Source organism: Helianthus annuus, chromosome 5, assembly GCF_002127325.2.
Source record: "Helianthus annuus cultivar XRQ/B chromosome 5, HanXRQr2.0-SUNRISE, whole genome shotgun sequence".
Classification (NCBI taxonomy): domain Eukaryota; kingdom Viridiplantae; phylum Streptophyta; class Magnoliopsida; order Asterales; family Asteraceae; genus Helianthus; species Helianthus annuus.
Window position 1 is genome coordinate 82,806,995 of NC_035437.2, and position 72,089 is coordinate 82,879,083.

A 72,089-nucleotide genomic window follows, 5' to 3' on the forward strand; every position below is an offset into this window, starting at 1 on the left:
GCTGCTCCGGGAGCTAGCTCGATTTGGAATTCGACCTGACGGTGGGGAGGGAGTCCAGGTAGTTCCTCAGGAAATACCTCGGGGTAGTCACGTACCACTGGAAAATCTTCAATCCTCTTTTCCTTTTCGTGGGTGTCGGTGACAAGTACTAAGATAGCGGTGTGCCCTTTTTGTAAACACTTCTGGGCTTTTAGAAGCGAGATAATGCCTGTGACTTCTCTGCCTTTGTTACCTGGAACGATGAGGGGTTTGCTAGAACGGCGAGGAATACGGACCGCTTTCTCTTGACAGAGGATCTCAGCGCGATGCTTGGATAACCAATCCATACCGATGACGACGTCGAAGCTTCCAAGCTTGACGGGGAAAAGGTCGATACTAAACGTCTGACCAGACAATTCTAGTTTGCAGTCGTGGATCACGTGCGAGGCCTCGATGTTCCTACCATTGGCTATCTCGACGACGTGCTTAGAACTTAATAATGCAGGTGGGTGCTTAAGCTTCTTACTAATACGTAGGGATACATAACTAGCATCGGCTCCAGAATCAAATAACACAGAAACATAACGATCATCAAGTAGGAACTTACCCGCCACGACGTTGGGGTCATTCCTTGCTTCTCCAGCTCCAATCACAAAAGCTCTTCCTCTTGCACCATTCCCAGCATTGTTGTTTTGCTCATTGTTCCCAGCTCCCTGGTTGTTGTTGCGATTCTGATTCAGTTCAGGGCAATCCTTTCGCATGTGCCCTGTTGCCCCACATTTAAAACATCCGCGGTTGTTTCCCTGCTGTTGTTGGGGTTGTTGCTGATTCTGCCTTGCCGGGAACTGACTTCTACAATCCTTGGCTTCATGCCCTATCTTGTTGCATCGCTGGCACTGGCCTTTGTTACATGCCCCATTGTGGTGCCTGTTACACTTGTTGCACTTAGGGTAGCTTCCCCAGTAGCCACCCTGTTGCTGAGTGCCTTTGTTGTTTTCAGTTTTCCTTTGCTGGGCTGGGGCCTGAGTAGAGTTGGCATCCTTGCCCTGATTTCCATCCCACTTTCGTTTGCCATCGCTAGAAGTTCCTTCCGCAGCACTGATCCTTTTGGGCAACTTGCCCTCTTCCACAGCCTGGTTGGTGAGTTTGTGGGCAAGACGAACTACAGGCTGTATGGTAGTGAGGTTGGCCGAGGTCACATGGCTCCTGATTTCTGGGGCTAAGCCTTTGATATACAATTCGATCCTTCGATACATGGGTCGGGACATGTTTGGGCAAAGTGCAGCATAGTCGTTGGACAGCTTGGTGTAGGTCTCAATCTCTGACCCAACCATCTTGAGGCCATAGTACTCGTCCTCGAGTTTGTGGATGTCATCCCTGTGACAGTACTCTTCCTTGATCATATCCTTGAAATCTTCCCATGCAGTGGCATTAGCAGTCTCCAAACCAAGCATTTGAATTTGCGCCTTCCACCACGAAAGCGCGCTTCCCTCAAGGGTACCAGTAGCAAACTTTACCCAATTAGCTGGGGGACATTCGCAGACAGCAAAGACAGCTTCTACCTTCTCGATCCAGTGCAGTAGCCCTATGGCACCCACAGTGCCATTGAAAGGAAGAGGCTTGCAATCCATGAAGGTCTTGAAAGTACAAACACGTGGTTGCACAGGCGCATGCTGACCTGTTGTGAGGAGTGAAGCGAAATGGGTTTAGAGGTGAAAAGACGATGCGGCGGTAGGATCTAAACATCCTAAAACAACGAGCTTACCTCCAGGGTGAGCTGCGAAAGCTGCAGCTACCGTGTTAATCAGGTTAGTGAACTGAGCCTGAGTCATGTTGACGTTTCCTCGTCCGCGTCCACTCATTGTCTTCATAGCCAGAAAACATAGTATGAGTGTGATGTCGTAACATAGCGAGAATGAGATAGAAGAGGGGAGGCATATCTATCTAATTAGGCAAACTAGTACGTATAGCAGAGCAGAAAGCATAAGACAAACAAGCAAGTAAACATGGGTCCGAGCTATGAGGTCAGATAGGTCGAGTCTTGCACTTGGAGTGTAGTGTCGTCACGAGTCACGGGTTATAGTCTGGTTTTTCTCAAAAAGATTTTTCCCCTTTTTAAAACCAAGTTCACTATAACCAATGGCTCTGATACCAATCTATCACACCCCCAAATTCCACCTGCGGAGCATCATCCGCTTGAGGGCGTGACTGACCAGGATCCAGCCACCAATTATACTGAGCATTGATTAATAGAAGAAATATTTGCTATCCAAAGTAGTTAGCAACATCGTAGTTTAAGTTCGAAAATTTGTTTAAACAAAACAGCGGAAGCATAAACCAAATAGTTTTAAAGACAGTTCATAGTTCAAGATAGTTAAAACCCAACACACGGGTTTTGACGACCACTACACGTTCCCAAGCAGCAAGCTCCTCAGTCACTGGTTACCTGCAAAGCATGCAGTAAGGTGTCAACAATAATGTTGAGCGAGTTCACTAGTTGTCCAGTTTTAATTACCAAAAACTTGTTTCACCAGTTAATTTATCCGTTTATACATGCCATGGGGAGCTACCCCAAAAGTTAGCGACTAAACTGTTTTTCCAATACCGAACACTAGGTAACCGTTGCGTTTCCGCAGGATGCCCCGATGTCAATGTTCTATCATCATTGACGGATGCCTGAGTACATTAGTTCACGACCGATCCCATACCATGGCACGGTGTGAGGTTGGTGAAACCTAAATAGCGCTATCAACTAATAACCCGTTCGCCTGGCCCCGGCGACTAATCGGTATTATGTAGTAGGGACTTGGGTGATAGAGTTTCGTTTAGTGCCGTTTGTTGCAATCCGTATAAACAGTAATTAACTAAAGGTTCCCAATAACAAGGGAAGTAAAGTAAGTTGTATCCCCCATAAGGGAATAGTGTTGTTTTTAGTTCCGTTTCCCAAACCACCGGGAACGCATGCTTTAGGTTGTGAACTCACCTTGGGTTGCTCGGTAGATTAATTACCCGGTCAATCACGTTGGTCACCACGTCCTAGCATGGTTACCAAATATAGGTCAAGTTGGGGTACAAGTAATCACGTATAGCAAACACGTATAGACACACTTAGCACGCATACATTCAAACAGTTGGGTTATTGGGCCTGCCCTAACATGTTCACAAACAAACAGTAACAGAAATGCATGCAGTCCAGTCAACAGATAGCCCAACAAGTCGTGGCCCAATAACACGTAGGCAGCCCAGTCGAGACAAGGGTGGTCTCGACTCGAGAATACACGGTCTCGAGTCGCAACCGGGAGATCTCGAAGAATCACGTTTTGGTCTCGAGTGTGCTGCTTGCGAGTCGCAATCTCAGGAGTCTCGAGCCCAGTCTCGAGTCGAGATCATGTCGTCTCAAGTCGAGACCTTGCCGGTCTCGAGTCCCTGAAATCCGTCTCGAGTCATCATGCTTTGGTCTCGAGTCGCAACCAAGGGTTCCGACTCGCAACCACAGTTACGTGCACCAGAAAACCTTCTAGAACCTGTCAACATGTACTATCCAATAGAATTCTGTTTTCATGAAATTTTGTACTAACCAACCATATTGCAATAACATGTTTCCTTGTCTAATTACCGAGCAAAATGGATCAAACAACACGATTTTTAAATATTCATATCACCTTCAACATGTTCTTCACATATTCAAGCCACATTCAAATAGTTCATCGCTTTAGGGTTTTCAACCTCTAACAAAACCTCCTATGTTGCATCGAATTTATTAAAATAGTGAACATCAACCGGAAATGCATTTAAAAATCACGTATTCGAATCACATATTCATTCAAACTCATATATATTGCAAGGCATTTGTTCATTTCTACATTTACAAGTCAAGCTAGTATGATAACCATCAACATCTTATGCATCAAAACCTTATTCATCACATAAGCATCATCTAGTAACAAGTAACCATTTTCTTTATCAAACAATCACTTTTATCGTCAATAAACAACGATTTATCATGTAACTAGACCATAGAAATCAAAAGTGTCACTAACCGGAGAGATACTCTAAATGTGAAGGTATAGAGGGTCGATGAGTGAACTTCCGGATGACTCCAAGCTTGAGCCGAGGTCCTAGTGTTGTCACCGGTTGGTTCCGAGTAGGGGGGAGGGGATGATATTGTTAGGGTTTCGGGTTTTAGTGAGGGAGAAGGAGTGAGTGAGGGAGAGTGTTTGCAAAAATGGTAAAGGTTGGTCACCCTCAAGGATTTTATACCCGTCTCGAGTGGGTTGAGGGCTCCCGAATGGGCTTCTCGGTTGCATGGCCCAACCGGCCCGCTTGTTACTGTTCACTCGAGACCGGGAGTGGTCTCGAGTCGGATCCTTGGGGTCTCGGCTCTCTTGTAACACACACATACATATAATATACATACATACAACACATAGTAACAGATAATTCATAGTTTTCATTTAATAATATACGTACACGCAATGTTACATCAAGAAGGTTGCCCGGGAAAACCCGAAGTGTCACAAAATCTACCGCTGAACTTCCTTTGAATTGACAAAAATGCCCTCATGTGCAAAGCACATGACCAAATTTAACTAAAAAAACAAACTGGGTTAGGCCTAAAGGACAAAACGTGTAAGATATGAAAACATAAAGGACAAAACTCGTCAACTTTGAACATAAAGACAGCGCCTGAAAATTGGTATAAAGATAAAGGACAATCCTTGAAATTCACTCTTATAAAGATGAGTCATGAAATGTGTTATGTTTTGAAAATAGAACATAAAACGTTCCTTGCAACGGAATCTAATATAAACATGAATAAAGTTAGCCGTAGGCATACTCATCACATCGAACCTAACCACAGTATCAATAGAGACAATGATATTTTTGGCAAAACTCCATTTTCCAAACAAAAGAACGTTACAACCATAATAATACCTATACTTCAACAAAAAGAGTTAGTATATCTACTGGTAACACCCATGATAGTACTTAAATTTGAACCTAAGAACAATGCCTTAGTATAAGCTTCGAGATAAGCTAATTACTTGCTTAAATAAAGTATGTTGGGTGTTGGTATGCCATGAGGATAATGACTAGAATAGTGCAAGTATGATAAATAAGCAATAACACCTGGCCACTGTTATTTCTTGTTTATTAGTACTACTCGGTTCTAGAATATGATCCATCATGAGAATACTAATTTCCTTGTTTCTTGATATAAACCATAATAAATGATGCACTTTTAATCATGATTTGAGAGAAATTCTATTTAAGGGAAATACAAAGATAATTACCTCTCCGGCAAGACTGCGTATGGTGTAGTAGACCCTCCAGCTTGTCAGAGTAAGATGGGGATACCTCTCAGGTGAGACCGGGTAAGATGGGGTATGTGTTATGTTAATGGAATTCCCTAAATAGTATCATGACCTGATATCTGACCCGTTTTTGAAAATATGCATCTGTTAAATACATTGACCTTATGAATGGTGTGTATATTACAAGTATGTGAAATACATGATTATATAGATATGTATATCTATAAGGAAATCCAAAAGCCATAATGATTGACAATTAGGGATAAATCACGAACATGTGTGTCAGTGATAATATTAGATTTCTTTATTAAGAATTTCTCGTATACGTCTATAATTCCGATATCAAACGTTATTTCGTTTGATCATCCGTCTCGTAGTTCGTGCGACAAGGTGAACGACGGGAACCCTATAAGTTGGAATGCCATCGAAAGTATAAGAATTCCCCTTGCGATTATTAATGCATTAGGAAACTTGTAACCAAAAGTCGTGCTAAGACACAAAACATCTAAAAACTTACGCTAATAGTAATTTCACTTTCATTAAGAACTCTTGAGAAGATAAGAGTCTCAAAACATAGAGAATAGTTCTGGTCAAAGTAAAGTGAAATTCAAAGCAAGGACCAGAATATACTTACGAACTAGGATCAGTGACAAACTAAAGGTATTCCTCCACATTTCAATGAATCTCGAGGACGAGATTTAAAACAAGGTGGGGAGAATGTAACATTCCCAAAAATTTTTATAAAAAGTTAAAAATAAAGTATATAAAAACTTATGTTATTAAACAGAGAGATCATGGGAAAATTGACCGATAGAAATATGAGGTATTATGGCGAATGTAGGAACCGTTTGATAGTTTTAATAATAAAAATACGTTATAATTAACCTTACTCCATTTTTAATGAAACTTAGGCCAAAATGTAGATAAAAATATTTTCGTTCTAATAGCATATCATTATTTTATAAAACGTCATATTTTAGAAGTCATAAGCGTCAAATAAGTGAAGCAGTTGAATTAATTATAATGTATTAAATAAAATAAATCAAAACATAGAATTTGTGCATGTATACACGTGTAACTAGAATTGATCATATGAATGATTGCAATTTGTGTACGTGTACTCTTAGTTTGGCGTAAACTCAAAGCTAAAAGGTGAGTATAAATAGGAAGCTCAGCTTCTTTTCTTTTGCCATATCGTTCTCTCTCTGGCCCTCCTATAATCTATAATTTCTTTAGTAATTCATCCCTAAATACTCCAAAGTCCTGCCCTGTTTTAAGTGTTGTAACCCCTGATCAATGAGTCGATACCCTGTCCGATTGATTTAGGACCCACCAACGCATGTCAGGGCTCTGCCCGACTAAGTACGTTGGGGTTCTGTCTCGGGTATATTGATAAATTTGAAATGGGGTTATTATACTAAACACGAGTGCATTATATATTTTATTAAATAGTATAACTACCCTCCTAAAACACCCCTGACACCCCTATATATCCTAAAATACACCCCGTATACGAAAAACAACCCCGTAATACCTTTATTTCATTAAAAATCAAATAAAACAAATTCTGGTGGGCGCTCGCGGGCCGCGACCATGTTGGTTGTGTGCTTCGCGGGGCGCGACAGATGGCCACCAGGCCAGACCACGTTGTGCCACGTGTCGGGCAGCGTGTCAAAGCTAGTCCTTGAGTCAGCAAAGCTAGGGCCTACTCTATAAGCCCTCGCAGGCCGCGAAGCCTTGTGCTTAAGCTCTCGCGGGGCGCGAGCCGCCCCTGATCAGACCATATAAATAGAGAGTTCGAGTTTCAGTTTCAAATCGTTCACGAATCGACTTTTTCTCTCAAAATTCTATATAATAGAAATTCTGCTCGGGTATTATACCCACTAAAAAGCGAAGCTCTGCCTCGTTGTAAGTATCATAACCCCCGGTTACGTATTAGTTACTCTGCTCGATTAATCTAGAACTCTGTAACTCATGTCAAGGCTCTGCCTGACTCAGTCGTTGGAGTTCTGTCTCGGGGGGAGGGTATAGCTAATGTAAATTGGGTTATTATACTAATGCGTGTGCATTGTTTATTTTAAATAGATTATAACCAGGAAGTTACCAGGAATTATCTAAAATAGCAGTGTGAGTAATCCTCCTTCTTGCAAACTGTTTTTTAAAACCTCAATTGTTTTTACATTATAATTAATAATGATTGGGTATTTGTAATTCTACAATTATCGTCAGTATGTTGGGGTTTTGTATACAAAATTTGTTAATACACTGTGAGTAGTAACATGACCACAAGTCGGGTTGACAGTATCGTGGGTGGTAATTAAGGTAGAAAAATAAACAAATGTAATTGCGAGATCGCCCTCAATGCTGTAAAATGATAAAACATGTTTTGATTAAATTGAGATTCACTCGCCAGTATTTCTTGCTGATAAAATATTTTAAACACTTGTTTTAGGTAACTTAGTGTGAAGCCAATAAAAGCCAGCTGGAGAGTACTGAAGGCTTAGAAAAGTGGCTATAAAAGTTACCTAATTAAAAAGGAGAATTGTTTTCAATAATTAGGGTTTATCCCTATAAATGTATTGTAAAGAAAACTTGGGTTTTATCTCATTTATATATTTTAAACATTTTGGTGTTTAACTCTGATAAAAATATTTCCTAACTACGGTACTGATGAAAATTCTGGCTGCCAAATTAATAAACACCGATACCATCTGACTGGTTTGCGGCTCCCGCTCCCAGGGTGGGGTCGGGGGCTGTGACAAAAAGGTCTTTTCTTTAAACCTCTGTCGACTAGTTCCAAACATCTGTAGATGTTTGGTCTTCATCATCAATGCTTTGTCTTCAATAGGGCTTTGGTCTTTGAACAGATGTTCTTTCCTCCTCAACAGTGCTTTCCAGTTTTCAACAGTGCTTTGTGATCTTCGAATGGATAATCTGTTAGTGTTCAACATTCATTATCTTTAGAGATAGCTGTAGATCATTACTTGTTTATTTCTTGATTATATCTATTCTTTTGTAGGTTTAACAAAAATTGTAGTGGTAGTGGTAGTGGTAAGTAGTGGTAGTAGTGGTAGTAAGTGGTAGTAAGTGGTAGTGGTAGTAGTAGTGGTCGTGGTAGCAGTAGTCGTGGTAGCAGTGGTCGTGGTCGTAGTGGTCGTGGTAGTAGCGGTAGTAGCGGTAGTAGCCACAGAAGCGGCAGAAGCCGCAGAAGCAGCAGCAGCAGCAGTAGTAGTAGTATAATTGTATCGAAAAAAAGTTAAATTGGTTAACGGGTCAATCCGAACACGGCCTAATTTTTAACGGGTCAATCCAAATACAATCCGCTTTTCAATACGGGTCATTTTAGTCGACCCAAAACCTTTATATTTTCCTGTGGTGTTAAAAATTGTTGGCTCTATATTTAATGTATTTATTATTTAAATAATTAATAAGATTCATTATAATTATTCTAATTTTTATATTTACGTTTCTTGTATTTATTTTCTCTTTTCTTATTTCTAAAAATAATAAAAAAGTTGGATTTTTTATAGTTTTTAAAATCAAATTGGTTTATTAACTAAAACATAACCAAAATGGCCTCGTAGGTTTATGTTTTAAACCACAAACCGGTTCCATCATTAACCGTTGAAGGCCCAATCTCGTTCGGATTCGTGCGCCTAATCAATTTGTGCAGCTCTAAGCAGAACAATTGGACGTAGCTAACTTACAATGCACAAGAACAATTAAGAGGCCTAATACAAATAATGTAATATTTACTTTAGTTCATTAAACATTTGAACCCAAAGAAAGTTTGGCCCACTAAACCAGAAGGTTGAAATGAATGGGTCGTCAAATTTAATTGGTATACATTGATTTCGGTGTGAATTAGAAATAAAAATGGGATGGGTTACGGATTAAAATGAATAACTTTTATATTAGTTAGGAATATAAGTTGTGCGGCTTTGGTTTATAAGAAAATGATTTTTAATCTACCTGAATATTAAAAATATAAAAAAAAGGATAGGAAATATACCTGAATATTAAAAAAATAAAAAAAAATGATTAGGAAATATAAGTTGTTCGGGTTTAGTCTATAAGAAAATGATTTTAAATGTACCTGAATATTAAAAATATAAAAAAAAAATGATTAGGAAGACTAGTAACACTTACCCGATAGTAATATTGTATAACACTATGTTATAATTATATGACTCCATGTAAAATATATAAATTCTTTTTGGGTTATGATAAAAATGATTTATCACGATCGGAGAATTATAGTAAACTTACACATTGTGTGTGCTATAACATACAAATACACATAAATTTTTACATATTAGACAAATTTATAACATACACATCATTTAGATTGGTTCTCGCAATATATGTAGAAATTCTGAAATGATACTAGAGAATAGTAGAAAGTGACCGAATTAGCATTTCAAAAGCTAAGATCCAAATGTTGGTTCTTTTGGCTTGGTATTTATGGTTTAATAAGATTTCTTAAACTAAAATAATGTTTATCACTAGTTTTAATCCCCGTATTGGAGGGCGGGGCCTAAAACTGTGCTAAGTAGCAATCGAACGACGCCCTAACCCAAGAAAAAGGTAAGACAAAAACACGGGTTTTTAACATCGTAACGAAAAAATAAGAAAAACGGGCTTATCAAGGATTGAACCCATGACCTCTTGGTGGAAAAGAGGGAGATTTACCACTACACCAATTGTATGTATTTATGGGGTCCGTATACAATTTAATATACCGAATCTACTATTTTTTTTTTAAAGATTGGGGTCCGGGGACCCCGGTGGCACCAATGTGGGTCCGCCCCTGATTACTTAACATGTTTCAAATTGTTATATCTAGGTCTGAACCATTAAGTGCTGAACCAGTAAGAGTTCTAACCATTAAAAGTCTCATTAAGAGGTAAACAAACAGGTTTGAATATATTCTTCCTGTATCTTTAAAAAACTAGTTTGATGCACCATTTGAAGAGATTGACGGTGCCTGGTGCCTGCCCCTTATATTACAACAAAGCGTAAAACATTACAATGATGCGTTTGTGTGACAAATGAACACCATATGCGAGTACATGAAAACCAATGGAACGATACATGTATAACTACTACTATGCCGCCTTCTTGAAATACATCCTGGCTGGATATTTGGAGCGCAAAAGTTTTTATCTTATATGTGCATTCGACTGTGTTTAACACGTTTCGGTCACTTGACTAGCATGGTAATTTGTTTTTTACTTAAATAAATTTTTTTTATCACTTGATGCGTCATATTATTTTATTAATAATAAAACTCATGCCTCGATTTCATATATAAATTTACTCACATGTTGAATAAATTATGAATTTACATCGAGATAGTTGGTAAACGGGCAACAAGTTGCGCCGCTACCCTTTTTTGAATAGCAAAACTAAGCCTTTTAAAAACTACGTCCATAGATCTCGGGGTCATAACATTACTATGCATGACCCTTTGAACTCGACTAAATAGGTCCACAGCCTCTGACGCCAGAAAACCAAAAGTATCAAAAGCAAATGAGATAAATACATTATTTTTTTTTTTTATAAATGGGGTGGTTGTACATAACCCAGTATTCTATTCTTTTTTGTTATACTGACCGTTGAACGCAAGAGACTTCCCAAGTGAAACCACGTGTTCATCTCACGGGTGACATGTTAGATTTTTTTTTTTTTTTTTAACTGATTGTTCTTTTTAAATCATTACAAGTCAATTGCAAACACTTTTTGGAAGCTTCCTCAATACACGGAAAATAAGCGGATTTTGGTGGTCCAATAGTACCTAGCCATCTGTCTTTAATTAATCATTATACATTATAAAGAAGCAACATTTTAGTGCATATATAAGTTGTAACTTTGACTTAGGATGTTTTTTAAAAAAAATTAGAATTTTTCTTTTTAACCCTAAAGTTTTAATATTTGACAATTTAAGTTTAAAATTTTAATCTTTGTTTCCTTTTTAACCTTAAAGTTTTAATCTTTAATAATTTAAGTTTAAAGTTTTAATATTTAGTAATTTAACCCCTTTGATTAATTTGATTTTTCAATTCTTATTCAAAAGTTTCCATCTTATACAATTTAACCCCTTTGATTAATTTGATTTTTCACTTCTAATTCAAAAGTTTCTATCTTTTGCGATTTAACAACTTTGATTTTTTACTTATGTGTTGTAATCTTGGCTTTGGGGGGTTTTCAAAGAAAAAATGGTTATGCATATGGTTGTTGTAATCTTGGCTTTGGTGGGTTTTCAAAAAAATTGATTTAATTACTTTTCACCCAAAAGTATTTCATAAATTACTTTTAACCCAAAACTATTTGTTTTTTTTTACTTTTAACACAAAACTTTTTAATCGATCCTCACAACTTTTTTACATTCAACTTTGGTCCTTTGTAGTTTTCATTTTCCGCAAATTTTTCGCTTTATGCTTCGTTCTAAATTTTGTGACTTAACACATCGCAACGTCCGTCTTTGGTTTAACGTTTTTACGTTTCGTTCTAAATTTTGCGAGTTAACATGATGCAACGTGCATGTGTGGGTGAACATTTTTACATCGTCTATTTTTTCCTGTTTGACAGGTTCAACACAACGTGCGCGTCCTAAATCGACTTAGTTATAAATAAAGAATCCCCGCCGCATTGCGGCGGGTCGTAATTCTAGTTAATACAAAATCGAAACCATTTTAGGGACACTTGTCATCATATTAGGCCATATTTTATAGATAAGTTTTATTTTAGTTAAATTTTTTCAAATTAATTATAGATAATTCTCCTACTAAATATTATTTATTTTAATTTCTTATGGATAATTATTATTTAGTTTAACCTTCTTCTCATTTATAATATTATTTATTTAACTAATAGAGTAAATTACGATTTTGGCCCCTGTGGTTATATCACTTTTACTCTTTTAGTCCAAAAAGAATTTTTAACATCTGAGCATCCAACGTCTTTTTTTCTAATTTTTTTGGCCCCTAACGTCTTTTTTCTAACTCTTTTGGCCTCTAACATTTAATGGATGAGGTTAGTGTTAGGAGGCAAAAGGGTTAGAAAAAAAAACGTTGGGGGCTCAGATGTTATAAAAATTCTTTTTTGTGCTAAAAGGGTAAAAGTGATATAACCACATGGGTCAAAATCGTAATTTACTCTAACTAATATTATTTATCATTTATACATTTACAATAATGGGTTAAATTTATCGAGACTTAGTTAACAAATTTTGCTACAACAAAATAATCTATTTATATCAATCTAAATTTTTATCTATACAATACTATATAATAAAACATTAATGTGTGACACATGTCATTCATTGTAGGTATTTATTTTATAATTTTCTCGCCTCACTTCCAAACTTATCTTATATTAAATAAATAAATGAATAATGAGCTAATATTAAATTTTATCCTACTTTAAATTTCGAATACCATTCTTCTATTTTTCTAATAAAATATTATCCGAAATTGTAAATTGTTAATTTAAAACATCTATCTATCTACTATAATAAAGGAAACCAAGTTTTGGACAGGTTTCATTCATAGAAAGTGTCCTCAAATTTAGACTTTTCTTATATTAACTAAATACATAAATAGTAAATTAATATTAAATCTTATCATACTTTAATAAAATATTATCATCAAATCTAAATTGTTAATTTAATATATTTTTAAAACAAATACATCTCTTTCCTACTTATCTTATATTAAATATATACATAATAAATTAATATTAAATGTTATCCTAATTTATTAAAAATATAAATTTTTTTATTAATTGGTATACTAAATTATATTTATTCAACTCGTGTAAAACGCTGGATTTTAAAAAATATAACTTTTTATTATTTATTATACAAAGTTACATTTATATAACACGTGTAATAGACGAAGTTTTTAAAAATATAACTTTTTATCATTTGCTATGTAAAATTAGATTTATTCAACACGTGTAATACACGAGATTTTAAGGATACAATTTTTATATTATTTGGTAGATTTTTCAACCCAACTATACACGAGTTTTTTAAAGATACAACGTTTTTAGTATTTAATAGAAAATATTATATTTATTTAATATGTGTAATACACATGGTTTTTAAATATATAACTCTTTTTTAGATCTATTCAACACGTGTAACATACAGGGTTTTTAAGGATGTAATAATTTTATTATTTGGTAGATTTATTCAACCCGATTATACACGGGTTTTTTAAAGATACGACGTTTTTAGTATTTAGTATACCAAATTACATTTATTTAATCCGTGTAATACACATGGTTTTTAAAGATATGACTATTTTTTATTATTTGATATATAAAATTACATTTGTTTAACCCGTATAATATACGGGGTTCATAAAGATATAACTGTTTATTATTTAATATATAAAATTACATTTATTCAACCCGTGTAATACACGGGGTTCTAACCTAGTAATTGTTATAAATGAGTAGAATTATTATGAATTATTCGATGAGTAAATTACGTTTTTTGCCCCTGTGGTTATATCATTTTTACTAGCCTAAAATAAGATTTTTAACATATGTGCCCCCCATGGTCTCTATAACTAACTATTTTGGCCCATGAGTCTAACCAAACCTCAAACTCTGATTAATTATCACTCACATGATAGGCACATGATGGGTGATATGGTAATTTCCCCTCCCCTTTTACTGACATATATTAGAAACAAATTAATACTCATTTACATCACAAAACCCCTAAATTCTCATCATCTTCTCTAGTACTCATCCTCCACTTTTTGCACTGCAAATCCAGATGAAGAACCCTAAATTATGCAACTTACTACCATTGATACACACCTCCCTTTTCTCTTCTTAACCCTTGGTCTATAATTACAATCACCATCGATCCTTCAGGTTTCTTTCTCATTCACTCACCCTTCAAAGCCCCAATCCCCCTTTACCTTTTTCAGTATTTGGGTTTCATCGTTCGATGTATCTTAAGCCTAATCGAGGTATCGTCTCCTGATGCAGATCGACTACTCAGAATACCCAACGTTTTAAGAATATGGCTATGCGAGTGAAGTATGTTGATTCTAAATCCATGAAAAAGAAGGAATATTCTTTTTGGAATCTGTTGAAATGGATTCTGGAAGTTGTGTATGGAGGTTGGCTGATGTAAAAGAAAATCAACACCCTTCAGCTAAAGGAAGACCATTGACCCGCAAACAAAAGGACTTGAGACTCAACCTGCCATATGGTGGTGGTTTAACGAATCTGAATCACCCAGATCTGTTAATGTTTGATTCGAATCGAATTTGGTGGGTTTCATTCGAACACACAAACACTGAATTTAGAATTTGTTAATGTTTAATTCAGTGTTTAATTCAGTTATGATAATTGATGTTATGTCCTTGAATTTGGGTTTTGTTTTTGTTTTTGATTTGTTCTTGTTCATAACTGAAATGTGGGTTTTGGTTAGGGATGATGATGATGGTTGAAGGGGGTTATGTCCTTGAAGATCTGGGTTTGAAGATGATGTGTTCTTGAAAATGATGATGTGTTCTTGAAGATGATGATGTGTTCTTGAAGATTTGGGTTAGAAGATGTTGATGTGCAGATGATAATTATTGTTTTATTTTTATAAAGTCAATAAAAGTAAAGGGGAAGGGAAATTACCATATTACCCATCATGTGCATGTCATGTGCGTAATAATTAACCAGAGTTTGATGTTTGGTTAAACTTGTCACACCCCCAAAAATCCACACGCGGAGTACTACCGCTAAGAGGCGTGACATGACCAGGATCAAGCCACCAATCATATTGAACGTAGCACATAATTAAAAGTAGTTTATGAAATCCAACACAATACAATTGATGTTCAAACAAAACATAGTTTAAGTAGCGGAAGCATAATATGAGAACCCAACGTAAGTATCAAGTTCAAAGTGTTATAAAGTTTAACATGGCATCCACGATCCATGCCCCACAACGACTGCGCTTCCCAGTGCAAGCTCCATGAATACCTAACGACCTACAAGGCATGTAACAGAGAGTCAACAACAAAGTTGAGCGAGTCCACAGTAAGCAAGTTCGTAATAGTAAGTTCGTTGCATCATCATGCGTCATTAACTAAGTCATTTGTATGTTCATTTAGTGGGGGGGGGGGGCTTCCCATGTGTATATGTACTAGACTAGGGGCAACCAGAAGTGTTCTTATTAACCCAAGAACAGTAGTACGTACGAGGTTTACGTAGGTTTTACGTAAGTGTCCTTCTTAACTCGAGGACAGTGGTACGCGGGGGTTTACGTAGGTTTTACGTAAGTGCTCTTCATAACCCGAGGCAGTAGTGAGTATTAGTTTACGTAGGTTTTACGTAAGTGTCCTTCGCAACCTGAGGACAGTGATAAGTACAAGTATACGTAGGTTTTATGTATGGGTCCTTCGCATCCGAGGACGATGGTAGATAGTCTAGTAACAGTGTAAGTACAAGTAATTGTTCAATCCCATTCCTTCAAATCCCATTCCCTACCCGTCGGGAATCCCATGCCTTGGTAAGAGTGTGAACTCACCTTGGTTTGCTCGGCAGAACACGAAAAGGTTACTTGAGCTAAGAGGGGTCAACCACGTCCTAACATGGTTACCATACGAGTCAGGTTTTGGTTCAAGGATTGCCCATAAGTTTACACATAGTCTAACAGGTTCTCAACACGTATTGATCATGGTAAGCAGTTAACAGTCATGAGCATAACACATTCATACTTGTGCGATTCAAATATAAGCCCAATAGTACCCGGCCCAACATGTTGTGCGATCCACAACATGTTGTGCGATCCATCATAAACCCGGCCCAAATAGTTAAGCAGTCCAACAGCATACTCGGCCCAATTAACAACAAATAGGTATCTTGTGCGATCCGGGTGACTTATGCGATCCGGATGGTCTTGTGCGACTGACCCTATATTGTGCGATCCAACATTGACTCATGCGACCCATGTGTTGTGGGTTGTGCGATCCTACAATGCAGGCCCAACATGAACCAGCCCAACCGTTCGCCCAAGTCAAATGTTGTGCGACTAGTGTGGGCTTGTGCGACGGACTCAACTTTGTGCGATTATACGTGTAATCAGTTTAATAATTGCTGAAATCATGGGATCGATTACACTAATCTAGAGTCGGTTATTTGGGGAATGATTCCAAACATGTCCATAACAATTAATCTTAATCATTTAGCATTTAAAACAGATCAAACGGTTTCCTATTTCACATTTAATCAATCAAATCATGCATTTTCCCGTTAATCCTCGTAAACCCTAATTAACCACTAATCATAATCACAACCTATCATCATGCAACCATGTAATCGGATCATCAAACTATAGAATTCAAGTACTAACATGCAACCTGAATCATCAATACAATTTCTCATGCCAAAACAAACTAATCAACTAACACTCAATCAAGATCACATTCCTTTATCATGCATTCGGTCCTTGGTTAACATATATAATTATTTAATCCGTTGACCAAAAACAGTTTCATCATATAACTTTATTGAAATCGAGCATATGTTTCCAATTCATAATCGCAACGTTTAGCAATACAACTATTACATGAACCCTAATCGATCACACAACAAAACAACATCAAGAATATAGCATTCTATAGACGATGAACACTCACCAGGAAGCCGAAGGACTAGATTGATCGAGAGGGGAAAGCTTCGGATGTGGGAATTGCCGTTGAACAAGAGAGAGAAGAGGAGAGCTAGGGTTTTGATGTGTGTTCTAGTTTTGCAACTAATGAGGAGTATACACCCTCCTCCTAAGGTTATGCGTGCAAAGGAAGTGGGCCGAACCCATCATGGGTTGCCCATTGGTTTCGGTTACAAAAAGTACGGCCCAAATGGGCTTGTGCGATTGGACAGGTGTTGTGCGGTTCGAATTACATAAATTCACATAATGCAAACATAATGTCTCATAACGTTCATTAAACCAACATATCAGGTAATTAAGCAAAGTTCACATACGTTACATTAAACACAAAGATAGGTTCGAATTACGAGTTGTCACATTATCCCCAAGTTGAAAGAAATTTCGTCCCGAAATTTGGTACGTACTCACTGAGGAAGCTAGTCGTGTTGTTCAGTTTACTGGTTTTCCTGGGGTGTCACATCATCCCCCCTGTTGATTTGGAATTTCGTCCCGAAATTCTGTAGTAGCTTCAGCCTCAGCAGTAGTGGCATTGTTTACGAACAACTGGGGATACTTGAGTTTCATTTGGTCTTCTCGTTCCCAGGTGAACTCTAGGCCACGACGGGAGTTCCAACGAACTCGAACAAGAGGTATTCTAGTGTTCTTGAGGACCTTGACATCCTGGTCCGTGATTTCAACTGGTTCCTCGATGAATTGCAACTGTTCGTCGATAGTGAGCTCCTTCAGAGGAACCATGAGGGTCTCATCTGATAGACATTTCTTCAGATTCGACACGTGAAAAACGTTGTGAACTGCACCGAGTTCTGCTGGTAAGTTCAGTCTGTAGGCCACTTTGCCTATCCTTTCTATGATTTCGAACGGTCCGACATACCGTGGATTAAGTTTACCCCGTTTGCCAAAATGAACCACACCCTTCCAGGGTGAGACTTTGAGTAGCACTCGATCCACAACTTGGAACTCGAGTGGTTTCCTGCGCTTATCAGCGTAACTTTTCTGACGGTCACGAGCCGCCGCCATGCGTTGCCGTATCTGTGCAATCCGTTCAGTAGCATCAACTACAAGTTCTGGACATGTGATCTGACTATCCCCCACCTCTGCCCAACAGAGAGGTGACCGGAATTTACGTCCATACAATGCCTCGAATGGAGCGGCTTGGATGCTGGTATGGTAACTGTTATTGTGCGAAAACTCCACTAACGGGAGATGCTTTTCCCAGCTGTTGCCAAAATCAATAACACACGCCCGAAGCATGTCTTCTAGAGTCTGGATAGTGCGCTCAGACTGCCAATCCGTCTGAGGGTGATAAGCTATGCTCATGTCTAATTGTGAGCCAAAAGCTTTGTGCATTGCTTGCCATAGTTCTGAAGTAAATCGTGCATCACGATCCGAAATAATAGAGGTTGGCACTCCATGCCTCGAAACAACTTCTTTTATGTAGACGTCTGCTAAGGTAGAGAACTTATCCGTTTCTTTGATAGCCAAGAAGTGAGCAGACTTAGTGAGTCGATCCACGATCACCCAAATGGTATCGTTACCACGCTGAGATCTAGGTAGGCCAGTAACAAAATCCATGGAAATTTCCTCCCATTTCCATTGTGGTATCTTGGGTTGCTAAAGTAGGCCTGATGGTTTCTTGTATTCCGACTTGACTCTCGCACAAGTCAAGCACTTGCTAACGTATGTTGCTATGTGAGGTTTCATGCTAGGCCACCAATACGTAGTTCTGAGATCGTGGTACATTTTATCCGAACCTGGATGTACCGAGTAGCGAGACTTATGTGGTTCGTCCATTACAAGCTCGCGTAAGTTGCCATATAGTGGGACCCAAATACGCCCCGTTACATAATAGGCGCCGTCTTCCTTCTGTTCTAATCGTTGCCTTGAGCCACGTAAGGCTTCAGCCCTGACGTTTTCTGGTTTTAATGCTTCTACCTGAGCATCTCGTATCTGAGCAGGAAGACCAGACTGAATAGTAAGTTGTAGTGCTCAAACGCGCCTAGGCGTAGTATCCTTTCGACTGAGGGCGTCGGCCACAACATTGGCTTTGCCCGGATGGTACTTGATGGCACATTCGTAATCATTAAGTAGCCAACCCATCGACGTTGACGCATGTTCCATTCCTTCTGCTTGAAGATATGCTCGAGACTCCTGTGATCGGTGTAGATAGTGCACTTGGTACCGTACAGGTAGTGTCGCCATATCTTAAGTGCAAAAACAACAGCTCCCAGCTCTAAATCGTGCGTAGTATAGTTCCGTTCATGGACCTTAAGTTGGCGCGAAGCGTAAGCAATGACCTTGTCGCGCTGCATTAACACACATCCAAGACCCTGAATGGATGCATCACAATAAACCACAAAATCGTCCGTGCCCTCTGGCAATGAAAGAATAGGTGCGCTGCATAGTCTACCCTTTAAGTGCTGAAAAGCTGTTTCCTGTGTATTGCCCCAACGATAAGTGACACCTTTCTGTGTCAGTAGTGTAAGCGGCTGTGCAATCTTTGAGAAGTCTTTGATGAACCGTCTGTAATAACCCGCCAAACCCAAGAATTGGCGTATTTCCGTTGGTGTACGTGGTGCAGGCCAGTTCCTGATCGAGTCTACCTTGGATGGATCCACATGAATCCCGTCCTTGTTTACCACGTGGCCTAGAAAGTGGACTTCACGAAGCCAGAAGTCGCATTTTGAAAACTTGGCGTACAACTGTTCTGTTCGAAGGAGCTTCAAAATAAGTCGCATATTATGCTCATGTTCCTCCTGACTCATGGAGTAGATCAGGATGTCGTCAATGAAGACAATCACAAACTTGTCTAAATAAGGCTTGCACACTCTGTTCATAAGATCCATGAAGACTGCCGGTGCGTTCGTTAGCCCGAATGGCATGACAAGAAACTCGTAGTGGCCGTAGCGAGTTCTAAATGTTGTTTTGGAGACGTCCTCATCCCGGACTCTCACCTGATGGTAGCCTGACCTCAGATCTATCTTTAAGTAGTAGCTCGATCCTTGCAACTGATCGAACAAATCATCAATACGTGGAAGAGGATAGCGATTCTTCACTGTCACCTTGTTGAGCTTGCGATAATCAATGCACATCCTGAAGGTACCGTCCTTCTTTTTCACGAATAATACTGGAGCTCCCCAAGGCGAAGAGCTAGGACGAATAAAACCCTTATCCAAGAGTTCTTGCAGTTGCTTAGACAGTTCTTCCAGCTCAGTTGGAGCTAAGCATATGGTGCACGAGCTCTGGGTGCTGCTCCTGGAGCTAGTTCAATCTGGAATTCGACCTAGCGATGAGGCGGTAGACCAGGTAAGTCTTCAGGAAATACTTGAGGAAAATCACGTACAACTGGGATATCCTCTAATCTCTTCTCTTTCGTTGCTGCGTCTGTAACAAGTGCCAAAATGGCAGTGTGACCCTTTCGCAAACACTTCTGGGCCTTCAGGAAGGAGATGATGCCAACCACGGCACCGCTTTTGTCGCCTTGAACTTCGAGAGGTTCTTTACCAGAACGGGGAATACGAACTATCTTCTCCTTGCATACGATCTCTGCTTGTTGTTGGGATAACCAATCCATACCAATGGCGATGTCGAAACTACCCAGAGCTATAGGAATGGGATCGATCGAAAAATTCTGACCAACGAGGATAAGATTACAACCCTGAACTATGTGTGTGGCCTCTAGACTTTTACCGTTAGCTAATTCTACGACATGTTTAGTGCTCAGAAGTCTGGGTGTGCGCTTGAGCATTTGACTAACTTTCAGTGACATATATCTGGTATCCGCACCCGAATCAAACAAAACAGTAACATAAAAGTCGTCGAGAAGAAACTTACCCATAACCACGTTAGGATCGTTCCTTGCGTCACCCTGCCCCAACACAAATGCACGACCCCTAGCGCCGTTGTTCCCATCATTGTTATTTCACCCGTTGTTGTTCCCATTGCCTTGATTATTGTTGTTATTGTTGTTGTTCTGGTTTCTGTTTAGCTGGGGGCAGTGTCTCTTGAAGTGACCTTCAGCGCCACAATGAAAACATCCCTTGTTGCCCTGTTGCTGATTCTGCGGCGTTTGCTGCTACTGCTGGCGATCCTGAGTTACAGGCCGTGGGCTCCTACAATCCTTGGCCTCATGACCCATCTTGAGACACCTCTGACAACGACCCTTGTTGCACTGGCCACTGTGGTGTCTGTTACAATTGTTGCACCTTGGGTGATTTCCTCGATACACACCCCTTCCCTGATTGCCTGAAGATTGCTGACCAGGGCTCTGATAGTTGTCAGTCTTTCGCTGCTGCACCTGAGACTGAACTGTAGTTGAACCCTTGCTGGAATCCCCCTCCCATTTTCTCTTGTTGTCACTGGGAGTAGCAGGAGTGGCAGAAGTGGTAGCAGTAGTAGTAGCGCTGATACGTTTAGGCAGCCTGTTCTGATCCACTGCCTGATCCATGAGGCGATGAGCAAGACGTTGAATATCCTGGATATTTTCAAGATTGGCCGATGTCACGTGACTTTGAATTTCTGGTGCTAGCCCCTTGAGATACAACTCTATACGCTTGATAGGAGGGTCCACCATAGTTGGACACAAGATGGCCAGCTCGTTCGACCGTTTAGTATATGCTTCAATTTCCGACCCCGTCATTTTCAAATGAAAGAACTCCACTTCTAACTTGTGGATGTCATCACGTGTGCAGTATTCCCGTTTGATAAGTTCTTTGAAATCATTCCAAGGGGTGGCGTTAGCAGCTGCCAACCCTAAAATCTGAACTTGCGCATTCCACCAAGTCAGCGCAATACCTTCTAGAGTACCAGTGGCGTACTTCACCGTGCGAGCCTTAGGGCATTCACACATCTCAAATACAGACTCGAGCTTTTCAAACCAATGGAGAAGTCCAACTGCTCCTTCAGTGCCACTGAATGTGCTTGGACGACAGTCCATGAAGTTCTTGAAAGTGCAAACAGGTTGCTGAGCGTGTTGACCTCCTGCTTGTGCGGCTGCAAGTGCCGCAGCAACTTGTTCGTTAATGAGAGCCGTCAACTGGGCTTGTGTCATGTTAATACGTCCAGCCATGATCTTCATAGCAAAGGTAACATAAGTGAGAGAGGTTCGCGAAGAATGTGATGACAGAAGAGAGTAAGCACGCAAGTGTTCTCATGCAATAGTGGTTATGTGTATCTAAGCATACCATGAGTAAAGTTCTATGTAATCTAACAAGTAGGCAATAAAACATATACCATATTACCTAAAATGTTGAGTCTTGCACGTGGAGCGAGGCGTCGTTGTGGATCGTTGAGCACTGTACAAGTTATAGTCTGGTTTTAATAAAAACGGTTTCCCCTTATTAAAACCGAGTTCGCTATAACCAATGGCTCTGATACCAATCTGTCACACCCCCAAAAATCCACACGTGGAGTACTACCGCTAAGAGGCGTGACATGACCAGGATCAAGCCACCAATCATATTGAACATAGCACATAATTTTTATGAAATCCAACACAATACAATTGATGTTCAAACAAAACATAGTTTAAGTAGCGGAAGCATAATATGAGAACCCAACGTAAGTATCAAGTTCAAAGTGTTATAAAGTTTAACATGGCATCCACGATCCATGCCCCACAACGACTGCGCTTCCCAGTGCAAGCTCCATGAATACCTAACGACCTGCAAGGCATGTAACAGAGAGTCAACAACAAAGTTGAGCGAGTTCACAGTAAGCAAGTTCGTAATAGTAAGTTCGTTGCATCATCATGCATCATTAACTAAGTCATTTGTATGTTCATTTAGTGGGGGGGGGGGGGGGCTTCCCATGTGTATATGTACTAGACTAGGGGCAACCATAAGTGTTCTTATTAACCCAAGAACAGTAGTACGTACGAGGTTTACGTAGGTTTTACGTAAGTGTCCTTCTTAACTCGAGGACAGTGGTACGCGGGGGTTTACGTAGGTTTTACGTAAGTGCTCTTCACAACCCGAGGCAGTAGTGAGTATTAGTTTACGTAGGTTTTACGTAAGTGTCCTTCGTAACCTGAGGACAGTGATAAGTACAAGTATACGTAGGTTTTACGTATGGGTCCTTCGCATCCGAGGACGATGGTAGATAGTCTAGTAACAGTGTAAGTACAAGTAATTGTTCAATCCCATTCCCTACCCGCCGGGAATCCCATGCCTTGGTAAGAGTGTGAACTCACCTTGGTTTGCTCGGCAGAACACGAAAAGGTTACTTGAGCTAAGAGGGGTCAACCACGTCCTAACATGGTTACCATACGAGTCAGGTTTTGGTTCAAGTATTGCCCATAAGTTTACACATAGTCTAATAGGTTCTCAACATGTATTGATCATGGTAAACAGTTAACAGTCATGAGCATAACACATTCATACTTGTGGGATTCAAATATAAGCCCAATAGTACCCGACCCAACATGTTGTGCGATCCACAACATGTTGTGCGATCCATCATAAACCCGGCCCAAATAGTTAAGCAGTCCAACAACATACTCGGCCCAATTAACAACAAATAGGTATCTTGTGCGATCCAGGTGACTTATGCGATCCGGATGGTCTTGTGCGACTGACCCTATATTGTGCGATCCAACATTGACTCGTGCGACCCATGTGTTGTGGGTTGTGCGATCCTACAATGCAGGCCCAACATGAACCAGCCCAACCGTTTGCCCAAGTCAAATGTTGTGCGACTAGTGTGGGCTTGTGCGACAGACTCAACTTTGTGCGATTATACGTGTAATCAGTTTAATAATTGCTGAAATCATGAGATCGATTACACTAATCTAGAGTCAGTTATTTGGGTAATGATTCCAAACATGTCCATAACAATAAATTTTTATCATTTAGCATTTAAAACGGATCAAACGGTTTCCTATTTCACATTTAATCGATCAAATCATGCATTTACCCGTTAATCCTCATAAACCCTAATTAACCACTAATCATAATCACAACCTATCATCATGCAACCATGTAATCGGATCATCAGACTATAGAATTCAAGTACTAACATGCAACCTGAATCATCAATACAATTTCTCATGCCAAAACAAACTAATCAACTAACACTCAATCAAGATCACATTCCTTTATCATGCATTCGGTCCTTGGTTAACATATATAATTATTCAATCCGTCGACCAAAAATAGTTTCATCATATAACTATATTGAAATCGAGCATATTTTTCCAATTCATAATCGCAACGTTTAGCAATACAACTATTACATGAACCCTAATCGATCACACAACAAAACAACATCAAGAATATAGCATTCTATAGACGATGAACACTCACCAGGAAGCCGAAGGACTAGATTGATCGAGAGGGGAAAGCTTCGGATGTGGGAATTGCCGTCGAACAAGAGAGAGAAGAGGAGAGCTAGGGTTTTGATGTGTGTTCTAGTTTTGCAACTAATGAGGAGTATACACCCTCCTTCTAAGGTTATGCGTGCAAAGGAAGTGGGCCGAACCCAGCATGGGTTGCCCATTGGTTTCGGTTACAAAAAGTACGGCCCAAATGGGCTTGTGCGATTGGACGGGTGTTGTGCGGTTCGAATTACATAAATTCACATAATGCAAACATAATGTCTCATAACGTTCATTAAACCAACATATCAGGTAATGAAGCAAAGTTCACATACGTTACATTAAACACAAAGATAGGTTCGAATTACGAGTTGTCACAAAACTCAGGGGCCAAAATAGTTAGTTATGGAGACCATGAGGGCACATATGTTAAAAAATCTTATTTTGGGCTAATGTAGTAAAAGTGATATAACCATAGGGGCCAAAAACGTAATTTACTCATTATTCGAGCTAGTCCAGTACATATTAAATGAATACAAAATAATAAGTAATATAATTAGATAAATACTTGTATAATTTAAAGTGTGAATTTCAAGGATTGTCCTTTATCTTTATACTCATTTTCAGGCGCTATCCTTTATGTTCAAAATTGACGAGTTTTGTACTTTATGTTTTTAAATCATACACGTTTTGTCCTTTAGGCCTAACCCAGTTAGTTTTTTCAGTTAAATTTGGTCATGTGCTTTGCACATGAGGGCATTTTTGTCAATTTAAATTTGGTCTCTTCCACCCATCACCACCTTCAATCCACCTCCATCACAACCTGCCACAACCCACCCTACCTCCACCTCCACCTCCATCTCTCCATCAACCGCCATCAAGAGAACAAGGAACAAATAGAAGAAGAATGTATTTGACCAGTCAAGTTTTGCTGCAAAATTGACTCCCTTAAGTGGATGCATTGAGAACTATTATGTGATACCTGTTGAGTTTACAAGTGGGTTTCAGCCAAGGAAAATCAAACAAACAACACCACCACACACACAGACTTGCAGAAACCTTCTGCCACACTTTTGTATTATTAATCAGCAACAAAAAGAACTTTAGTACAGATACCCATAAATCGACTATTGGCCAGGTATTTATAAAACCTATGACTTGACCCTAAAGTAACAATTAAATAATCCTTATTCTACCAAGACTCAAATTACTTATCCTTATCCTACTTCAAAAGATAAAAATTGAACAATCAGGGAACCGGCTCAATTTGAATTCCAAACAATTAATTCAAATAATATGAAACTTCCTAACCGAGTGTTGCTTATTAACCTAGTCTCTTTGATATGTTTCAGAAAGGATCTGAGTGAATGCAAAAGGTATACACAAAATTTTATTAAAACAGAGTTAAAACAAAACTGTGACTCAGTGAGGAACATAAAAAAAAAATTTCAAGAGTTGCATACTTTATGAGAAAAAAGTTTTAAAGCAACCAGCAACAGGATCATGAATTTGTACACTTATTCCACGGATTCCAAACATCTGTTTATAATATATTATTCAAAAGATGTGAAGGTGAATATTAAGAATTCCTTTGCTTATGATAAAACCGATAAATGGGAGGTGATGAGGAAGGTGGCACATGGTAATTGCGGTGGTTAGTGGCAGGTGGTGAAGGTGGCGATTGATGGAGGTGGAGGTGGAGGTAGGGTGGGGTGGGTGGTGGCAGGTTGTGATGGAGGTGGATTGGAGGTGGTGATGGTTGGAAGAGACCAAATTTGAATTGACAAAAATGCCCTCATGTGCGAAGCACATGACCAAATTTAACTAAAAAAACTAACCGGGTTAGGCCTAAAGGACAAAACGTGTATGATTTGAAAACATAAAGTACAAAACTCTCAATTTTAAACATAAAGGACAACGCCTGAAAATAGGTATAAAGATAAAGGACAATCTTTGAAATTCACTCTAATTTAAATGAGCAAGGGAGTCGCATTATAACAACCCTCCAAAAATTATTTCTGACACCCCTAATATATTTAGAATGTTCCTGTACATCTTAAAATACACCCCATATACGAAAACCGGGCCAAACTACCTTATATAATTAAAAATTAAATAAATTCAAGTTTTATGGGTCGCTCGCGGGCCGCGAAGACCATGGTAGTCTTCTACGCGGGCCGCGACAGCTAAGAGATCAGGCGGAAACCCTAGCGTGCCACGTGTCGTGGACGTGTTGGGTCTAGGGTTCGAGTCAGCCAAGCTAGGGCCTACCCTAGCTAGCCTCGCGGGCCACAAAGCCCTTAGCTGAAGTTTACGCGGGGCCCCGACAAGGTGGCCGAACAACCCTTAAATAGAGGCCATCGGCTGTTCATTTCAGTCGCTCATTTCCCACGAATTCTCTCTAATTTCTAAATAGTATACACTATACCCGGGCATTATACCCGCTAAATAACGAAGTTCTGCCTCGTTGTAAGTATCATAACCCCCAGTTACGTATTAGATACGCTGCCCGATTGATCTAGGATTCCATAACGGCTGTCGAGGTTCTGCCCGACATAGTCGTTGGAATTCTGTCTCGGGGAGGGTATTACTAATGTAAATATTGGGTTATTATACTAATGCGTGTGCATTATGTAATTAATAGATAATCACCAGGAAATCACAAAGGAAAACCCTAAGATAGCAATGTGAGAATCCTTCTTTTTGTAAATTGTTTTCACAAAACCTCAATTGTTTTAATTTATATTTAACAGTGATTGAGTATTTGTATTCTACAATTATCGTCGGGTATGTTGGGGTTTTGTATACAAAATTTGTTACTACACTGTGAGTAGTAACATATCCACAAGTCGGGTTGACAGTACCGTGGGTGGTAATTAAAGTAGAAAATAAACAACTGTAATTGTGCGACCGCCCTCAATGCTGTAAACGGTTTTACCTGTCTTGATTAAATTGGGATTCACTCACCAGTATTTCCCACAGACAAAATGTTTTTAAACACGTTTCAGGTAACAAAATGTGAAAGCCAAATAGAAGCCAGCTGGACAGCACTGAAGGCTTGGAAAAATGGCTATAAAAGTTACCTAAATAAAGAGATGTTTTTATTTAAATAAAATAGGGTTTATCCCTATAAAATGTGTGTACTTGAAACTTGGGAATTTCCCATGTGTTTAATATTATAAAAGCGTGGTATTTTACTCTAATAAAATATTTCCTAACTACGGTCCTGATGTAAATTCCGCTGCCAAAATTGATAAATAACGATACCACTGAAACAGGCCGCGGCCGCCCGTTCCCGGGTGAATAGGGGATGGGGGTTGCGACAGAAGGTGGTATCAGAGCTAAGCCACTGATTCAGCCACAGATGTGTTCTGCTGACACCAAAATATTTTTCAATATGTTAGGAAATAATTTACATGGCTATGTGCATATCTGTATATTATTGTTGTGTGTTATTTTACAATTTGTTTGTTTACAATATGAGCGACCAAGGACCTTCAGACCCTTACCGTCAGTTGTCCAGCTCACCTAGGGAGGAAGGCACCTCTTCACAGCCTACCCTTTCGGGGTATTCGGCTGATACCGAAGATGGGATATTCGTGTTCAAGGCCCAATCTGAAGAGCCATTCCCTCCCAAGAAGAGAGGATGGTTCAGCAGAGGAGCTCACGAACATAGAAAAAGGATGAAAAAAGTTACAACAGCAGCGAGCTTTAGCAGCCGCTAATAGAGAAATGAACTCTCAGGATATGATCAATAGGAGACTAGCAACCACAGCCGCCGACCCAATCCTGGAACAACTCATAGCACCCCAGTCGTTACCACTATTTCCCACACAACCTATGGAAATCGAAGCCAACCCAGAAAACCAAATCCCAGCACCTGCCTTTGACCCAGCTGAAATACCTAGAGTACCAGCACCCCATCCCCCAGACTATGACCCATGGTTTAATGACCACATGGATTATGAACAACGCTACCCAATACCAGACGAACCCATGTAAAACCTAGTAGGACCCTACCCAGACCTGGACCCTCTAGACCCCTATTATGATAATGACCAATACATCAGGGAGATTCTAGAGAACCCTTACCCACACGAAGAACCCATGCCCCAGTTCCCAGACCCAATACCAGCACCTGCACCACCCGTGAGCACTGAAAATGTGCAAGAAATCCAAACCTTTGGTGAGGAGATTTTAGAAGGAAGTGAAAGGATGAGGCAAATAGGTGAAAGGCTCGTCTGGAAATATGACGAGCGTAATATGGAATTTTGGATGAACTCGTACCATTAATTGTAATAATATATATATATATATATATAATAATTGATAAATAGCTACTGATACATAATAGTATTGTAATTTTAGATTTTAGTTCTAGTTTGTACTAGACGCATAATATATAAAATAGAGTAAAAAGTCGCAATGTTCGACGATTTTGATCAATATGTTTGTTGTGTGATTGCTTGTATTAAATATTATCTTATGGTATTAATACGTGGTAAATGTTTAAAATTCAGATGGACAACGAAGTAAACCAGGATAACCAGAATAAGGATAACTAGAATAACAATAATAATGGAAACCAAGTGGATAACAATGCTATCCAACACATAGTGGCACAAGGAATTATAGACGCGATGCCATATATTATTAAAACGGTTAAGGAAGCGGATAATAAAAGTAATAATGGCAGTAAACGACCTACTGAACCAGAACACAACGTAAACAATGGACCAATACTTCAAGTGCCCATTCCTAAAAGAAGAAGAACCATGTCTTATGGTTGTTCTTACAAGTAATTCTGGTCCTGTAAACCAATAGAATTCTCGGGCAATGAAGGAGCCATTGCAGCTCTACATTGGATAGAAAAGACTGAAGTAGTCTTAAAAATAAGCAAGTGTGCGGAAGAGGATAAGATAATGTTTGCCTCCAATCTGTTTAATAACTCAGCCTTAGAATGGTGGAACACTATCCTCCAGTCTAGGGGAAGTGACAGGGTTTACAATATGAAATGGGAGGAATTTAAGAACATGGTGGAAAGGAAATTCTGTCCTCCCAATGAAAAGGAACAGATCGCAAATAAGTTCTTAAATCTTAGAATGACTGGAGTAGATAGTAAGGGTTACACTACTACATTTTTTGAATATGCTAGAATAGTGCCAACCCTTGCATCCCCAGAACCAGTATTAATCTCCCGTTACATATGGGGATTAATCAGTGAGATTAGGCATGTAGTCAAGGCAGCTAGACCACAAACTATAGAAGAAGTTGTAGAACTAGCAAATACCTTGACTGATGAATTAGTACGTACATGAGAAGAGGACTAGAGGAGGAACCTAGCTCAAAGGCTTACCCAAGAATTTCGTTACGGAAATTCCAACCGTGGGAAAAACGTAGGTTCTACCTCTGCACCTTACTGTAAGGCTTGCAAGAAGAAACATTCAGGAAGATGCTCCACCTACTGTAATTTCTGCAAGAAACCGGGACACAAGGAAGAAGATTGTAGGAAGAAACCTAGTAATGGAGTGTGCTTCAACTGTGGAGAAAAAGGTCACATCAAGCCACACTGTCCGAAACTAGCTCCAGCCATGAACAACAATACTACTAAAAATGCTAGAGCATTTGTTCTGACTGCAGAATAAGCTAAGATGCTCCCGGACGTGATCGCCGGTACGTTTTTAGTTAATGATGTTTTTGCTAAAGTATTATTTGACTCTGGTGTGAACCAAAGTTTTATTAATACTTCATTTTGCAAACTTCTCAATCAACCATTAACTAAACTCCCACAAGAATGTCTAGTAGAGACAACAAATGGGGAACCATTAAGATCGCTGAAATCTTGCAGGGAGCAAGAGTAGAGTTTTTAAATCAAAAGTTTATTGCAAACCTTTATCCAATGAAACTGGCAGGATTTGATGTTGTATTAGGAATGGATTGGTTAGTAGCCAATAAAGCCAGTATTCTATGTGATCAAAAGTTAATCCAAGTAAATTCACCAAAAAGTGAAAAGATCACAATTAAAGGAGATAAGCCATCTAGATCCACAAAATTTGTCTCTGTGATGAAAACAACTAGTTATGTAAGAAAAGGATCATTAGTGTATTTGATTTCCATAATCATTAACACTAAAGGAAAAGAACTGAAGGATATCCCAGTAGTATCCCAGTTTCCAGAAGAATTACCAGGACTACCGCTAGACAGGGAAGTTGAGTTTAGAATCCATCTGCTACCAGGGACCGCACCAGTCGCCAAAGCCCCTTACCGTTTGGCACCCGCAGAAATGCAAGAACTGAAGAAGCAGTTAGACGAATTGTTGGAGAAAGGATTCATACAGCCAAGTTCATCGCCATGGGTAGCACCAATATTGTTTGTCAAAAAGAAAGATGGATCGATGCGTATGTGCATTGATTACCGTGAATTAAACAAAGTCATGATTAAGAATCGGTACCCATTACCAGGAATCGATGATTTGTTTGATCAGTTACAAGGAGCTCGATTTTTCTCTAAAATCGATTTACGTTCATGATATCATCAATTAAAGGTACATGAAGAGGACATTCCTAAGACCGCTTTCAGAACAAGGTATGGCCATTATGAATTTACTGTCATGCCATTTGGTTTAACCAATGCCCCAACAGCATTTATGGACATGATGAACCGAATATTTAAGCCATATTTGGATAAATTCATAATTGTTTTTATAGATGATATTCTTATTTACTCTAAGAATAAAGAGGAACATGCAGCGCATCTGCATGCACTCCTAAATTTGCTGAGAAAAGAAAAGCTTTACGCTAAATTTCAAAATGCGAATTTTGGTTAGAAGAGGTACATTTTCTTGGACATTTAGTTAACCATGAAGGAATTCATGTAGATCCCACAAAGTTGAGGTAATTACTAAATGGAAAACCCCTGAGTCACCAACCGAGGTTAGAAGTTTCCTAGGATTAGCCGGTTATTATAGAAAATTTATCTGAGATTTTTCTAGAATAGCCATTCCCTTAACAAAGTTAACTTGTAAGTCTGTTTGGTTTGAATGGGGACCAAAACAAGAAGAAGCCTTTAGAATTCTTAAGCAAAGATTAACCAACGCACCCATATTAGCATTACCAGAAGGAACAGAAGACTTTGTAGTCTATTATGACGCTTCTAAGTTAGGTTATGGATGTGTGTTGATGCAACGTCAAAAGGTCATAGCTTACGCCTCTAGACAACTTAAGAATCATGAAGAGAATTATTCAACCCATGATTTGGAATTAGGAGCTATAATTTTTGCCCTAAAAATTTGGAGACATTACCTTTACGGTAGTAAGTTTACCATTTTTACTGATCATAAGAGTTTAAGGTATGTTTTTAGGCAAAAGGAGCTAAATATTAGACAAAGACGCTGGATGGAAATTCTTAGTGATTACGATTGTAATATCCAGTAGCATGCAGGAAAGGCAAATGTAGTAGCCGATGCTTTAAGTCGAAAGTATCATGAAAAGCCAAAAGGAGTACACTCTCTTAAATTAAATTTACAAGTAGATTTAAATGAACAGATCAGGAAAGCACAAGAATCAGTAATCAAGGATGATACTGAGAAACTGAAAGGAATGATTAAGGAATTAGAACAAGGAACAAATGGAATTTGGAGATTCCATAAGAAAAGAATGCGGATACCTAAATTAGGAAACCTACGCCACTGTATATTAGAAGAAGCCCATAAGTCTAAGTATACGATGCATCTTGGAAGTGATAAGATGTATCAGGATTTAAGAAAGAATTTTTGATAGATAGGAATGAAGAAAGATATAGCAGCTTATGTTTCTAAGTGTTTAACATGTTCACAAGTTAAAGCTGAACATCAGAAACCCTCCAGTTTGTTGCAGTAGTTAGAAATGCCAGTGTGGAAATGGGAATTGATAACAATGGACTTTGTTACCAAATTACCCAAGACAAGGAAAGGTAACAATACAATGTGGGTGATTGTAGATAGGCTAACTAAGTCAGCTCACTTCCTACCAATGAAGGAAACTTTCAGCATGGAACAATTAGCTAAGTTATATGTAAATGAAAAAGTTTCATTGCATGGAATTCCTTTATCAATTGTTTCTAATAAAAATAGCCGTTTTACTTCTCATTTTTGGACAAGTTTCCAAAAAGCCATGGGAACCAAGCTGAATCTAAGCACAGCTTATCATCCTCAAACGGACGGACAAAGCGAACGGACAATTCAGACAATGGAAGATATGCTTAGAGTGTAATTGATTTCAGAGGTAATTGGGACGATCATCTACCATTAATAGAATTTTCTTACAATAACAGCTATCACACAAGTATCAATGCTGCATCATTCGAAGCACTTTATGGACGAAAGTGCTGAACTCCAGTCTGTTGGGCAGAAATTGGAGAAAAGCAACTATCTAGACCTGAGATAGTGCAAGAAACAACGGACAAAATCAATTCAAGTCAAGGAACGATTGAAAGCAGCACGCGATCGACAAAAGAGTTATGCTGATAACAGGCGAAAACCATTGGAATTTCAAGTAGGAGACATGGTACAATTGAAAGTTTCTCCTTGGAAAGGGGTAGTAAGATTCATCAAAAGGGGAAAGCTAAGCCCCAGGTACATTGGACCTTTTGAGATTATTAGAAGAATAGAACCTGTAGCCTATCAGCTACAACTGCCAGAGGAAATGGCAGGAATACATGATGTATTTCATGTATGTAATCTCAAAAAGTGCTTAGCCGATGAATCATTAGTAGTGCCTCTTAAGGATATAGAGGTAAATGAGAAATTAAAATTTGTAGAGAGGCCTCTACAGATCGAAGACAGGAAAGTCAAGAATCTTAAACACAAGAGATTAGTTCTGGTCAAAGTAAAATGGGATTCTAAGAGAGGACCAAAATACACTTAGGAGCTTGAATCAGAAAAGTAAAGGAAATACCCACACCTATTCCAGCAGACCTCGAGGACGAGTTCAAAAACAAGGTGGGGAGGATATAACAACCCTCCAAAAATTATTTCCGACACCCCTAATATATTTAGAATGTTCCTATATGTCTTAAAATACACCCCGTATACGAAACCGGGCCCAAACTACCTTATATAACTAAAAATTAAATAAAATCAAGTTTTATGGGTCGCTCGCGGGCCACGAAGACCATGATAGTCTTCTACGCGGGCCGCGACAGCTAAGAGATCAGGCGGAAGCCCTAGCGTGCCACGTGTCATGGACGTGTTGGGTCTAGGGTTCGAGTCAGCCAAGCTAGGGCCTACCCTAGCTGGCCTCCTGGGCCGCGAAGCCCTTGGCTGAAGTTTACGCGGGGCGCGACAAGGTGGTCGAACAGACCTATAAATAGAGGTCGTCGGCTGTTCATTTTAGTCGCTCATTTCCCATGAATCTCTCTAATTTCAGAATAGTATACATTATACCCGGGCATTATGCCCCCTAAATAATGAAGTTCTGCCTCGTTTTAAGTATCATAACCCTCGGTTACGTATTAGATACACTGCCCGATTGATCTAGGATTCCGTAACGGCTGTCTAGGTTCTGCCCGACGTAGTCGTTGGAATTCTGTCTCGGGGAGGGTATTACTAATGTAAATATTGGGTTATTATACTAACGTGTGTGGATTGTGTAATTAATAGATAATCACTAGGAAATCACAAAGGAAAACCCTAAGATAACAATGTGAGTAATCCTTTTTTTTGTAAACTGTTTTCACAAAACCTCAATTGTTTTAATTTATATTTAACAGTGATTGAGAATTTGTATTCTACAATTATCGTCGGTATGTTGGGGTTTTGTATACAAAATTTGTTATTACACTGTGAGTAGTAACATGTCCACAAGTCGGGTTGACAGTACCGTGGGTGGTAATTAAAGTAGAAAATAAACAAATGTAATTGCGCGACCGCTCTAAATGCTGTAAACGGTTTTACATGTCTTGATTAAATTGGGATTCACCCACCAGTATTTCCCATTGACAAAATGTTTTTAAACGTGTTTCAGGTAACAAAATGTGAAAGCCAAATAGAAGCCAGCTGGACAGCACTGAAGGCTTGAAAAAGTGGCTATAAAAGTTACATAAATAAAGAGATATTTTTATTAAATAAAATAGGGTTTATCCCTATAAAATGTGTGTACTTGAAACTTGGGAATTTCCCATGTGTTTAATATTATAAAAGCGTGGTATTTTACTCTGATAAAATATTTCCTAACTACGGTCCTGATGTAAATTCCGCTGCCAAAATTGATAAACACTGATATCACTGAAACTGGTCGCGGCCGCCGGTTCCCGGGTGAATAGGGGCCGGGGGCTGCGACAAGCATTTTCTTAATAGTTTTATAAATAGACTGAATGATTCGATATTACAAATATAATATTTTTCTAAATAAATAGCTTTAATAAAATACAAACTAAAATATAAAAATAAGACTAAATTATGGATTGTGCCTTTTGTGTATGCACAAAACATGAAACGTGTCTTTTAAAAAAATCCAGTGCACTTGTCTATTTTATCAAGTTTTGTTAATTTATAAGTTAAGTCATCTATAATTATATGCATTGCACATGAGAACACAAATAGTCGTTTAAAGTCAAACGACCCTGCTCTCTCTCTCCCTCCCCCTCTCCCTCTCTCCGTGTTCTCTTTTGTACTCTCTTTATTCTCTCTCTTTCTCTGCCATCTCTCCTTGCATGGCATGTTTTCCTGCCTCACAACTTGTAACAAACAAAAAAATATCAGGTAATTTCATACAATAAATCACTGTTTAACAATATAATTACGTGTAGTACACTTAATTATGTCATGATTGAGTCTCATAAGTCTAGAAATCCCAGGAAATGCATTCTATTTGCATATCACATGATCGCATTCGACGCGTCGCTACACGACAAATAAAAACTATCACAAACACTATTGGTAGATTATCCGAACACACCATTCATGTCAGGAGAGTTCCAGTACTCCCTAAAACGTCAACTATATGACATTTAATCATGTCCAACATGAAACATATATAAAACCCCACTTAGTGGAAACAAGTTTTCAAGTTATAACCTTCCGAAAAATACATAAGTAAAAAATTGTCCGATTCGAGCAAATAAAAATTACAATTTCCATAAACTGGTAACAATTTAATAATTGTTAGGAAACATAACGATCAATGGATGATGTTAATTATCTTAAACGATATCCAATGCATCATATATGCCCTAAATTTATCTAAACATAAATCATCTATCATAGCTTCATAACTTATCATTAATCAAACCGCAAGAACAATTATTATCCGTTTACCGTCCAATATCCATCAAATACAAACTAGTGAACTAGTTAACATTGTTTAACATCCTAACACTAGTTTACTACCCTAAATATCCTAAACATATACTTCACATTCCGTAGCAAAATATCTACATGTAAGACCCCAACCTTATTATTTCCGAATATTTTAATTATCCGGACAAAATTTAGGTCCCATATTTTTTTTATCTTTCAAAACTAAACTGAACATAGATATAATTAATTTTACATGTCTGGGTTAGTTTGTCACGGACAATTCGACATCCCAACTGATTATATACAAAACATTTACATTTTTTTTACGTATGCGGAAGCCTCGTATCATTCGGGTGGTGTTCGGTTCTCGGTCTTCGCTTGAGCTACATCTGGTATGAGTTGCGTCCCCTTAAACCTAACATGGTTAAAACACCATATTAATTAGTTATTCACATTAAGTAAACAGCCCGAGCAAGTCTAGACCGTAAAACGAAATTTCAAACATATGTTCATTAATAATGTTGTAAGACGTTATATAAACGTAATACGAAAATGAATCGTCAAATCGAATCTTCCAAACCATGACTTGGAAGTCATGGTTATATATTGACCTAAAAACTCACTTGGCCGAAAGCTACGGTTCTGGGTCGTAGCTTACGACTGGGAGCTGCTGGAAATCCCCCTGCACAACTCTTTTAAGCCATTTTTCTGACCCAACCTTTTCTGAAACCAAAATTTCGAATGAGAGCCCACTAAATACTCATTTCCCATTATCTCCCGTCATTCGAGGGTCAAGTTAAAAAGGATTATACACATCTGTTTCATTATCATTCATATAAATTGTTTGACCCTTTGACGCGTTTAACTCACCGCTACATCCGAAGATGCGATAGTTACATTTAAAACACTATCGCGTCTTTTACAACCCCATGGGTTGTTTATGATGCGGTTAATCCTTTCCTTACTTCCCATTCGTAACACATGGTTGCGAATTCAACATGACCGTCTATGATCGAGCCTATACTTATTACAAGATATCGTTATTCATGCGTACCTGGCATGAGTCAAGGCACTTGTTGATGCATGGAATGTCTGTTGACTATGTCTACATTAAGTCTTAGGTCAAGATAGGTCAACATAGGAGCTTGAAAGTCAAATTAGGTCTTAATGTTGTAGTTTCGCTTTTATGTACATAGGTTAGAAGTAGTTCCGCTTATATGTACATATGGTTCCGCTCATGTGGTCATCAGGTAGTTCTGCTTATTTGTCACTTGGTAGTTTCGCTCATATGTGTGACAACTCGAGTTTCTGACTTTCACTTTCGCATTAAATGCGCGTTGACTTTGACTGTTTAGTTGTTTGGATTGTGGACTTGAAATTGTACGCGTTGTGTTTTAATGAAACGTATTGTCATTTTGCCTATATGTGATTTCTTGCTGTGGTAGAAAATAATGTTAGAATTATTATTAAAACACTTAGTCTAGATCACGAAACATGATATACAGTTCGAAGGATTCGAAGGACCACGAAAGATAACCTTCGATTCGAAGGATCAACTTTCGGTTCGAAGGACCACGAAACATATCCTTCGACCAAGGATTCTATCCTTCGACATCTTTCGGCCCAGTCTTTCTAATGGGCTTGGCCCATTCCTGTGATACGTTTATAAACGTGAATGCATGAAAGTCGACAGTTAGTTTTCAAAAACCCTAGAGCCTTTTTGTTCTAACTTTGTGTGCGACGGCAGACCCTCAACATCCGAAGCCAAATCCCTTTTGCTTATCATTCTTAATTTCGGTTAGTGATTTACGTGTTTTGTTCTTGATTTCGACATACATGGTTAATCTATTATGTAACTGCATGCGAATTACATGTTGATCTGGATTGATAGGATCGAATGCATAGTATTGAATGGGTTGAATGATATTAATTTGATCAGGATTCGAAAACAGATTAACATGCCAATAGTGTTTGATTATGTAATACGTTATGCTAATCGACTGGATGATATATGTATATATGTTAGATAGTTGAACTGAATGATGATTATGTTTACATGACATATAGATGATGATTCGGATTGGTTGATGATTGATTCTGTAACCGTTAAATGATTTCTGGGAATGATAGTAACTGTCGTAGATGATCCTTGTGCCTTCTGTGTAACGTAACTGATGAAATGTGCTTGTTAATCTATAACATGATAGGATGGATTAGGGTTTTGGGGTAACTGTCTATGAATGAAAACTGTTGTGACCGAAAGATACTTGCTACTCGAAACATAGCTGTTGTGACCGAATGATGCTTGTCCTTCGAACCATAGTAGTGTTGACCGAAGGATAGCATTGACCGAACCATAGTAGTGTGGACCGAAGGATAGCTTTGACCGAAAGATAGTGTGTTGACCGAAACATAATCTGTGTGTCGAAGGATAACTATGTCGAAACATAGCTGATGTGTCGAAAGATAACCATGAATCGTAAGATGATAACTGTGTATCGAAAGACGTGTCGAAACATAATTGTGATAGTTGTGATAGTTGTGATAATTGTTAGAACGAAGGATGAGCAATGTATCGAAGGATGGGTAATGTGAATCGAATGATAGTTAATGATTGAATGTGAAATGATACGTGATGTGCCGATATGCAAACTGACTGTTATGTGAACATTAAATTGCATGCGTATCATTGTGAACATGAACTGATTTGTTATACGTGCATACAATAGGACGTGATTAATTACTTGTGAGTGCATAACCTAGCATACCGAGCAAACCAAGGTGAGTTCACACTCCTACTAAGGCATGGGATTCCCGGGTCGTGGGAATGGGTTAAAGGTTTCAATTGACTAATAACGTACAAAAGCTTTTCCTAGACTATCACCTATCATAGTCCTCGGATGTCAGGACGGTTCCGTAGGTTGGGATAACACCTACGTGGTTCCGTAGGTTGGATAACACCTACGTGGTCATATGCCATTACTATCCTCGATACAAAGGATACGCACGTAAAACCTACGTGTACGCATTACTTACTTCTTCCGTAGGTTGGGATAACACCTACGTGGTCATATTTTCAATTACGCTATACGCGCTTCTGTTCTCGGACGAAGAACAGGGATAATTCGAATAGTCTAGTGGTCACATAACATGGGAAGCCCCCACTTGTATAACTTACTATTGGCCCTGTAGAGCCACCCGTTACTTACTGTTACGCATTTACTTACTGTGAACTCGCTCAACTAGTTTGTTGATCATTCTGTTACATGCCTGGCAGATCGTTAGGTACTGGGAGCTTGCACTGGAGAAGCGGGTCGTTGTGGGCAGGAATCGTGGTTTCTACGTTGAACTATTATGACATTAAAAACTATTAACTATTGTTGATTTATTTACTATGCTTCCGCTACACTTTGAAACTATGGTTATGTTTTGAACACCTATCGTATTGATTGGATGGTTTACATTTATTTTACTTAATATTAATTACATGTTTAATATGATTGGTGGCTTGATCCTGGTCAGTCACGCTCCCAAGCGGTGATACTCCGCGTGTGGATTTTGGGGGTGTGACAGATTGGTATCAGAGCCATTGGTTATAGAGAACTTGGTTTTAATATGGAAAAACGTTTTTATTAAAACCAGACTATAACCAGAACAGTGCTCTCAACGATCCACAACGACGCTTCGCTCCACGTGCAAGACTCAACTTCCTAGGTAATAAGGTTTATGTTTATTGCCTACATGCTAGAATTTGCATAGAACTTTGCTCGTAGTATGCTTACATTACCTTGCTCACAACTTGTCATTGCATGAGAATACTTATGTGCTTACACTCTTCTGTCATCGCACTATTCGCGAACCTTTCTCACTTATGTTGCCTTTGATGTGAAGATTAATGGCCGCACGAATTAACATGACTCAAGCCCAGCTAGAGGCTCTCATTGCTGCGGCAGTTGCAGCCGCCCAAGCAGGTAGTATACCCTGCAGTATAGACACTAGGATCTTTAGATCCTACATTAATTCTCGTACTTAACTTTGCCCTATTCGTACACAATAGGTCAACCCGCTCAGCAACAACCTGGGTGCACCTTCAAGAATTTCATGGATTGTCGTCCTAGCTCGTTCAGTGGCACGGAGGGAGCAGTTGGACTCCTCCACTGGTTTGAAAAGCTCGAGTCGGTTTTCGAAATGTGTGAATGCCCTGAGGCTCGCAGGGTGAAGTTCGCCACTGGCACACTTGAAGGGATTGCGCTCACTTGGTGGAACGCACAAGTGCAGATCTTAGGGTTGGCAGCTGCTAACGCCACACCCTGGAACGAATTCAAAGAACTGATCAAGAGGGAATACTGCACTAGAGAAGACATTCACAAGTTGGAGGACGAGTTGTATAACTTGAAGATGGTTGGTTCGGAAATCGAAGCTTACACCAAGAGATCAAATGAGTTGGCTGTGTTATGTCCAACTATGGTGGACCCTCCATACAAGCGTATTGAGTTGTATCTCAAAGGTTTGGCACCAGAAATACAGAGCCACGTTACCTCGGCTAACCTCAACAACATCCAGGAAATCCAGCGTCTCGCTCATCGCATCACCGATCAGGCAGTGGAACAGAATAAACTGCCTAAGCGTGTCAGTGCTACTGCTACCGCTACTGCTTCTACTACACTTGCTACTCCCAGTGAAAGTAAGAGAAAATGGGATGGGGATTCTAGCAAGGGGTCAGCTTCAGTACAGTCACAAGCTCAGCAACGAAAGACAGACAGTTACCAGAGTCCCAGTCAGCACTCCTCAAGCAGCCACAGACAGGGAGGGTATCGAGGAAACCTTCCAAAGTGTAACACCTGCAACAAACATCACAGTGGCCAGTGTAATAAGGTTCGTTGTCAAAGATGCCTCAAGATGGGTCATGAGGCCAAAGATTGTAGAAGCGCTCGACCTGCGAACCAGAACCAGCAGCAGCTACCAGCACAGCAGAATCAGCAACAGGGCAACAAGGGGTGCTATAATTGTGGTGCTGAAGGTCACATCAAGAGACACTGCCCTCAGCTAAACAGGAACCAGAACAACAACAATCATAACAACAATCAAGGTAATGGTAACAACAACAACGGGGGAAACAACAACAACAACGGCAATGAAGCTCGTGGTCGTGCTTTTGTGTTGGGTCGAGGAGATGCAGTGAATGATCCCAATGTGGTTATGGGTAAGTTTCTTCTCGACGATATTTATGTTACTGTCTTATTTGATTCGGGTGCTGATACAAGTTATATGTCATTGAAAATGAGTAAATTATTAAAACGTACACCAACACCCCTAGACACCAAACACGTCGTAGAACTAGCAAATGGTAAGAGTGTAGAGGCCGCGCATGTAGTCAAGGGTTGTAGTATTGTTCTAGCGGGTCAGACTTTCTCGATTGATCTCATACCCATAGTTTTGGGTAGTTTCGACGTCGTCATCGGTATGGATTGGTTATCCCAACATCATGCGGAGATCTTATGCAAAGAAAAAGTTATTCGTATTCCTCGCTCCAGTCAAGAACCTCTCGAAGTACAAGGTGACAAGAGTGGTGCGGTGGTTGGCATCATCTCTTTCTTAAAGGCGCAGAAATGTTTACGAAAGGGACATACTGCCATTCTGGCACTTGTCACTGACGCGTCAGCAAAGGAAAAGAAGCTGGAGGATATACCAGTTGTGCGTGATTTTCCTCAAGTGTTTCCTGAAGACTTACCTGGTTTACCTCCTCATCGTCAAGTCGAGTTTCAGATTGAGTTAACTCCTGGAGCAGCACCAATAGCCCGCGCACCGTATCGTTTGGCTCCAACCGAACTGGAAGAACTGTCGAAGCAGCTACAAGAGCTCTTGGAAAAGGGCTTTATTCGTCCAAGCTCTTCGCCTTGGGGAGCTCCAGTGTTATTTGTGAAGAAGAAAGACGGTACGTTCAGGATGTGCATCGACTACCGTGAACTCAATAAGGTGACGGTGAAGAACCGTTATCCTCTTCCGCGCATAGATGACCTATTCGACCAGTTGCAAGGGTCGTGTTACTATTCCAAGATTGATTTAAGGTCAGGGTATCATCAGCTGAGAGTCCGGGATAAGGACGTCTCCAAAACCGCTTTCAGAACTCGCTACGGTCATTACGAGTTTCTTGTCATGCCATTCGGGCTTACGAACGCGCCTGCAGTCTTCATGGATCTTATGAACAGGGTGTGCAAACCTTATCTTGATAAGTTTGTTATCGTTTTCATCGACGACATTTTGATCTACTCCAAGAGTCAGGAGGAGCACGAGCAGCACTTACGCCTTATCTTGGAACTTCTTCGAAAGGAGCAACTGTATGCAAAGTTTTCAAAATGCGACTTCTGGCTTCGTGAAGTCCACTTCTTAGGCCATGTGGTAAACAAGGATGGGATTCATGTCGATCCATCCAAGGTTGATTCGATCAGAAACTGGCCAGCACCACGTACACCGACAGAAATACGCCAATTCTTGGGTTTGGCGGGTTACTACAGGTGATTTATTAAAGACTTCTCAAAGATCGCGCAACCACTTACTATGTTAACACAGAAAGGTGTCGTTTACAGATGGGGTAATACGCAAGAGACCGCTTTTCAGTACTTAAAGGATAGGCTTTGCAGCGCACCTATTCTCTCATTGCCAGAGGGCACAGATGACTTCGTGGTATACTGTGACGCATCTATACAGGGTCTGGGTTGTGTATTGATGCAACGTGATAAAGTTATTGCCTACGCCTCTCGGCAACTCAAGGTTCATGAACGGAACTACACGACACACGATTTAGAGCTGGGAGCTGTTGTTTTCGCGCTTAAGATATGGCGACACTACCTGTACGGTACCAGGTGCACGATTTACACCGATCACAGGAGTCTCGAGCATATTCTTAAGCAAAAGGATTTGAATATGCGTCAACGGAGATGGGTTGAACTTCTGAACGACTACGAATGTGCCATCAAGTATCATCCAGGCAAGGCCAATGTTGTGGCTGATGCCCTCAGTCGGAAAGACACTCTACCGAAGCGCGTGCGAGCGCTACAGCTTACCATTCAGTCCAGTCTTCCTGCACAGATACGAGCTGCTCAGTTAGAAGCACTGAAACCCGAAAACGTCAAAGCTGAAGCCTTACGCGGCTCAAGGCAACGCATGGAACAAAAGGAAGACGGCGCCTACTACGTAACGGGGCGTATTTGGGTCCCACTTTATGGCGGTTTACGCGAACTTGTAATGGATGAAGCTCACAAGTCTCGCTATTCGGTACATCCAGGATCGGATAAAATGTACCACGACATCAGCACTACTTATTGGTGGCCTAGTATGAAGGCTCACATCGCTACGTACGTTGGAAAATGCTTAACCTGTGCGAGAGTCAAGGTTGAATATCAGAAACCAGCTGGTCTACTTCAGCAGCCTAAGATACCACAGTGGAAATGGGAAGAAATTTCCATGGATTTCGTTACGGGCTTACCTAGATCCCAGCGTGGGAATGACACTATTTGGGTAATCGTTGATCGACTCACAAAGTCTGCTCACTTCTTGGCTATCAAAGAAACGGATAAGTTTTCTACCTTAGCAGACATCTACTTGAAAGAAGTTGTTTCGAGGCACGGAGTGCCCACCTCTATTATTTCGGATCGCGATGCACGATTCACGTCAGAGCTATGGCAAGCAATGCACAAATCCTTCGGCTCACGATTAGACATGAGCACAGCATATCATCCTCAGACGGATGGGCAGTCTGAGCGAACTATCCAAACTCTAGAAGACATGCTTCGAGCGTGTGTTATCGATTTCGGCAACGGCTGGGAAAAGCACCTCCCTTTGGTGGAGTTCTCGTACAATAACAGTTACCATACCAGCATTCAAGCCGCTCCATTCGAGGCATTGTACGGACGTAAATGCCGGTCACCTCTCTGTTGGGCAGAGGTGGGGGATAGTCAAATTACGGGTCCAGACATTGTAGTGGACGCCACAGAAAAGATAGCACAGATACGGCAACGCATGGCAGCAGCACGCGACCGTCAGAAAGCCTACGCGGACAAGCGTAGAAAGCCATTGGAATTTGAGGTCGGGGACCGGGTTTTATTGAAAGTTTCACCCTGGAAGGGTGTGGTTCGATTTGGTAAACGAGGCAAACTGAATCCGCGGTACGTCGGACCATTCGAAATCTTAGAAAAGATTGGCAAAGTAGCCTACAGATTAAACCTACCTCCTGAACTCGGTGCAGTTCACAATGTATTCCACGTGTCGAATCTGAAGAAATGCCTATCAGATGAGACCCTTATAGTTCCTTTTAAGGAACTCACTATCGACGAGCGGTTGCAGTTCGTCGAGGAACCAGTTGAAATCACGGACCGGGATGTTAAGATCCTCAAACACAAGAGATCCCTCTTGTTCGAGTTCGTTGGAACTCCCAGCGTGGCCCAGAGTATACCTGGGAACGCGAAGACCAGATGAAAGAAAAGTACCCCCAGCTATTCGAAACCAATGCATCCACTTCTGAGGCTGAAGCTACTACTACTGAATTTCGGGACGAAATTCCAAATCAACGGGGGGATGATGTGACACCCCAGGAAAACCAGTGAACGATGTAACTTACCTAGCTTCCTCAGTGAGTGCGTACCAAATTTCGGGACGAAATTTCTTTTAAGTTGGGGATAATGTGACAACTCGAGTTTCTGACTTTCACTTTCGCATTAAATGCGCGTTGACTTTGACTGTTTAGTTGTTTGGATTGTGGACTTGAAATTGTACGCGTTGTGTTTTAATGAAACGTATTGTCATTTTGCCTATATGTGATTTCTTGCTGTGGTAGAAAATAATGTTAGAATTATTATTAAAACACTTAGTCTAGATCACGAAACATGACATACAGTTCGAAGGATTCGAAGGACCACGAAAGATAACCTTCGATTCGAAGGATCAACTTTCGGTTCGAAGGACCACGAAACATATCCTTCGACCAAGGATTCTATCCTTCGACATCTTTCGGCCCAGTCTTTCTAATGGGCTTGGCCCATTCCTGTGATACGTTTATAAACGTGAATGCATGAAAGTCGACAGTTAGTTTTCAAAAACCCTAGAGCCTTTTTGTTCTAACTTTGTGTGCGACGGCAGACCCTCAACATCCGAAGCCAAATCCCTTTTGCTTATCATTCTTAATTTCGGTTAGTGATTTACGTGTTTTGTTCTTGATTTCGACATACATGGTTAATCTATTATGTAACTGCATGCGAATTACATGTTGATCTGGATTGATAGGATCGAATGCATAGTATTGAATGGGTTGAATGATATTAATTTGATCAGGATTCGAAAACAGATTAACATGCCAATAGTGTTTGATTATGTAATACGTTATGCTAATCGACTGGATGATATATGTATATATGTTAGATAGTTGAACTGAATGATGATTATGTTTACATGACATATAGATGATGATTCGGATTGGTTGATGATTGATTCTGTAACCGTTAAATGATTTCTGGGAATGATAGTAACTGTCGTAGATGATCCTTGTGCCTTCTGTGTAACGTAACTGATGAAATGTGCTTGTTAATCTATAACATGATAGGATGGATTAGGGTTTTGGGGTAACTGTCTATGAATGAAAACTGTTGTGACCGAAAGATACTTGCTACTCGAAACATAGCTGTTGTGACCGAATGATGCTTGTCCTTCGAACCATAGTAGTGTTGACCGAAGGATAGCATTGACCGAACCATAGTAGTGTGGACCGAAGGATAGCTTTGACCGAAAGATAGTGTGTTGACCGAAACATAATCTGTGTGTCGAAGGATAACTATGTCGAAACATAGCTGATGTGTCGAAAGATAACCATGAATCGTAAGATGATAACTGTGTATCGAAAGACGTGTCGAAACATAATTGTGATAGTTGTGATAGTTGTGATAATTGTTAGAACGAAGGATGAGCAATGTATCGAAGGATGGGTAATGTGAATCGAATGATAGTTAATGATTGAATGTGAAATGATACGTGATGTGCCGATATGCAAACTGACTGTTATGTGAACATTAAATTGCATGCGTATCATTGTGAACATGAACTGATTTGTTATACGTGCATACAATAGGACGTGATTAATTACTTGTGAGTGCATAACCTAGCATACCGAGCAAACCAAGGTGAGTTCACACTCCTACTAAGGCATGGGATTCCCGGGTCGTGGGAATGGGTTAAAGGTTTCAATTGACTAATAACGTACAAAAGCTTTTCCTAGACTATCACCTATCATAGTCCTCGGATGTCAGGACGGTTCCGTAGGTTGGGATAACACCTACGTGGTTCCGTAGGTTGGATAACACCTACGTGGTCATATGCCATTACTATCCTCGATACAAAGGATACGCACGTAAAACCTACGTGTACGCATTACTTACTTCTTCCGTAGGTTGGGATAACACCTACGTGGTCATATTTTCAATTACGCTATACGCGCTTCTGTTCTCGGACGAAGAACAGGGATAATTCGAATAGTCTAGTGGTCACATAACATGGGAAGCCCCCACTTGTATAACTTACTATTGGCCCTGTAGAGCCACCCGTTACTTACTGTTACGCATTTACTTACTGTGAACTCGCTCAACTAGTTTGTTGATCATTCTGTTACATGCCTGGCAGATCGTTAGGTACTGGGAGCTTGCACTGGAGAAGCGGGTCGTTGTGGGCAGGAATCGTGGTTTCTACGTTGAACTATTATGACATTAAAAACTATTAACTATTGTTGATTTATTTACTATGCTTCCGCTACACTTTGAAACTATGGTTATGTTTTGAACACCTATCGTATTGATTGGATGGTTTACATTTATTTTACTTAATATTAATTACATGTTTAATATGATTGGTGGCTTGATCCTGGTCAGTCACGCTCCCAAGCGGTGATACTCCGCGTGTGGATTTTGGGGGTGTGACAATATGGACTGCCATAAGAGCGAAACCTACAGTCCTATAAATACCTGATCTGATCATTGAGTGTGTACGTTGGAGCGGAACCTGTTCATGCTTGTGGTAACGAAACTCTGTCAAATTGTAATCAGAAAGCAATAAAGAGAAGGAATTGAATAGGAAAAGCTGTGTAACTTCATGTGCATTGATTCCGCCTTTGTATGTGAAGATGAACGTTCTCAACTGACTGTTTAGGGTCGGAACACGGTCCAACAAGTGGTATCAGAGCTCAGGACGAGGAGTTCATACTAATACAGCTTGATTCTACCAAATTCTCTCATTTCTACTCACTTTCTCTCATACTTTTTCGATTTGAACTGGTTCCTACGGTTGAAATGGCCTGATTTTTGAGTATAACGTGTGAAACATACAATTAACAAACCCTAGAAAGATTCAGGTTAAAACACGGCTTAAAAATGGTAAAAATCAGTTAAAAACCTAGTTCCGCTTATTCGGACATCACAAGTTTCGCTCAAAATTACCTAGTTTCGCTTTTACGAACCTAATAGTTTCGCTCATACGGACGTATAGTTTCGCTCATACGAACCATAAGGGTTCCGCTTATTTGTACATTGTGGTTCCGCTTATTCGTACATTGTAGTTCCGCTCATTTGTACATTGAGTAGTTCCACTTATTCGGACACTGATAGTTCCACTTATTCGGACACTGATAGTTTCGCTTATTCGGACACTTGCTAGTTTCGCTTATCTATCACACAAGCTGATTTCGCTTTTGTGTCAGTATTTTTCAAAATATCGGAAAAATCTTTTCTAAGTGATTGCTGATTTTGCAGGTATATTCAAGATGGATGATATATTCTTAAACCCGTTCAGCGATATGTACGCGTTTGCTGGAAATTCCGGAAACGATGACACTTCGTCAAGCAATGAGAATGAGAATCTGCCAAATGCGAAGAAAAAGTTAACGGAAGCTTAGGAATCGGAAAGTGCCTTCGGAACATTCAATAAACCTCCAAAGCTAATGGCTATCGAGGAATACAGTCGGTGGTTAAGAAAGTTTGAAGATTGGTTAATTGCATTCGCATTTCCCAGCTGGAAAAGTTTGAAAAACAGTTATGAAAATGGAAACAAAAATGGTGAAACTTTAAGATCAGCTGAGGAGATTGATTCATATGCAGCTGAACAAAAATGTGTGGCATTGTTATTTCAGTCCGTTCGGGAAGACATTATTGCCTTGATCGATTATTCAAATGCAAAAGATCTCTGGAAGAAACTAGGAACAAAATGTTTAGGAAGTTCTGAAATTGTGAAAAACAAAAGAAAACTTCTTAGAAAAGAGTTTGATCTTTTTGGATGTTTAAAGAACGAGTCAGTTTGTAAAATGATAGAAAAGTTTGGTCATCTGAAGCTGGAATTAGCACGACATGATATCATATATCCTGAGGATGAGCTTATCGACAAATTGTTCGATTCGTTGCCCGACGAGATGGATTGGAGATATTATGCGTTGATGCTGAAAAATACTATCAAGGATCCAGAAAAGTTGACTTTAGATTTGTTGATTGAGAAACTCGAGAGTCACGAATTGGAACTGAAGAAGACATACAAAGTCAATCACTCATCTTACCAGCAGAATTTGGATTTGTATTATCCAAAAAGCATGATGCCAAAAGCAACTTCTCCCAAAACGGCTTTTTCTGCTGAGAATGTGTCCACAGCAAGCAAAGAAAGTCAAAGTAGTCAAAGCAGTGGAAGTCACGGTGGCTATCACAGTGGATCTTCATCATCTGCAAGTCATTCTGATGCAAAGTTTCAATACAACATCGCAATAGACTTAAAGAATGCTCAGAATTTTGATGAGGAGTCGGCCAAACAGCAGATGATCTTCCTAGCATCGGTGTTGGAATCGTATGAAGGGTTAGTAGCTGGGAAGATAGGCAACACCAATCTGACGAAAGAGGATTATGATCAGATAGATCCTGAAGAAATGGAGCTGGTCGATATTCGTTGGGCTATGGCCATTGCTGTTCGTCGAGCACAGCGTTTCATGGAAATTAGCGGCAGGAAGACAATTGGTGGTCCATCTACCAAATTGGGGTTCGATAAGTCCAAGGTGACTTGCTTCAAGTGTAAGCAGAAAGGTCACTTCAAGCGTGAATGCAGAAACGCTTATACTGATGAGTCGGAGAACCCTTTCAGAGATGATTACTACAAGAAGGCAATTTATGACCAGAATAAATCTGAGCCACCTAGATTGAAGCAGGTTGAAGACAACAAAGAGAAATCTAGAGCTCTTGCGGTGATTTATGATGATGAAGGGTATGATTGGAGTAAAGAGGTTCAACCGGAAGAAGATGCGGTTGGTTACGCATTCATGGTGAAAAAACGACGAACCTATTCCTTGGAAAGATAACCGAACTGAAGAGCAGAAGTATATATACAGAAAAATGTTGGCTGAAAACAGAATCATTAGAATTTCTGGTATCTATCTGGAAGCGAGGAGAGCGAGAAGATGGGATCCGGACAGGGAGTGTTATCTTGACCCATATGGAAATATTGCAATCGATGACAAAATGCTTGATATCGAAGCCATAATCAAGGAGTACAAAGAAGAGGATGAGTATTGGCAGAATAAATGGTGGGGAATTGGAGACGAGAAAGAGAAAGAAGAAAAAGAGAGGAAGGAGAAAGAAGAGAAAGAGAAAAAGGAGAAAGAAGAGCAGGAAAAATCAAAGAAGATTGATACTGGGGTTATTGACACAACGCAGGAGTTGACTGCAGAGAACTTGGGAAAAATAGCTGACAAAGTGCTGGCTGCTAAGGCACTTGAGGTAGACTCTAACTTCGTGTCTGAGTCAAAAAGCCAGGTCAGTTCAAACGTGTCAACAAATGCGTCAGGTAAGAAAATTGATGGAAATGTTGATTGCAAAAATTGCAACAAAGAGTGCAAATTTTGTAACACAGTCACGTATCTCAACGGTAAGAAAGTTGAAGATCTGACAGCAAAGGTCAGAAGCGTTGAGAATCAAATTCTCGATCGTGACAAAACAGTTAAAGCTTCAACTGAACGGATAAGAGAATTAACTAGCCAAATTGAAAATGAAAAAATTGATCATGAAAAGGTTAAAAATGAAAATGAAAAGTTAATTCTTGAAAACCGTCAGATTTCTGAAAAATTTGAAAAACTCAAAAACACAATAAAAGATAGTGATGATCGTAATGGTAAAACACATAAAGAAAATGTTCATCTAAAAGCAGTGCTCAGAGTAAAAGAAGAATCAATCAATCAACAACTGGATGAAATCGCTAAACTGAAACTTAAATTTCAAGTGGTTGAAATTGAAAACGAGCGAATCCAGTTGAAGCTTAATAGTTACAGCTCCGCAAGCTTTGTGTTGCAACACATTGTTCCCAAACCCACAGGGAAAAACAAAGCTGGCGAAGATGTTTATTCTGATGGAATCGGGGTGGGTTTTCATAGAGTTCCACCGCCGATTTTGGATAATTACACTAAAAAGCAATCTGGGTTGGTTGAAATCGAAGAAGAAAGTGAAATGAATCTTCCGGATTTAATTGATGTCACGTTCACATCTTCCAATGACGATAGTGTCCAAAATGATATTGTAAAAGGTGTTGTTGAAAATGTGCTAAAATAGATAGTGACACTACTGAGGAAGATGGGTGTTTCTTGGACAAGTACATTCCGAAACAAAAGTTCAAAAAAAACTTAAATGAAGAATCAAATCTTGTCATGTACAAGATGTTGGGTTCGGATAAGTTGTTTTCGGATTCAGAGTATCCGATTGAGAATGTTAACATGAACAAATTGACAAATGTTTTCAAATTGGTCGAAGTCGAGTTGTCAGAAGTGAACAATCTGAGTCAAACAAAGAGAAAAATGAGTTTTGAGAAAGATAAATCATACTACAAGAAGTCTGCCAATCCACCACGTTTTTATAATAACAACAGAAACAATTGGTCGGGTGGTTATCAGGGGGGTAAGCCTTATCAGAAAAGAAATGTTCCAAACAAAAGGTTTGTTGAGAAGAAAAAGTTTGTGAACAGTTCGAGTTCACTTAGTGATGAAGAGAAAGAAATTTTTACAAGATCAAATAAAGAGTTCTTTGAGAAAAGAGCTTTACAGGCTCAGTCTGAAGGCACAAGTCGAGTTGTTGATACTCGAACATGCTTTAGATGTAATCAAGTGGGTCACATTGCACGAAAGTGTACCAATATAAAGCCTAAGACTGAAACTGTGAAGGTCCAACAGAAGTGTCACACCCTGGCTTTGCGGAAGCATGGTTAATTTGGTGTGACTTCTTAATACCATAGCTTAATCATAACAAAGCTATATGAAAATAAAACCATGCAAGATCATCCATTGAATTAAGTTTTAAAAAACATAAGTAACACAACATTGTCTTAAGACGTTGACTCATGCAACGGAAACTACAACCTGATAACATAAAACATTGTTTTAAAGACACAACACCAACATGAAATAAACACAATTTAAGGACTGTGACTCGTCCAGGTAAAAGTCACATCCCCTAAACTTGGATGACCTCGAAACTCTTATGCAGCGGGAAAACGTAGCATACTGCGCCAGATCTTTAGTTCCCTGAAATACATGTAAGTTGGAAAAATCAACAAAAATTGTTGAGCGAGTTCATGTGTAAGTGAGTAATAAAGCCTTTGTAAATATAAAATCCTGGTATGTAGCAAATAAGGAAAAAGAGATCACCAATGGTTTGCAAGGCCATTGATATGTGTGAAGTGCAAGTAGGAAGACTCAAACCTAGCGGATTTATGCGTTGGGCACAAAGTCACCCCGAGGTCCGTTATGCTGGGCCTGGGGCTGGGCTCGCTACACCCAGATAGATCTACCGCTACTATCCCTCGGTCCTACAATGAGGATTAATGGCCTCAAGTTGCGCCTACCCACTCACATGATCTAAGTAGTAACCCTCCTTATGCTAACCATACCATGTAAAAAGTACTCGTGATCATAGTAACATGTATTTCACCCCCGCAGTTTAGAAAACTAAAAACAGTTAAGAGAAAAGGGGGGCATGAACTCACAGTGGTGCGTCTCTATTAAGAAAATCTCCTGATCAATCTGCTGTGTGATGACCTACACGTACTAATTTCTATTAGACGGACGGCCGTGCCTTAAGGTTTAAGTTTTTGAGAAATAGTTAGGCAACTATTTCGTAATTACACTTCGTAATCATTTGGTAAATAATTTCCTTCCCAAGGATGGGGGCTTTAATACATGTGCGTTTCTGTATCTTCGGAATATATTATTAAGTCTCACTTAAAATATATTTTAATCCTTTCTCCAAAATATAAATATTTTTCCCAAAAATATTATATTTTATTTCACATAATTTTTCCAAAATAATATCCTTGTCAAAATGCACATTCATTAGTACTTTCCGAAAATGCGTAAGTTACGTTTAAAGATCGGGTGGTAATAATTATACCGGTGTAACTTATTATTTATTGTGAAGGCGTTCGTATTATTTTGGAATCGTTAATATTTGGTAATATTATTTTTACCCTAAAAATAATATTTGTATAGTTCACAAAATAATCATAAAAATCTCACAAGTGTTGTTATGAAAAATATACACTAAATATATATATTTATCAAGTTTTATTTTGTAAAAATCCCACCTCCGATACTTAGAAATGTTGTAATAAAAATCGTGGCGAAATTTATATTTTTGAAAACAAGTTAGAAATATATTTATAATACTTGTAGTGAAAATATTTTCCAAGTGTTAGGTTTTTGGAAAAATTTCGCCAGAGTTTCCCCTGTAACTGGAGGTGGCCACGCTTTTAAGCGTATCATTTTCTTTTAAAATTCAAATCAACAATTTTCTCATTCAACAATAACAATATCCAAACCATCAAACTAGTCAAAATAGTTATAAATCGCAAAAATACATGAACTTGTGGTTTGTCCAAAATACGTAGTGACTTCCTATTATTTTAGTGGATCTTCGTATAAATCAATCCGGTTTCTTGAAAGTCTCGTTTTTATAGAAGTTACATCTTTACAACTTCTTGTCAACATTACAAAATAGTTCTTTTGTCAAAACTTTGTGTTATACAAGTGTCCATACACTTGTGTGTTTACGAAATCACTTTTGTTCATGTAAAACCGGGTTTAGAAAATATGATTCCTTTTGACGCTTGGTCCTTTGAAAATACCACTTGTAGATCCGTAGATCTACTAGTTTAGAACACTATTTCATAAGAAAAATTGATTTTACACATGTTCATGCTTAGTAAGTAGTAACGTTCATCATTTAACCCTTTTTATACTTAAACACTTACTAAGTCATGCTGCATGAACATGACTAATCCGGGTTAGATAATGATCCGAGCTACTATTACCATAGATCAAGACTAAATAATCACAATAAAACAAGTCTCACAAGTTTTACACATCTTCATAGCTTTTATCCAACACATTTAACATTTTTGTAAACTTTTCATATGTCATCTTGTATGTTCATGAATTTTAACCGACAAAGCTCGTTTTAACCACTTTAGAATAGATCAAGAAAGGCGTTTAAAGTCACTTACTACTAGCTCGAGGCAAGGGAAGAAACTAGTCGAAGATCGGGTGGATAAAAGCAATGTAACAAGGTCCTTCACGATCCGAGTGTACCGAGCTTCCTTGTATGAGATCCTTTACACTTGTAGATACTTGGAATTGCTTGATCAAAATCGAAAATGATGGATGGATGGTGGTTGGTGTTCGGTCGTAAGCTCAAGGAGAGGGAGAGAGAGTAATTTGTGTAATGTGTTGTGATGAATGAATATGATGTGCTAATGCTAATACTTATAGACAAACTCATGCACAATTAACCAATGGTCCTCATGTCTAATTGATATTAGACAAAGATGATTTAAATAATCATCAAAGTACAAAGGGTGTCCCCTTGGGGACGAGTTCGGTTAGGGGGGGGGGGGTCCTAGTTCAATTCCAACTATGTAATTAGGTTATAGTTAGATGATTAGGAGGTGTAACCATTTACTAGTATGTTATGCGTTATAGCGGGTGTTAGGGTATTCGGGGACCCTAACTGGCTCAGAAAAAGAAAAACAGTGTAAATGGCAATATTTTCATGTTCCGGGTAAAGTCCGGTTGTTCGGTTGGATATCCGTTAAAGTACTTAACAAAGCTTTAAAGTGTCGTTATTACTATTTTTAGTGACACAACTTATTCCCGACACTTTGGAAAGTGCCTAGTAATATTTTTCTCATGTTTTGGCACTTTATTAGTTAGCTTAATGCTGAATTTTTAATTAAAGTGCTGAATTTTGTACTTAAAGTACGTTTTAGGCACATCCGGTCACTATAACTTATACCTAGTGACGCAGTTCTACAACCCTCTTATCCCTACACTCTCTACTAGTGTACTAAACTATCTCGGGCTCATACAGGCCTTAGAGGCAGTGTCTGCCTGATGCTGGCTATATCAGCATGTTTGATAGGTTGTCCGTTCCTTGTGCTACTGTGCTTTAGGTGCATCAAGGTTGTCACTAAAGTTCTGTAAGCAAATCATGGAGTGACAGCAAGTAAAGTATGATGCAAATAAGGACATGTATCAGTATTCAAGTAGCGGTTTATCAATAATTGTGAGCAAGCACAGTAATTAAGCAGTAATTAATCATTAATTAAGTCGTACGGATACCTGATTTGGTGAGGGTTGTCACATTCTCCCCCCGTTAGAAAAATTTCGTCCCGAAATTTTAAGTTCTGCTTCTAGAAGCAGGGTTCTTGGGAAATAAGTGGGGGTATTTCTCTTTCATTCGGTCCTCACGCTCCCAGGTGTATTCAGGACCATGTCTGGCATTCCAACGAACTTTGACGAGCTTGACACTGCTCCGGCGGGTTTTGTTTACCTTCCAATCCGTAACCTCCACCGGTTCTTCGACAAAATGGAGCGTTTCGTCGACATGAATCTCGTCGGTGGGAATGACAACGGTATCTTGTGTTGGACTTTTCTTCAGATTTGATACATGGAATGTATCGTGAACGCCATTCAGTTCGGCAGGTAAGTCTAGCTTGTACGCTACTAACCCAATTCTTTCCAAGATTCTGAACGAACCAATATATCGCGGGTTCAACTTTCCACGCTTTCCGAAGCGTGCCACACCCTTCCAGGGTGATACTTTCAACAAAACCATATCACCTACCTCAAACTCTAGAGGTTTCCTTCTTCGGTCCGCATAACATTTCTGACGATCACGAGCCGCCTTGATGCGATCTCGGATCTGTGCAATCTTATTTGTGGTTTCCTGTACCACATCAGGACCAACCAATTGTCTGTCACCTGCATCAGACCAACAAAGCGGTGATCTGCACTTGCGGCCATATTGGGCTTCAAATGGCGCGGCACCAATACTGGTGTGGTAGTTGTTGTTGTATGAAAATTCGACCAATGGCAAATGCTTATCCCAGCTACCGCCCAAATCCATAACACATGCTCTCAGCATATTTTCCAAAGTATGTATCGTCCGTTCGCTTTGTTCATCGGTCTGTGGGTGAAACGCAGTGCTCAGATTCAATTGCGAGCCAAAAGCTTCTTGGAAGGATTGCCAAATCCTTGATACGAACCTTCCGTCTCTATCCGAGATGATCGAGAGGGGTACTCCATGGCGTGTAACGATTTCTCTCATGTAAATTTCAGCCAACTTGCTCGTGTTATCCTTCTCTTTGATAGGTAAGAAGTGCGCAGACTTCGTTAATCGGTCCACTATTACCCAAATAGTGTCATGACCTCTTGGTGTTCTTGGCAACTTTGTAATAAAATCCATGGAGATTTGTTCCCATTTCCACTTGGGAATCTCAGGTTGTTGCAGAAGTCCTGAGGGCTTATAGTATTCCGCTTTCACTTTAGCGCACGTTAAACATTTGCTCACATAAACAGCAACATCGCCTTTCATCCTAGGCCACCAATAATAATCATTAAGATCTTGGTACATTTTATCCGCTCCTGGATGGATAGAGTACCGTGATTTGTGAGCTTCATCAAAAATAACCTTCCTCAAACCTCCAAACAGAGGAACCCAAATCCTTTTCATGAAACATAACGTTCCTTCCTCGCTTGGCACCAATTGCTTCTCCATCCCACAGAGATATTCTTCTTCAAGGTTTCTTTCCTTAAGAGCTTCTTTCTGCGCGGCACGAATGCGCAGAGAAAGATCTGTTTGGATAATCATCTCCAAAGCCCTAACCTTTATGGGCTTGATCCTTTCTTTTCGACTTAGGGCGTCGGCGACCACATTCGCCTTCCCTGGATATACTTTATCTCGCAGTCGTAATCATTCAACAACTCAACCCAACGTCTCTGTCTCATATTCAGCTACTTCTAGTTGAATATGTGTTGTAGGCTCTTATGATCTGTGAAGATTGTACACTTCGTACCATATAGGTAGTGTCTCCAGATCTTTAAAGCAAATATCACTGCGCCTAGTTCCAAGTCATGCGTGGTATAGTTCCTTTCATGCACCTTCAATTGGCGTGATGCGTAAGCTATAACTTTCTGGCGTTGCATCAACACGCAACCCAATCCTTGACGCGAGGCGTCACAGTATACCACAAAATCATCTGTACCTTCCGGTAGTGCTAAGATTGGCGCATTGCAGAGCTTATCTTTTAATAGCTGGAACGCTTCTTCCTGTTTGATTCCTCAATCCAACTTCTTATCTTTTTGGGTGAGGAGCGTCAATGGTTGAGTGATCTTTGAAAAATCCTCAATGAACCTTCGATAGTAGCCAGCCAAACCCAAGAATTGTCGAATCTCGGTTGGCGTCTTTGGCGTCTCCCAATTCTTGATCGCTTTGATCTTGGTGGGATCCACGTGGATTCCATCTCCATTTACTACATGTCCAAGAAATTGGACTTCACGTAGCCAAAACTCGCACTTCGAGAATTTGGCGTACAACTGCTTCCTTCTTCAGCAGTTCCAAAATGGCTCTTAGATGCTGTTCGTGCTCAGCCTTTGTCCTTGAGTAAATCAAAATGTCGTCGATAAACACAATCACGAAGTTGTCCAAGTACGGCTTGCACACTCTGTTCATTAGATCCATGAAAACTGCAGGCGCGTTTGTCAACCCAAACGGCATAACTAGGAACTCGTAGTGTCCATAACGAGTTCTGAAGGCTGTCTTTGGGATACTTTCCTCTTGTATCCTTAACTGATGGTATCCAGATCGAAATCGATCTTTGAGTAAAATCTTGAACCTTGCAGCTGATCAAACAGATCATCAATCCTTGGCAGAGGGTACCTATTCTTGATCGTCAGCTTATTCAACTCCCGGTAGTTGATACACATACGAAGACTACCGTCCTTCTTCTTGACAAACAGGACCGGTGCTCCCCAAGGCGAGAAGCTTGGTCTGATAAATCCCTTGTCTAACAACTCTTGAAGTTGTGTCGATAATTCCTGCATCTCAGACGGGGCAAGTCGATAAGGTGCCTTAGCCACAGGCGCGGCGCCTGGAACTAAGTCGATGCGGAACTCCACTTGCCTCTGAGGTGGCAATCCAGGCAAGTCTTCTGGGAAGACTTCTGGATATTCCCTCACGACAGGGATGTCTTCGATTTTTGGTTATGCAGCTTTCTTGTCCACAATGTGTGCCAGGAAGGCAGCACATCCCTTTTGCAAACACTTTCGTGCTTTCAGGCAGCTGATAATTCTCAAAGGCGTATCACGCTTCTCTCCATGAACCACAATTGTTTCACCATCTTCGGTTGGGATACGAACGACCTTTTCGTGACAAACAATTTCAGCCTTGTTGCCTGATAACCAATCCATTCCTACCACCACGTCGAAGCTTCCCAACTGGACTGGTAGTAGATCTAAAGCAAACTCACGCTCTCCCAATTCGATTACGCAACCTCTGACAACTTCATTAGCTTCTACTAACTTTCCATTAGCCAATTCGATCGAGTAGGGAATATCTAACTTACTAGCGGCTAACCCAAGCATATTCTTAGACTCTAATGATACGAAGCTATAATCGGCACCAGTATCAAATAAAACAGATGCATAGCGTTGGTTTACAGGGAACGTACCAGTAACAACATTGGGATCCTGGCGTGCTTCCCTTGCTTCAATATTGAAAACTCTTCCACGGGCTTGGTTCAATTCTGGGCAGTTCCTCTTATAGTGCCCAATGTCACCACAGTTAAAGCATCCATGTCTTTGCCCATTTCCACCTCCATTCCCAGCTTGATTGTTGTTGTTTCGGTTCGCATTACCAACTTGATTTGCGTTGTTGCCACGATTCCCATCTCCTCCATTGTTTCCTTGTGGGCGATTTCCATTTCCACCCCGGTTATTGTTTCTATTTCCAAATCCTCCTTGGCCTCTCCGGCCAACAGTGGCCCAACAAGAATCCTTTGAGTGGCCAGTTTTCCCACACGCTTCACATACTTTCAAACAACACCGGCCAGAATGGTGACGCTGGCAGGTGTTGCACTTGGCTGGGTGCCCATATATCCCTTTCCTTTCTTTCCACTACCGGTTGTAACCTGAGCTGGCACGCTTGAGTCTCCTTTCTTAACAACCCCACTAGTGCCTTGCTTGAAGTTCGAGAACTTTCTTTTGTTACTCCCGGACGACTCGACGTGAGTCTCCTTCTTCTTTATCTCGACATCATCGAACTTGTTTAGGCGGATAGCCTCCTCAGTGAGAGCCACGCTCAGATCAATTGCCTCAGTAATTGTCACAGGCTTAGATGAGGTCACCATACTTATGATTTGAGGAGCTAAACCCCAAATGAAGCGCTCAATCCGCTTGAACTCTGGAGTGACCATATAAGGTACCACATGAGATAAGTCGTGAAACCATTGAACATACTCTGTGATCTTCGGACCTTCCATTTTCAAATGCCAAAATTCAGTTTCCAACTTTTGAATTTCAGCGCGAGAGCAATACTTTCGACGCATAAGCTCTTTCAGCTCGGTCCATGTCAGTGCGTAGGCTGCGGCTTCTCCAAGAGTCTACACTTGCAAATTCCACCAGGACAGGGCTCCATCCAAGAATAGCCCAGAAATATAGGTGACTTGCTGGTCTGGAGCACACTTGCTCATGCGGAGAACTGAGTCCGTCTTCTCGGCCCAACAAACGAAAACGACAGCACCTCCGGTGCCATCAAAGTTGACAGGCTTGCAGTCTAGAAACTGCTTGTAGGTGCACCCTGCACATACGTTACAACATATGAATGGCATTAGCATCTTTGCTAGAGATATCCAATTAGGTCATGGTATGTCTCAATGACTGTATTACCATGAGGTGGATTGTTGTTGCCAGTAGTGCCAGAATTACTTCCACTAGTCCCTCCTTGAGAGGCGGCGTACTGTGCGATGGCAGCAGCGATGACTTGCTGAAGCTCTGCCTCATTGGTAGGCATTGGCGTTTGACGTCTCGGCGGCATCTTCTAAACGATGAGTTCACGTGGGTCAGGCCATAGTAAAGCGTACGTATATAATGATAGTAATAGTACATAACATCTCATGTCATAAAACATAAATAATCAATCAAACATCATATATGATGAGAATACTGCGATTGCATTGCCATAAATCGAGACCACATGGTAAAGTGTACAAGTACATAATAGTGTCATACAACATCAACGACTAAGGGCTACATCACCCCAGTCCAAAACTATATCAAATCAGTGTCAATACATCCATATACATGTCAACAAAAGTCAGAATTAGAATGCAGTCTCCAAGAAGCGGTGCGATCAGAGCAATCGCCGTCTTCTCACCAAAGTCCACCCGTGCTGTACTAAAGAGCTCTACACTGATGGCGGTGGAGGAGGGGGAAAATGGGAATAAAACAAACGACGCAAATGGAGCCAGTCCTCCTCCATGGCTCTCTGGGAACGCAACCAGGATGCCATCTGCTGCTCCAGTGCCAAAAGGCGTGCAGCAGAGTCCGATGGCAACGGTCGAGAGGGCTGCGAAGTGGCAGGGTGGGTCTGACCCTGACACTGGCACGGCGGTGGCTGAGCTCTCTCGAGCTCCTGTATATGCCGTGTGAGTGCCTCCTGCTGGACAATAAACGACATAAGAACGTCCTCAATAGAATACCCCATATGGAAAGGATGGTAGGGGTCGGATGGCGGCATAATAGGCGGTGACGTCTAGAGAAATGGCTCACTGGCTGGATCGAAAGGTGGCACAGGGAATGGTGGAATAGGGGGAATAGCAGTAGAAAACTGTGGTACAACTGGGATAGATGTCGGCACATGTCCAAAGGGATGAGCCGAGGAACCCTCTCCAGGTCGAGCTGGAGGTGTGAACTAAGCGAACGAAAAAGGGAAATCCATGTGACGTGCACCGGTGGTATGTGGGGGGAAAAGGCGGGAGCTCATCATCGGCATCAATCCACCCATTCTGGGTGTGCGCATAACGGGGATCAATATGGGTCGCGAATAGTGCATGATCGGGTTCCAGAGGAACAGGATCAGGTAGGGGAGCAACAACAACAGGCTCGGCGTGTACATCAGCGATGAGAGGGGCATCAGCCTGAGCAGCAGCAATAACATGATCGCCCTCCAGTAGTGGAGCATCAGCAGGGTGATCATCAACGGGTAGATCAGCAATCACAGGGTCAACAATGGGTACGCCAGCATGAATAGGGTCATGCTCAAACACAGGGTCAGGAGCGGCTACCGGCTCGGGGGCCATGGCAGGCTCTGGGTCATCAAACGCCATCTCAAAATCTGCGTGGTCAGCAAACGCAGGGTCAGCAAGGTCAACTGGGTCAACCGGGTCCTCCATAGGCTGATCCAGGGGTATAAACTCTATGTCCTGGTCAGGGTCAAATCCTGGTGGAAAGACAGGGTCGGAATCCTCATCAAGGTCGTGATCGAAAGCGTAGCTCGGGGCAGGGGCAGCAGATGATGCCCTATCAGGATCTGAGGCATGAGAATAGTGTTGCGCACCCTGAGTGTGTGACTGTGCAGAGGCCACAGACTCGAAAGAGTCTGGGACGGGTGAATGAGCAGGTGACTCCTCAGCAGGAGCATCTGCGAGCAACAAAAGACCACCGTCAGCTAGAAGGGCCTCGCCCTCAATATCATCCTCCAGGGGCTCGTCATCAAACAAATCGACGTCGTCATCAGCATCGGCGTCGAGGAGTATATCAAGAGCAGGATAAGCGGCAAGTGGTATAGGGGCAGGGATCTCCACGAGCGGTAAGTCCCTGGCAAAAGGGCCATCAGCGAGCTCGACAGCATCCTCGGGTAGCGCGAAGGGCTGGAAATCATCCTCATCCATGCTGGTAACATCTGATGTGTGGACCTCATGCTCCGAAGACTCTCGGTCGTCTGATACGATGGGCATAGGGCCCGTAGTGTCCGACTCACCAGTGCCTGATGAATCCATGGTGTTTGTAACACAAACACAAATATGCACAAATAATCAATCATACAATCAGATAAACATATTAGTCACCAATTAAGCAATCAAATAGTTCTCCTAGTCCCACTAGCCTCCCAGCCTCCCAGACTGATCTTCCTAGTCCCACTAGACAATTCTCCTAGCCTCTCAGACTGCTCTTCCTAGTCCCACTAGCCAATTCTCCCAGCCTCTCAGACTGACTCCCTAGTCCCACTAGCCAATTCTCCCAGCCTCTCAGACTGACTCCCTAGTCCCACTAGACAACTACCTCGGTCTCCCAGACCGAGCCTCGGCCTCCCAGACCGAGCCTCAGCCTCCCAGACCGAGCCTCAGCCTCCCAGACTGAGCCTATAAATAATAAATAAAATGTGCTCAACATTTGTTTGTAAAAACGTTTTGGATCTGGACTTGAGTGGTATGCAGTGTAAAAATGTTTTCGTGAGAGCCCTAGTGATCATAGTCTAGACTCGAGAAGGAATCCTAGTTCGCTATGATCAGAGCTCTGATACCAAGCTGTCACACCCTGGCTTTACGGAAGCGTGGTTAATTTGGTGTGACTTCTTAATACCATAGCTTAATCATAACAAAGCTATATGAAAATAAAACCATGCAAGATCATCCATTGAATTAAGTTTTAAAAACATAAGTAACACAACATTGTCTTAAGACGTTGACTCATGCAACGGAAACTACAACCTGATAACATAAAACATTGTTTTAAAGACACAACACCAACATGAAATAAACACAGTTTAAGGACTGTGACTCGTCCAGGTAAAAGTCACATCCCCTAAACTTGGATGACCTCGAAAATCTTATGCAGCGGGAAAACATAGCATACCGCGCCAGATCTTTAGTTCCCTGAAATACATTTAAGTTGGAAAAATCAACAAAAATTGTTGAGCGAGTTCATGTGTAAGTGAGTAATAAAGCCTTTGTAAATATAAAATCCTGGTATGTAGCAAATAAGGAAAAAGAGATCACCAATGGTTTGCAAGGCCATTGATATGTGTGAAGTGCAAGTAGGAAGACTCAAACCTAGCGGATTTATGCGTTGGGCACAAAGTCACCCCGAGGTCCGTTATGTTGGGCCTGGGGCTGGGCTCGCTACACCCAGATAGATCTACCGCTACTGTCCCTCGGTCGTACAATGAGGATTAATGGCCTCAAGTTGCTCCTACCCACTCACATGATCTAAGTAGTAACCCTCCTTATGCTAACCATACCATGTAAAAAGTACTCGTGATAATAGTAACATGTATTTCACCCCCGCAGTTTAGAAAACTGAAAACAGTTAAGAGAAAAGGGGGGCATGAACTCACAGTGGTGCGTCTCTATCAAGAAAATCTCCTGATCAATCTGCTGTGCGACGACCTACACGTACTAATTTCTATTAGACGGACGGCCGTGCCTTAAGGTTTAAGTTTTTGAGAAATAGTTAGGCAACTATTTCGTAATTACACTTCATAATCATTTGGTAAATAAATTCCTTCCCAAGGATGGGGGCTTTAATACATGTGCATTTCTGTATCTTTGGAATATATTATTAAGTCTCACTTAAAATATATTTTAATCCTTTCTCCAAAATATAAATATTTTTCCCAAAAATATTTAAAGATTTTTTTTTGGGTAAAGGGTTACCCCGGTGATTCTATTAAAATGCAACCGCAATTAAGTACAAGTAGTGAGGATGTGTTCCACACTAGTTCATATACAGGACATGCCCCATATATGTAGAACATAACAAAAACCAACGACCTATAACACCCCATAACCTAGTCTACTATACATCAAGTCACGACATCTAGTAGACAAAACAATGCAAAAACACAAAACATAGTCTCAACCACCATCATCAAAAATAAAATGGCCACAAAACAGCAGCCCCTTCAGACGAAAAGAAGACAGCCTATCCATTAGAGAACTTGGTAGAAGAGGTGCTTGCCCCTGCTTTCGAAGAAAAAGGATGAGTACCCGATGTCATAAATGCACTAGTTTCATTGTAGACTTCTTCAACCTCTTCCTCATCCGATTCCTGCCTGTCATTCGACGGTTTCTTCTCAACTCGACCCACCGTGATACCTCCCTGATTACCAGTATCATCCTTTAGAATGTCAAACGGGTTAGACGTTGAAACCTGATTCTGCATCGGACTCTTTGAGGACGATTTTGGTTTAGGGTTGGCAACTGGCCTGTACACTAACTTAGGCTTCTGATTTTTCATATGGATGCCTTGGTTGTTCACTTTCTTCTTCTTGCCCTCTACAACCTGAAAATCATCATTATTTTTTTCAGCATCCCCACTTGGAGTTACCTGAGGGTTCTTCGGGCACGAGCTGTCATCATGGCCAAATACACAACAAGAGGAGCACCTAAGAGGCTCCCAATCATATTCAATCTTGACCTCCACCTTTGAATACCCACTACCATCCATAGATGGGATAGCAACAGTAACACTCTTTTTTAATTCAGCCCCCGCTTGCACTTCAATAAGCGCTCTAGCATATCTGCTCCTTCCCCAAGATTCAGCACACATCGAGGCAGTATACGTATCCAACATCTTAGGTGTCCCAATCATAGAGGCAACCAAGCTAAGCCCATCCTTAGTAAATGCCGCTAACGGCACATCATGCATCTTGACCCAAACTGGAACCACATTAATATCCTCTTTTTCCATCTTTATAGAGGGCGACCACTCCTTCAAAATTATGGGAACACTTCTGATTAACCAAGGCCCATCCTCTAGCATTTGATTCATCCCTTCCTTAGAAGTAAACTTAAAGAAAAAGAACCCGTTTGCATTCATCATGAGACGGGAAAGACCATATTTCGCCCAGTTGTTTTTTGCAAAGTAATCGACCACAGGAAATGCCAACCGTTTACCCAGAAAATATCCAAACAAAGTGTTAGCATACCTATCAGTAACTTGTTGAACCGACGACAATGGAATAACAACATCAGCCCCATCAACTTTCTCAACAGATTCCATCGCCCGAAAATTCACTTTAACCTTCTCCTTTGTATTCTTTACAATGTGAGCGAAGGAAACAGGACTTGCAGTTCCCGAAGTACGTGCTTTACCGTGAGCAGCCCTGTTGTCAGCCGAAAAAGATGCACCAAGTAGATCTGATTTTGGCGAAAACTTGCTAGGGTAATCCAAAAAATTGTCAGACTTATCAACATCACGTTTTTCCAAACGAACCAGAACTGTGGCCTTGGTGAGATCATCAATGATATTTGAAGACTTAGGGTCACTTTGTGTTCCAATCGTTACACCACGCTTTGGCTGCAAAGTGTTCCCATCAACATCAAGAAACCGTGCAGCAATTTCTTCAAACGATAATCGCGGCTTCCCACGAATATCTTGTTGGTTTCCACCAGAAAAAAAAAATTCATGTTTTGGCATTTCATCTTTGCCTGATAATTTGGCATTTCATATTTCTTCCAATTTTGTTTCTTTTTATAACCCAACCCAGCCTTCATGTTTTTCTTTTTGTAACCAGGTTTGTTATAAAAAGTTTTGTGACCATTTCCAGCAAACTTTGGAATCTCAGATTTTTCAATCTCAACCATTTTGAAAACTTTGTCAATCTTTTCTGAAATCACATTCTGAATCGGGAATACAATATCTAAGAATAATTTGTCTGATCCAATCATGGAATAAACCAATCCTTTTGAATCATCATTCAAATTTTTCTCGGATTTTGAGTTTTTCAGATATTCTTCATGAAAACTACCTTCATTTTCATCATGTGATTCAGCTTTACCTGTATCCACTGACTCTTCTTTCAACACACTTTCAACGACCTTACCTACCTCCTCTGAATCACTAGAATCATCAGATTTGGAATAGGTTACGTCAATGTTATCTGGCAATTGATCTACCATGTTGAAAGCTTTTTCGACCTTTTCATCATCATAAAATGCAAACTTTTCCTGTGGTGGAACTTGATGAAACTCTGAGCCAATGCCCTTTTTGTTTTTCTCCGAATCATCATCACCCGGTTTTATGCTGAAAATTCTTTCAAGCACATATGATGACGCATGATAACTTTTTTGTGACACCCCAGGAAAACCAGTAAACTACACAACACAACTAGCTTCCTCAGTAACTGCATGCTAAATTTCGGGATGAAATTTATTTCAAGATGGGGATAATGTGACAACTCGAGTTTCCAAGATTCCAGCTTCGCATTAATTGCGCGTTAACTGTTTAGTTGTTTGATTGTTTTTCCTTGTAACTGTACACTGGATTATAAGTTGAGATGGTTGTTTGATATGTTATGTGCTTAATATGAGTAAAGTGTTTGATTTGTTTGATTCCATGAGCATGAACTTGTATACTTGCATAACTGTTGAGATTAGACCCGACGAAACAAAGTGTTTCGCCGTAACTCTCATTGACGAAACTAGGTTCGACAAAACAGAGTTGTTTCGTCACACACACCTCCGACGAAACAGGGTGTTTTGCCGGCCCAGAGTTCGCCGAAGCCCATTAAGGCCCAGTACACTTGTATGCGTATAAATTACATGGAACGGCTTCATTCGTCACACTTTATCAGAATTGAAAACCCTAGAACCCTTCCTTAGTGCGACGGCAGCTCTGCGTTCTCCTAAGCCCTCTCTAGCAATCAAACCATCATCACTGATATCTCGGTTAGTAAAAATTAGTCCCTTGACTATTCTTGTATGCATATATTTGATGATATTGTCCTTATAAATCTGATCAGGCTAGCGAATATAGTTCTAGCAACGTTTATGTGTTAGGTTATTGTATTGAATGATGATCTAGATGGTATGATGTTTGTGAACTGTCGTGTCTGATCGTATAATTGATTGGTGTATACAAATCGGTGAACTGTTAGGGTTTTTGTGGTTGAGTCGAATGATGACATGATCCCTGTTTCATTGATGATTCTGTTGTGATGCATATAGATTTATGATTAGTAGCATAAGGCTCATTATGTTGAATGATGATGGAATGATTGCTGTAAACTGTTGATCGGCGATTAGGGTTCCTGTACGTAATTGATACATGACGTAACACCGGTGGTATGACGAAACGACTGGCGCGACGAAACAAGAGGGTGTTTCACCGAGGCCAGTCACGACGAAACAGACATGACGAAACACATACGTTTCGCCGACACCAATTATGACGAAACAAACACGACGAAACAGTGTGTTTCGCCGAGGGTAAATACGACGAAACAGTGGGTGTTTCGTCGAAGGGAAGTAACGACGAAACAGGGGTGTTTCGTCGAGTAGGTAAATGGCACAGTAACTTAGTTTAATTCTGTTAAGAGTTAACCGGGTTAGTTGACTAATGTTAAATGATAAACATGATCTAGTAAGACATGGGAAGCCCCCACTAATCTTCGCACACATGTCTGGGAGACCACGATACAAATTAATACGGTACATGGATTACAAAACGAACATATGAATTACGAAACGAATACTATAACTAAACAACCAACTGTGAACTCGCTCAACTTTGTAGTTGACTCGTTGTTACATGCCTTGCAGGTCGTTAGGTACTCATGGAGCTTGCACAGGGAGGCACGGTCGTTTTGGGACATGGCAGTGTGTGCCATGCTAAAAACATTACTTTATTTCGTACTTAATACTTACATTGGGTTTTACAATTATGCTTCCGCTAAACACTTAACTATGTTTTTGATTTGAAACACCTTTCATATTGTGTGGTTGAATTTTGCTTATTTCTTGGAATGTTCAATATGATTGGTGGCTTGATCCTGGTCAGTCACGCCTCCAGGCGGTGATACTCCACGTGTGGATTTTGGGGGTGTGACAGATTGGTATCAGAGCCATTGGTTATAGTAAACTTGGTTTTAATAAGGGGAAAAGGGTTTTTATTAAAATCAGACTATAACCTGGACGATGCTCAACGATCCACAACGACGCTTCGCTCCACGTGCAAGACTCAACACTATAGGTGATAACATTCATGTTTACATTACCTACTTGTTAGATACATACTACATTGCTCATGGTATGTTTAGATAACGTAGTAACTACTATTTGAAAACCTTGTTTGCTCACACTCTTCTGTCATTCCACACTTGCGTACTGATACGACGCAGTTCTCACTTGTGTTCTCTTACTTGTGAAGATCATGAGTGGACGCGTTAACATGACACAAGCCCAGCTGATGGCTCTGATTAACCAACAAGTTGCTGCGGCACTGGCAGCCGCACAAGCAGGAGGTATACCCTGCAGTCGTAACTCACTCTAGGATCTTTCTATCCTACACTCCTAAGCCAACTCTTGGGTTTAACGTTGTACTGTCCTTTTACACAACTGATCAGCACGCTCAGCCACCTGTTTGCACCTTCAAGACTTTCATGGACTATCGTCCTAGCACATTCAGTGGCACTGAAAGGGCCGTTGGACTCCTCCATTGGTTTGAGAAGCTTGAGTCCGTCTTTGAGATGTGTGAATGTCACAACCCCCGACCCCTATTCCGGGAGCGGGCGGCCATGAGCCAGTTTCAGTGGTATCGGTGTTTATTAATTTGGCAGCGGAAAGTTTCATCAGGACCGTAGTTATGAAATATTTTATCAGAGTTAAACACCAAAATATTTAATTTAAAGAAATGGGATAAAAACCAAGTTTCTCTGATAATATTTTTATAAGTGGGACAAAACCCGATTTTTCATTTTGATACGTTTATAGGGAATAACCCCTATTATTGAAAATAATTCTCCTTTTTAATTAGGTAACTTTTATTGCCACTTTCTAAGCCTTTAGCGCTCTCCAGCTGGCTTTTATGGGCTTCACACTAAGTTACCTGAAACACGTGTTTAAAACATTTTATCAGTAGGAAATACTGGTGAGTGAATCCCAGTTTAATCAAAAAAATATGAATTCAATTTAAACAGTATTGAGGGCGATTACAATGTTTATATCTACCCAATTACTCATTCAGTAGTGTCAAGTCTGACTAGAGGGTCATATTACACATTGGCTAACTCTTTGTCCAATGGTAACGTTACTCACATTTTGTATACAAAACCCCAACATACCGGCAGTAATTGTAGAATTACAAAGACTCAATCACTGCTAAATTGCATTGTAAAATAATTAAGGTTTTGTAAAAACTGTTAACAAAAAGGAGATTACTCACAAAAAGGTTTACATAAAAAGAGGATTACTCACATTGCTATTATAGGTCTTTCCTTTGTGACTTCCTGGTTATAATGTGTTAGTATAATAACCCATTTTAACATTAGTAATACCCTCCCCGAGACGGTATTCCAACGACTACGTCGGGCAGAACCACGACAGCCGTTACGAAACCCTAGATCAATCGGGCAGCGTATCTAATACGTATACAGGGGTTATGATACTTACAACGAGGCAGAGCTTCGCTATTTAGAGGGGTATAATGCCCGGGTATAGGGCCTACACTGCAGAAATTGAGAGAGAAAATTGATTTTTGAACGATTTGAATGAACAGCCGATCGTTTCTATTTATAGGGCCTGATCTTCAGTTTTACGCGGCCCGCGTAAGACGTAGCTAAGGGCTACGCGGCCCGCGAGGTCCAGAAAAGGCGGCTAGGTTTGCTGAGTCATCGACACGTGGCGGCACCAGGTTTTCGTTTTGTCACACCCCCAAAATCCACCTGCGGAGTATCACCGCTTGGGAGCGTGACTGACCAGGATCAAGCCATCAATCATATTGAACATAGCATAACATAAATAAAGTAGTTCGTAAAACCTCATTCAATACAATTGATGTTTCAAAACAATCATAGTATCAGTAGCGGAAGCATAAGTAAATAACCCAAGTAAACCATAAGTTCAATTATTCGAAATGTTTAAACATAGCGTTCATAATCCACTGCCCACAACGTCCCGCTCCTCCAGTGCAAGCTCCATTATGTACCTAAGGTCCTGCAAGGCATGCAGCAGATAATCAACAAACTAGTTGAGCGAGTTCACAGTTAATAGTTTAGTCTAGGTAAAAGTGCGTTCGTTCAGTTAAGTTTCATATCGTATCAGTTCCATCGCGGCCTCCCAGGCATGTGTGCGAAGATTTAGTTCGTTAGTTCGCGACCGTAGTCTTTACCGACCAGGGTGTGTGCGAAGGCAATTGATCAGTTCGCGACCATAGTCTTTACCGACCAGGGTGTGTGCGAAGGCAGTTGAGTAGTTCGTTCGCGACCATAGTCTTTACCAACCAGGGTGTGTGCGAAGGCAGTTTGTAAGCATCAACAGTTTAATCGTTCGTTATAATATCAAAGTATGCACAAGTAATCATCCAACCCATTCCCACCCTGGGAACCCATGCCTTGGCTGTGTGAACTCACCTTGGTTTGCTCGGTATGCTAGGTTATGCACTCACAAGAATTTAATCACGTCCTATTGTATGCACGTATAACAAATCAGTTCATGTTCGCAATGATACGCATGCAATTTAATGTTCACATAGCAGTCAGTTTGCATATCGGCACAACACGTATTATTGCACGTATACAAATGTTAACGTTCATCAAGCATGGCATGCCAAATAAATCAAGCATATAATTCCATCTTTCAAAGTAGGTTCATAAATCCCTAGTATCTTTCGAATCCAACTATTATCTTTCGACAACAGTTATCACAATTATACTTCGGACCAAAAACTATGTTTCGAACTATATGTCCTCTTTCGACCATAGCTATCCTTCGGTCCACTCCAGCTATGTTTCGGTCAAGGTTATGTTTCGGAGAACACATATCTTTCGGTCACAATAACTATCTTTCGAGTGGCAAGCATCTTTCGGTAAGCAATATCACATATTTTTAATAATCTATCGGTGGTTACTTGATCACCTTTGGGCCGATTGCCAAGGCCAATGGCATTTACTTGGCCGCCCACCCCAACCAATCAAAAGAAATCCATGAATCTATTATCATACTTACACATTTGACACAATGATTACCCCCTAACATGCAACCGTCAAAGAAAAACAACAGGACCCTTTTCATCGGCCAATCAATTTTTTTATACTTACCTTTTCAACATTTAGTAGCATGTGTACAATACTTTCCATTTTTTTTTTAATAGTTTCTTGACAAAACACATACACTAGGGACAATGCTAGCCGCCCTTTTACATGCAATATAGCCGACAACTTGACAAAGCATTCAGCAATTTACTATGATTTGACTGATTATTAGGTTTGGACTGATTCATCTAGCCAATGGCCTTAACTTGGCCGCCCACCCCACCGATTACAACACAGCCACATCACCATACTTTGACATGAGACTCCAATTTAAATCATACAATTCTGAATGTTAACACACTAGCCGAAAAGGAACAAGTAACCACATGCACTATCTGACAATTGCATCACTACTCCTCACACTATTGGACCTCATATTTCATCAAAGCACATGCATGACATAGATGAATTATTGTTCTTATTGCACAATTATTACAATACACATGTAGGCACTTTGTACGCACAAACAAGATCATCATTACGAAATAATAAATATGATAATTACTAACCGATGAGTTCGATCTAATTGGATGATGCCTCGAAGGGGGTGGGGTGTCCACAGCCGTCGCACAACAAGTGAGGGGAATTAAGTTTTTAGGGTTTGCCAACTGACTAGGGTTGCAATATGTCTATGTATTCACGTATTCATAGAAAAAGAGGGTTTTGGGCCAAGTTTCATTGAGTTTGGGTCGGTTCCAATATTAAATCGATGCTGGGCCAAAGCCCATTCCATGTTTTCGTTGGCAATATGGTGGACGAAGACACATAGGGTGTTTTCGGCCATAATGTTTTCGGATGGGTTAGAGTATTGGCCAAAGTTCCATTGTTTAAAAAGAAGCATAAAATATCACCACCATATCTTAAACATATACAAATAATGCATATCAAGTATAAATATAATTAAGACACAGTTACTACCCATCAAGTATAACATACCAACTACAATACGATCTAACATATTACAACGCGTCCGGTTGTGAAACAAACAAGTCGTGTTAACAAACAATCAAAACAATTAACGTGCAATAGTGCGAAGATGGAATCTTAGAAACTCGAGTTGTCACATTATCCCCAACTTGGAAGAAATTTCGTCCCGAAATTTGGTACGCACTCACTGAGGAAGCTAGGTAAGTTGTATCGTTCACAGGTTTTCCTGGGGTGTCACATCATCCCCCCGTTGATTTGGAATTTCGTCCCGAAATTCAGTAGTAGTAGCTTCAGCCTCAGTAGTGGATGTATTGGTTTCGAATAACTGGGGGTACTTTTCTGTCATCTGATCTTCGCGTTCCCAGGTGTACTTTGGGCCACGTCGGGAGTTCCAACGAACTCGACAAGAGGGATTCTCTTGTATTTGAGGACCTTAACATCCCGGTCCGTGATTTCAACTGGCTCCTCGACGAACTGCAACCGCTCGTCGATAGTGAGTTCCTTAAAAGGAACTGTGAGGGTCTCATCTGACAGGCACTTCTTCAGATTCGACACGCGAAATACATTGTGAACTGCACCGAGTTCAGCTGGTAGGTTCAGTCTGTAGGCTACTGGGCCTATTCTTTCAGTGATTTCGAACGGTCCAACATACCGTGGATTGAGTTTGCCTCGTTTACCAAAACGAACCACACCCTTCCAGGGTGAGACTTTTAGTAAAACCCGGTCCCCGACCTGAAATTCCAAAGGCTTGCTACGCTTGTCCGCGTAGGCTTTCTGACGGTCGCGTGCTGCCGCCATGCGTTGTCGTATCTGTGCAATCTTTTCTGTGGCGTCCACTACAATCTCTGGACCCGTAATTTGACTATCCCCCACCTCTGCCCAACAGAGAGGTGACCGGCATTTACGTCCGTACAATGCCTCAAATGGAGCGGCTTGAATGCTGGTGTGGTAGCTGTTATTGTATGAGAACTCCACTAAAGGGAGGTGTTTTTCCCAGCTGTTGCCGAAATCAATAACACATGCCCGAAGCATGTCTTCAAGAGTTTGGACAGTTCGCTCAGACTGCCCATCTGTCTGTGGGTGATATGCTGTGCTCATGTCTAACCGTGAGCCGAATGATTTGTGCATCGCGATCTGAAATAATAGAAGTTGGCACCCCGTGCCTCGAAACAACTTTCTT